At 37.9% G+C, this 60,948-nt stretch overlaps 5 protein-coding genes across 6 annotated transcripts in view; 1 reads left to right on the top strand and 4 right to left on the bottom strand.

Annotated features, from left to right (window-relative positions):
- The window catches only part of LOC139969874 (CD151 antigen-like), a 17,399-nt gene extending 4,484 nt beyond the window's left edge, over positions 1-12,915 (bottom strand). The window contains exons 1-5 of the mRNA XM_071975231.1: positions 12,745-12,915; positions 8,434-8,563; positions 2,983-3,180; positions 2,258-2,332; positions 1,300-1,410 (exon numbers count right to left, since the gene is read on the bottom strand). Coding sequence (XP_071831332.1) covers positions 1,300-1,410; positions 2,258-2,332; positions 2,983-3,180; positions 8,434-8,523 — 474 coding nt within the window. The 5' untranslated portion in view covers positions 8,524-8,563; positions 12,745-12,915. The remainder of the gene's footprint in view (positions 1-1,299; positions 1,411-2,257; positions 2,333-2,982; positions 3,181-8,433; positions 8,564-12,744) is intronic.
- A 6,268-nt stretch (positions 12,916-19,183) lies between these two features.
- LOC139969875 (glutathione S-transferase theta-1-like) lies at positions 19,184-25,847 on the bottom strand. The gene is made up of 6 exons (XM_071975232.1): positions 25,692-25,847; positions 24,209-24,343; positions 23,440-23,521; positions 22,767-22,917; positions 20,709-20,876; positions 19,184-19,686 (listed from the first exon to the last, which is right to left on the bottom strand). The coding sequence occupies exons 2-6, from the start codon at positions 24,324-24,326 to the stop codon at positions 19,540-19,542; spliced, it is 666 nt and encodes a 221-aa protein (XP_071831333.1). The 5' UTR covers positions 24,327-24,343; positions 25,692-25,847; the 3' UTR covers positions 19,184-19,539.
- A 6,106-nt stretch (positions 25,848-31,953) lies between these two features.
- LOC139969876 (glutathione S-transferase theta-1-like) lies at positions 31,954-50,074 on the bottom strand. Of its 2 annotated transcripts, none has more exons than XM_071975234.1 (6): positions 49,850-50,074; positions 37,971-38,105; positions 37,546-37,627; positions 35,235-35,385; positions 34,068-34,235; positions 31,954-33,608 (listed from the first exon to the last, which is right to left on the bottom strand). In XM_071975234.1, the coding sequence occupies exons 2-6, from the start codon at positions 38,086-38,088 to the stop codon at positions 33,459-33,461; spliced, it is 669 nt and encodes a 222-aa protein (XP_071831335.1). In that variant the 5' UTR covers positions 38,089-38,105; positions 49,850-50,074; the 3' UTR covers positions 31,954-33,458. The 2 variants fall into 2 exon arrangements, with proteins under 2 accessions (XP_071831335.1, XP_071831334.1); XM_071975233.1 differs by having other exon boundaries at positions 37,971-38,102; positions 49,850-50,073.
- LOC139970222 (uncharacterized) lies at positions 40,136-49,818 on the bottom strand. The gene is made up of 7 exons (XM_071975862.1): positions 48,239-49,818; positions 44,433-44,635; positions 43,222-43,315; positions 42,266-42,522; positions 41,504-41,736; positions 40,880-41,039; positions 40,136-40,362 (listed from the first exon to the last, which is right to left on the bottom strand). Exons 2-7 carry the CDS (start codon positions 44,632-44,634, stop codon positions 40,223-40,225), a joined length of 1,086 nt encoding a protein of 361 aa, XP_071831963.1. The 5' UTR covers position 44,635; positions 48,239-49,818; the 3' UTR covers positions 40,136-40,222.
- A 2,168-nt stretch (positions 50,075-52,242) lies between the features above and the next one.
- Positions 52,243-60,709, top strand: LOC139969877 (alpha-1,6-mannosyl-glycoprotein 4-beta-N-acetylglucosaminyltransferase-like). The gene is made up of 4 exons (XM_071975235.1): positions 52,243-52,700; positions 53,279-53,400; positions 54,513-54,591; positions 55,814-60,709. Exons 1-4 carry the CDS (start codon positions 52,607-52,609, stop codon positions 56,968-56,970), a joined length of 1,452 nt encoding a protein of 483 aa, XP_071831336.1. The 5' UTR covers positions 52,243-52,606; the 3' UTR covers positions 56,971-60,709.
- Positions 60,710-60,948: the final 239 nt, after the last annotated feature.

Genomic DNA, 60,948 nt, shown 5'->3' on the forward strand with positions numbered 1-60,948 from the left:
GTATGTAAGTGTGTATTTCAGATTTATTCTCTTACAACGCTCTGTACTGTACGTAATCCCAGCCTGTATATAAGTGTGTATTTCAGATTTATTCTCTTACATTGCAGCTCTGTACGTAATCCCAGCCTGTATGTAAGTTAGTGTTTATTTCAGATTTATTCTCTTACTTCGTTCTGTACGTAATCCCAGCCTGTATGTAAGTGTGTATTTCAGATTTATTCTCTTACTTCGTTCTGTACGAAATCCCAGCCTGTGTGCAAGTGTTTATTTCAGATTTATTCTCTTACTTAGTTCTGTACGTAATCCCAGCCTGTATGTAAGTGTGTATTTCAGATTTATTCTCTTACATCGCTCTGTACTGTACATAATCCCAGCCTGTATATAAGTGTGTATTTCAGATTTATTCTCTTACAACGCTCTGTACTGTACGTAATCCCAGCCTGTATATAAGTGTGTATTTCAGATTTATTCTTTTGCATCGCTCTGTACGTAATCCCAGCCTGTACGTAAGTCAGTGTGTATTTCAGATTTATTCTCTAACTTTGTACTGTACTTAATCCCAGCCTGTATGTTAGTTAGTGTGTATTTCAGATTTATTCTCTTACATCGTTCTGTACGTGATCCCAGCCTGTATGTAAGTAAGTGTGTATTTCAGATTTATTCTCTTACATCGCTCTGTACTGTACGTAATCCCAGCCTGTATGTTAGTTAGTGTGTATTTCAGATTTATTCTCTTACTTCGTTCTGTACGTAATCCCAGCCTATATATAAGTGTGTATTTCAGATTTATTCTCTTACATCACTCTGTATGTAATCCCAGCCTGTATGTAAGTGTGTATTTCAGATTTATTCTCTTACATCGCTCTGTACTGTACGTAATCCCAGCCTGTATATAAGTGTGTATTTCAGATTTATTCTCTTACTTCATTCTGTACGTAATCCCAGCCCGTATGTAAGTTAGTGTGTATTTCAGATTTATTCTCTTACTTCGTTCTGTACGTAATCCCAGCCCGTATGTAAGTTAGTGTGTATTTCAGATTTATTCTCTTACTTCGTTCTGTACGTAATCCCAGCCTGTGTGCAAAGGTTTATTTCAGATTTATTTCTTACTTCGTTCTGTACGTAATCCCAGCCTGTATGTAAGTGTGTATTTCAGATTTGTTCTCTTACATCGCTCTGTACTGTACGTAATCCCAGCCTGTATATAAGTGTGTATTTCAGATTTATTCTCTTACATCGCTCTGTACATAATCCCAGCCTGTATGTAAGTTAGTGTGTATTTAAGATTTATTCTCTTACATTGTTCTGTACGTAATCCCAGCCTTCTGTAATGTTTCCCTTTCCTGCCTCCTTGGAGCCGTAGTGCATTTTCAACGAATCTTCCATGTTGCCTTTAATGAAACCTTCGGCCTTGTCAAAGCAAAAGAAGAGAAAAATGGTAATAAATACAATTGAGCATACTTTAAAGAGCACTGCAGCATCTTAACAATGCATGGGACTCCTCAGGTATATCCTGTCTCTACACTATACTTTAAAGAGCACTGCAGCATCTTAACAATGCATGGGACTCCTCAGGTATATCCTGTCTCTACACTATACTTTAAAGAGCACTGCAGCATCTTAACAATGCATGGGACTCCTCAGGTATATCCTGTCTCTACACTATACTTTAAAGAGCACTGCAGCGTCTTAACAATGCATGGGACTCCTCAGGTATATCCTGTCTCTACACTATACTTTAAAGAGCCATGCAGCTTGTAACAATGCATGGGACTCCTCAGGTATATCCTGTCTCTACACTATACTTTAAAGAGCAATGCAGCATCTTAACAATGCATGGGACTCCTCAGGTATATCCTGTCTCTACACTATACTTTAAAGAGCACTGCAGCATCTTAACAATGCATGGGACTCCTCAGGTATATCCTGTCTCTACACTATACTTTAAAGGCAATGCAGCATCTTAACAATGCATGGGACTCCTCAGGTATATCCTGTCTCTACACTATACTTTAAAGAGCCATGCAACATCTTAACAATGCATGGGACTCCTCAGGTATATCCTGTCTCTACACTATACTTTAAAGAGCCATGCAACATCTTAACAATGCATGGGACTCCTCATGTATATCCTGTCTCTACACTATACTTTCAAGAGCCATGCAACATCTTAACAATGCATGGGACCCCTCAGGTATATCCTGTAAATACACCCCTACTGGGACTAGAAATTTACCTACTGTACCAATCAACTCACCTGTGTGTAACAAGCCAGTGCAATGATTCCAGCAATCAATTCAAGAATGAAAACAAAGAGGAGAAACACAAAGTACTGAAAGAAGAAAAGAAAAACATATAATTGTAACAAATATTTATAACAGTATAACAGGTTTTAAGATGCTGCACACATTACTGTAGGTCATCTTCTCTCATGATGATAACATGACAGGACAGGTTTCATCTGAGCCAAACTTTGAGATTGTGTCAACTGCAGAAGGGGTGTGACTCTGGGGTAACATCATACTAACACCATTAATACATGGCAACTAATGAAGTAATAACACCCAACTAGCACCATTAACACTTGGCAACTATTGAAGTAATAACACCATACTAATACCATTAGCACATGTCAACTATTGAAGTTATAACACCATACTAATTACCATTAGCACATGGCAACTATTGAAGTAATAACACCTTTAACACAGGGCAACTATTGAAGTAATAACATCATACTAACACCATTAATGCATGGCAACTAATGAAGTAATAACACCCAACTAGCACCATCACAATTGTCTAATATTGAAGTAATAACACCATACTAATACCATTAGCACATGTCAATTACTGAAGTTATAACACTTAACTAACACCATTAACACATGGCGAAATTGGAATCTTCGTAACTTTACATGTAAATCTGATCCTTTGGTTGGCTTGGTTATATTACAGACTTATTAATTCTAAGACACTCACAGTTCCCAGAAGGCATCTGCTTTCAAACTTGGTTCCGCAGCATCCTATGAGTGAGATGGCTACCACACACGTCCCAGCAATGAAGAGGATGTAGGCTGCTGCCTTATACAGGTTGGTTTCGATGATGTTAGCAACTTGATTGCTGGGTTGTGAGACAGCAACCCATAGACCAACCACCAACAGAGTTAATCCACCAATCTGAAATAGATAATACATTCATACCTCATTTGTTAACATTCTTCCAATATTAACATTGTTTTGGGGCTTTCTTGATTGACAGTATACCTCTAGGTATGTGCTATACAAGTGTTGTAAGATAACACCCAAAACTATGTACATGTAGGTAAAGTATCTGAGCATTAGGTGCAGATACTAAAGTAAAATGAAAGAAATTTAAAGCAATCACATGGATCCTTTAAAGTCCCACCAGCCCCCAGCACCCAACTCCCCCCCCCAGCCCCCCTCAGTCTCTTCCAATCTTATCCTCACAGCTCTGACTTTTCATGAGGGCGCTGTGCTACGGCTCATGAGGGCGTTGTGCTACCGCTCATGAGGGCGCTGTGCTACGGCTCATGAGGGCGCTGTGCTACGGCTCATGAGGGCGCTGTGCTACCACCGGTGGCTATTTCTGAATGTTGGTTTGATTCCTGTCTGTCACCCTCCAACGTCACCCACCACCTCAGATATTTTGGGATCCCTGTATGTTGTTTATATGTACAGGTTGTAGCACTGATGATTTCCAAACTAGTGAGAGAGACTAAAAAGGTAGTACTTAGCACTGATTGGTACACTGATTGTACATGTATAGTATAGACAACAGTTGTTAGATGTACGTTAAGTACTAAACTTAATAATGAGTCTGTAGAGGTATTTTCATTACATCAGTATTGTACAATACTGTACTTGCACTCAACTCAACTTGCACAGGAGATCAGTTTGAGACCTATGACGTACCAGTCTGTGAAATATACGGTGGCATATTCCATACAGAGTCTATATTATTAAGCTGAAGTGTTCTCACTCAGGAAAAGTGCCAAAAAGCATTTATAAGGAAAACATCGTTTTTGATATGTTATCAAACAGAATCTGTTTTATTGTGGCGTTGATGTTGAAGAGCATGGATGGAAATATATATGTGGTGCACACATAGGGTCTATTGAGGCAAGTTTAGACAACTTCAGGCATCCCAGGAGCAGCGTACAAAATGTGTGTACCACTGAGTGGGTAGCGAGAAAACTCTTCATGGTCATGATAAGGAAAATTGATGGTGCCATGAATGGCCAACTTGTCAGCTTTCAAGTGATGGGTAGGATATAGCTTACTAGTGAGAACTTCTTCAACCTGGGCTTAGACACGACATTACCTTTAATTCAATGGGACAATCATGTGGAGAATACTACTATACAGAACTGGATTTGTATGGAAGATTATAGTGGCCATGTCCTTGTATTAAATAGGCATACTGTGGGTTATTGTACCCTTCATTTGATGTGTAATATTGTAAATTAGTTACACATTCCACTAACAATGAGAACATTTTCTAAATAAGGTCCAAAGAGCTATATATTGATTATATAAATGTCACTCTTCTATGAAACAAAGAAATTTTTCATCATACAAACTCGTTTGATTTGACATTTGAATCGACAGATAATATTCTAGCCATCCTAGCTGCGGTAGGTAAGAGTAATAACACGCTAAAGTTACGGCATTAAATTGGATTTTGATTGGAATTTGGTCGAGGATGGATGTTAAGTATTTGGCAAATATGGGTGTGTCATGTTTCATCATTTTTTAATAACAAATAGAACTTGGGCTACAGTTTCAGCTATGGTACTGTACTTGTAAAAAATTTTAATTCAAGAAATCTGTCAAAAAAATGTCTTTATTATACATAAAAGTAATACTGACGTTTCAATATGAGGACATTTCATACAGTACACTTTACCTACAGTTAGCAAACAGCATCTAGGCTGCTGTATACATACATGTACTGTACTATATGAGACCACAGTACTGTATATTATGATATGTTGTATAATATTTGAGATTATTGCCAGAAATAATAATAATATTTGCTTTTTATATAGCGCTTTATACAGCGATAGGTCTCAAAGCGCTTTAAGTAGACGTTATATTTCCCCTGGTCAATGATAACCTGTCCCAGAGACAATCCCTCCAGTCGGCAGCAGTTATATACTGCGCCCGATGACAAGTTACCTCACAGGTACCCATTTAACCCCTGGGTGGAGAGAGGCAAGTGAGATAAAGCGTCTTGCCCAAGGACACGACGTAATGAACTAGGCAGAAATCAAACCAGCATCCTTGGATCACAAGTCCGACGCCTTAGCCAATTGGCCACCACGCTCTCAGAAAGAAAGATAAGACTCACAACAGTGCATCATGTATGTACAGTAAAGTATAGCTTTAATATGTTCATCTCATTGTCCACTGAGCCTCTGAGGAAGGGGAAACATAGCCCGAAGCCCCGGGAGCATGACATTCCTTAAAAAAGCACAGGCTGCAGGATGTGTCAAGCACAGTCACATCAAGTCTCATTTAATCAAACTTGTGTCATTTAGTCAAGTATCAAGTCAAGTGTCAAGTATCAAGCACAGTTAGCTCCTTGAGATTCAAGATGAACTATATAATTTAAATCTGCAAGAAATTATGAAATGTTTTGGTAGACTTTGCACTCAACTTTCACAGGAGATCAGTTTGAGATCTATGACATACCAGTCTGTGAAATTTACGGTGGCATGTACTCCATGCAGAGTGTCTTTATTAAGCTGAAGTGTTTTTATTGAAGTGTTCTTAAGAAATGATGAAATGTTTGGTAAACTTTGATTTGTACCACATACAGTAGGACAGATTTACAATTTAGTGATGAATCATAGTTTATCTCAAAGCTCAAATGAAGAAGAAAAACTCCAAAAGTCACAAAGTAGGATTAATATTTGGCATCACTTTATTTCTAATAGGGTTGTGAATTAGTGGAACGGTTTGCCTGAGAAAGTTGTACTTGCAAGTAGTGTCAATGGGTTAAAGAATGCTTTGGACAAGCACTTTAAGCATTGTAATCGGGTCTGAGTGTTTGTGTCTTCAGTTTTTTTTTCTCTCCTATAGGCTCCTTGATGGGGACTTGAGTGTCCCTCCTGATCCTTTTTATCTACCAAACTAAACTAAACTTGTATTCAAATGACTAAACACCACTCTTTCAAGTTGTTCCCTGGTTGTATCTTCATGATAATCTTGTAGCATCTCTGATTAATATAACGAGATCAGTAATTATTTGATATCATATACAGGAAATGAGATATATACTGTGCAACGGTTGACAGCCTCCGAGGAGAGAGAGGATATTGTATTACAATTTGACTTCAATAATCGCTTTCATTACACTCAGCAATCACCAAGGCACAGCGATATTAATATATCCACCACCTGTTTACAGCACCTCTGTACAAATAACTGTAGCTCAAGAGGGTAGTTTAATTCAGACATTATAAAGCAGTTTTTTCATTTGATCTACCATCTGGATTTACGGATTTATTGCTCATGATGTTTAGGGCTAGAGTACAGTATATACCTGAGTAAATTTCAAGACTACATTTGTGAAATATATTAATTTGCCAGTGAGGTGACGCAGTATTATGAGCAAGCCATGCTACAGTACACAATTAGGAGTACAGTACATACTGTACATCCCTGGCTGACCTAAGTCTGCAAGTGTACTGTAAGTCTTTAAGTAAGTGTAAATTATGCCACACAGAATATTAATTCAGCCAATGTTTGAGTTCTAGACAATGTTGTCCGAAACACAAATTGACTATGAAAGTTAACTAAGATGTAAATTTCAAATCGAGGTACAGTAAACAAGACTCAGAATCTACTCCGAGTTAAAAGAATCCGTCCAGCTTCTTATTATATTCAACACATTTCACGGATAACCCGGAAAATGCAAAAAAAAACACTTCACCAAAGCAAAACAATATAAATTTCAGACCTACTGTACATGAAGTTAAAAGTTACTGTAAACAAGTCATATATCAAGTCATGTATCAAGTCATGTATCAAGTCACACTGTAGGGTACAGTTCACTGCATGTACCCAGTTTCTCACTCACATGTTAACCAATGCATCAAATGTCTTTTTTTTCAGGTTGTACACTTACGGTCTCTAAATCAAGTCATCAATTGCAATCAACTGAAATCAAAATTAATTTACATGATACTTTCACTTGAACTTTGTACAGTATACTGTATTTACTGTAATAAATGTATACATATATATACAGCATAACAGACTGTATAGTTACTGTACTATACAGCATAACAAACTGTATAGTTACTGTAATAACTCTATACATACAACATAACAGTATAGTTACTGTTATAACTGTACACACATGTAACAGTATAGCTACAATAAACTGTACAGTGTACACCTATACAGTGTAAGAGCATACTGTAACTAATTTATAATAACTGTATACACAACTGTGCAACAGTATAGTTTCAAAATCAAACTATTTTGTGGTATTCTCCAGTCAAGCCAATACCGCAAAAAAACTGATTCATCAAAATTCATGAATTGAATCCATTTCCATAAAATGAGACTTGACCTACTGTACTTTCTGTGACAAATCACTGATTTTTAATTACCCATACTAATCCAAGAAACATGCCCAATATTATGCTGTATTGCTCAGAGTACAAACAAGACTTAGAAAGTACACAGAAATACTGTATTAATAAAAGAGTTTCTACAATGGTATCATGTGGGATTGTAATAAGTTGCTTAACCAGGATATAAAGAGGTGTGTCTCTACACTGACAACTACCTCACTCTATAGAAAGACTGATTACTGTGGGTGGGTGTCATGGTAACAACACTCCTACCAGATAAATAACACTGTCAATGAGTCACATGGGCTAGGGACAAGACCTGAAGATACACTCAAATCCCCCAATCAACAATGCTTAATGGAATTACAGTTAGAGTAATCAGGAATAATTTAGCCAGCAGGCAAGCTACAATACTTGTTGCCTTTCACTCTAAAGGTACATTCACAATAGTAACAGAATCTCTGCACTTGTATGCCTTCATAAACAGGAAATGATCTCAAATTCAATATGCTTTTAATCACTGTACTGTCAATAATTTAAACTATTAAATAAAATAATTTTAACAAGAATATTTTAACTTTGTTGCATCTTGTGGTAAATTATACAATAGTGATGTAAGATAGGACGTTGATGCTTAAACCCAGTTAAACCTATTGTACGATTAATTAAGGAATAAATATTTACTACATAATTAAAAATGTATGATAATAAATTACTAGTACACTGGTAGCAAGAAGTTTGCTACAATATATATTATAATGTTAATTTGTAAACTGTACTAATTAGGCAATCCAACTATATAACGACCTTACTGAATACTTACCAGGAAAAGAACATTGAATGAATACAACAGTAACTTGCAGCATTTTCCTCCACATCCAAGTTCCTTCTCAATTTTGATTTTATCTCCCATTGTTTAGATGTGATATGTGTCTTCCTTCAGAGAAATGTTTCTATTAGGAAACAAAAAGACAATAATGTACTTATCTTCATCGTTTCAAGTATTACATTAATGTCTCATAATTACTGGCATTCTTGCTGTCACCCTAACACTCCCATGCCACCATCCTCCCCGATCCTCCCCCCCCCCCTTCCCCCTCTACCTAGAGTGCCTGTGATCTGTAAAGTGAAGATTAATAACCTCAAACTTCAAACCAAATGCTCTTTTGGTATTAATATGTCTCTGAAAATGAAACTATGATAAGCAATGTGAAATGTTTAACAGCTTAACACTAAAAAACTTTTCATGAGAAACAGGGTTAAGTAGATCTGTAGATATTGTAATAAGCTAAGTAAGTAAGTAAGTAAAACTTTATTGCTCCATAAAATCTGAAAAATTTTGATACTCGCACATTATAAGAAATTTACAAAACTATATAAAACTATATATAGCTATACAGCTAAGAGCTGTATAGCCAGTGTCTTATAGAGTACAATAGGACTACAGTTTGTCTTTTATGTTTATTTTTTGGAAGGGGGAGGGAGGCGTGGGGAGGGGGGGTAGATTGTATGGATATGATATTGTAAAACAAGGGAAGGTGGAACCTAGAAACACTCTTGTGAGGGGACTTACAACATTTTGCAGAAATGCACATTGAAAATCCACTTTACTGTAAATCTAGAAATCTGAAAAACCAGTGTAGTACTATAATTCTGTCTACCAGCTGTGTAGAGATACTCAGTACAGTATAAACAGATGAACATGTTATGCAGTCTGTTTAAACCCTACATACATCTGAATACTCAGAGCCCAGCAGTTCTACTAACTGTGTATGTGTAGATACTGTATGGAACTTCATATTTGCCTTCAATAGTACAGTACCACTCCTAGAAAATCAATGACAAAACACCACAAATGCTATAAATCAATCATCCATGAAAGGTGTCAATTGCACAACAATCTTCAATAAATCGGAGCTACAGCTGCAATACAAAGAACAGTGTAGTAACAGTGTACTTAGAAACTACTGTGCAATACTGTAGGGCTGTAGGCTGACAAGCACATGTAATAAATATCTGTAAAATGTCAGACTTTACGAATATTCAAAAATTTACAATTTTATTTATTCTGGTCAATTTCTTTGAATTATATTTATCATGCAATGAGCATGTATATTTTAGCATTATTACAGGACAGTACAAATACCGTGAAGATGTGTGTTTTATACTGAAAATGAAAAAAATCTTCGAAACTGAGCTATTAAAGTACTGTGTGTCAGTACTGTATAAATGAAGAGTTTACAAGTAATAAGTAACTATGGCAACATTCAAAGCTATAAATTTTGTTTCTGATCTACAGATACAGTCCAGAATCTTAGAAGTAATTAATTTGACAAAAGTATAGCAATCAATAAGTTCATTTGGTTCTCTCTTTCAATCTACATAAAAGCAAACTGGAAGATATGAAAGAGTTTGATTTTCAATTCATTCTATAAAATGAAACTTGACTACATCAGGTAAGCTAATGTACTACTGTATGTACAGTACATTCCCATGGGTTTAAGTGCAGAATAACACTGAAGAAATACTATGTTTATAACAAATCCACCCACATACAGTACTACTGCTGCTGCACAAGTAAAATCCAATTCAACAGTGACTTACTGTATGTAACATGAAACATGATGAAACTCCCAGACTCAGCATTGGCAGGGGGTGCGGAATACAGATCTAGCCCTTGAGGGAGGGGAGAGGGGGGTTGTTGTTGTTTTTTAAATTTGAAGTCTTGAAGATGAAAATTTCTCACCCGCCTACATGTACAGTATACATCCAAAATGAAAATGTGACAATTTCTGAAATCACATCAATTGTTCTCAAAATGGTCAAATTTATATCAAGCTAATAACAGTTTCTAAACTAGTTCTTTATACTGTACTGTACATTTTGTAAAGTTGTGTGTGCAAAACTGGAGTACATACACCTTCTCAGGAATGTATGAACATCTGGGGCATAGAAGGGACTTAAATGATCTTACTACTGTAGGGCAAATTAACTAAATTCCATACAGTAGAGTGACCTATGATTTATTGTACTTGTAACTGTGCAGCCTACTGTTGTACTTCTTTGTCTATTGTTGCTGGTGGTACAAACTGGCTAAATTATATATTGATGTAGATATATATGCTAACAAAATTTCTTTGAGTTCATTACTGAGGTTTTAAATTCAATTCAATTATGTTTTTTTTTTTCTTCAACTAAATATTTGAATCTAGTACTCAAATGACAAATTTACGAATGATTAAGTGATTGATCTCAGTAAGAAGTAAGAAAGAAAAAATTCTGACCGACATAAATTGTTGCTAGAAAAGTAAAAGGTTTAAAAGAGCTTCTACGAGACAATCTAGAAATGTATTGTGGAGAAAATATTTTCTGATACTTTTTTTCTCTTTATTTTAGAGGTTGGAGGGTGGGAAGGGTGGGGGCTTTTGTCCAACCTTCTCAAGTTTATGGCTAACTGTAATGTCATCATTTGCAAGTTTGATAAAATATCATTTAAGATTAATCATATTTCCTTTGACAGTAGAATGTGGATTATGTGTGTATATAAATGTGCCAAAATTATTCAATACACAAAGCAGCTTGAATGGACATCACCTGAGTCATCTTGGCTTTCAAGCTTATTCAATGTTCTTTAGGAATCTACTTCTTTTTGTATGTGAAGACAACTTTATTCCAAAATATTATAAATCAATTGTGCAGTATGAAACCAGGCAATCCACTACTGATTCACCTTCCACAGAAGACATTGCTAAGATACACTTTTAAAAGTGAAAAAAGATTACTGTACTTATACTAATATTGTTTGCTTAAAAATAGTATATATATTACACAGTTTACAAAAATATATGATTACAAGTACAGTAGGATAACCAAGTATTGGGGACTAAAGAAGGAATAAATATTATAAGTTTACATGTAAAATGAATAATAGAAAACTGAATGGGAAATTAAAACAAACTTTGAAAGAACAAAGAATTGTTCAACTAGAATGGGATATGAACCAGAGACCTCAGGGAGTACTGTGCTGTACTACAGTAAATGAGCTGGCTATCCAGAGGTTTTGCTAGTTTATAAAACAGGGTCAGTAGGGATGAGAAAATACTCATAGTAAATAACACTTTTGAAAATGAACACAGAAGTGGAAGACACTTGAATTTCTATTACAGAGCTTAAAATACTCCCTAAAATTCATTCTTAAAATGTTAAGCCCAATGAGCGTTCAGCGACATACCAGCTCAGGCATGGCAAATTCTCGATACTATCAAATCATTTTGAGAATAGAAATTTCTTCCAAACATTTTATCTATACATACATTAAATCAACAAATGACAAGTGATCATTTAGGCCATCTCTAGCTAATCTTGAAAACCTGAAATAAGCCCCTTGCAATAAATATTCTAACTTCCAGCGTAGTGAGGTTCAGAAGTTATAGCCTCTCATGATAATAGAAGCCAAGAATACAACTAGTAGTACTAGGGCCTTTTGATACATCTTACTGCTAAAAACTAAGTTGCTGCTTTTAATAGATGCATGCATATCTTTAACTACAATCAGGATGAAGATAGGAACATGAAAGACGATTCAAATTCAATTTTATTTTACAATGGTATACCAAGACACAAAGTGAAGGAGTGGGAGGGGAAGCATGTTAAATTTTCCGCTGGTAAACTACTAAACTGTTACCAAAGCTGTGTGTTGTGTTGATGACCATTGAGAAATTCAAGTTAAAAACCCGTCAATGGCTACAATACTGTAGGTGTAAATACACAACAGAGTATTAGGTGTCATACTTAAGGCCTACCATCCATTTCTGACGATCGGTTACTATTTAAGGAATAACCACACCTTTATTTCCCCCACCATGTTGCAATTTGAAAGTTCCTGCATTCTTAACCTAGAATAACACAGCAGTAGTACCACATGTACTAGATGCGCGATTCGCCTTAGTAGTGATTATCTACACTACACGATCATTATTGCGTACAGTGCTACTGCACCATAACATAGGCCTAGGTTCTGGCCGACGCCTACTTTTAAAAGTTCACCAAAACAAGTCCCGCATCAAGTTGATTACATTTGCGCAACTGTAACATTCAAACAAGAAATTAATTATTCCACAATGATGTAACTTACATGACTGTCTTTGCTCGGAATCAGCCTCTAAGTTAGATTAATGCTGTAGTAGTATTGGACTTCAGACTAATCCGTAAAGTTTACAAGCGGGTGCAGCTTACAATAAGGTATTCACCACAAAATATGGGGGTGTGAAATCGCACACATCTGAATAGATCGCAGATTGAATAGCAGTAATGGCAGCCACCAGGTAACAGTTATGATACTGTAATGATAGGTATGGGCTACCGTACCCAAAATTATTCAGTAAACAAATAAAACTATGACGATAGGCGCGATTCAGGAATTTGCTAACTAATTGAAGTATTGTATATTGATGATGTTATAGGTTGATCACATAGGTTTTGATCAACCTATTGATGTAAACATGATCTCCCAAGCCAATTCCCCACTTGGGGTTGCAAGGATAGGGGTGAAAAGAATATGATTTGAGTCAACTTCTAATACATGTGGTATTAAGGCGCTGTATTATTCCACTGGTTACCCTTACCGAAATCCCAGATCTGGGCCAGATATAAAAATCCAGATCTGGCCCAGATCTGCAATTTCAATCTGGGCCAGATCTGCTGCAGATCTGGAATTTATATCTGGCCAGATAAAAAATTGGGCAGATATAACTTGATATAAAATCAAGTTTTATATGGCCCATATAAAATTTGATCTGGTTAAATTTTATTGCATCCATATCTGGGCCAGATAAAATTTTATCTGGTTGATATAAACAAAATCCAGATAAACTTTTATATGGCCCATATAAAATTTGATCTGGTTAAATTTTATTGCATGCATATCTGGGCCAGATAAAACTTTATCTGGTTGATATAAATAAAATCCAGATAAACATTTATATGGCCCATATAAAAATAAAAATTATCTGGCTAAAATGTCGATCAAATAGGAAATAAGTGGCCAAAACTGGACTAGCATTGAGAGTAACTTTCCAGTGTGATCAGTTATCTCTGTTCTGGTACGGAGACCCATACAAAGAGCAAGACACACAAAATATAAACACAGAACTCAACTGGATTGGAACATAGTGGAAATATGTAATGTGCATGCTGCATGCACATTACACATTTTTACTATACGTACCTTACCAAAACATTTGCAAACTGATATTGAATACATGTACATTCAAAGTTTTGGCCCAGGTAAATCATATTACTTAAATAAACTGGCATCGTGCGGTACCACTAGTACACTTAAAAATAATAATTGAAGGTTGAATTCTTTATTCTTCTGTGGTCCTGTAGATGTTGATACTAAATTGCGTTGTGTTATTCTTTTATTTAATATATTTGCTTTAATAAATAAGTTCCAGGATTTAATAAATAAGTTTCAGTATCGAAGTTCAGTCCCAAGATATATTCCTTGTTGCCATCCGTTCCAAAAAATTCTTCCTTACTTCTGACCGTTCAGTTCACTATAGAATCCTTTTCCAATGTCCTGACATCAATAGGTTATTATGTACGAATCTCCATCACCTTTTCTTAATGTACCAATCCTATCTATTAAACTTCCTTCTGCTCTCTACTCCTACCATGTGTACACTCCCTTTCCTATCTCACTCCTAGAGTATCAATACACATATGTCCATTGTTCAAAAGCGGGCTGAGTCATCCTGTTTCTAGCTAAGACCCTGCGGTTGCCCAGCAACCCATATAGAGATAGTTGTTACCCACCCCCTTTGACTTAGTGTGCACTGTAAGTGATTTACCATTGAAATATATATGCATAGTGCAGTACCACAATATAGTGCAATGTAAATCTCTATGAAAATATACTATGTAAGAGCAAACAGTCTTACATGTATATCCAGTTATACCTGGCTTGATATTGCCAGATAAAACTTAACCTGCATATCTGGATTGACTCTATATCAGTTATATATGGCTTTATATGGCCAGATAAAACTTTATCTGCATACTCTGGATCGACTCTATATCCAGTTATATCTGGCTTTATATGGCCAGATAAAACTTTATCTGGCCAGATTAAACCAGATATAAAGCCAGATCTGGGATTTCGGTAAGGGAAGAAGTCATGAACTTTCATTAATAGCAATATTGTGGGGGTGGGGTGGAGAGGGGGGTGGGGTGGAGAGGGGGTGGGGAGGGTGTGGTTAAATGTATAATACACTGGTAAAATGAAGAATTCGGTCACTAGATCAGTATACTAGCTGAGATTCCAGGCAGAATTTTGTTGTTTGGACTTTAGAAACACCCGCAGTTAGACGAGTAATTTCGGAGACGTTAGGAAATTGAACACCGGCAAGTTAATTGGCTACCATCCATTTCTTGATGTCATAGATACAATCTTTAATTTTCGTTACCGTAGATGACCTGTCTGTTGATTTCATGTGGATATACAACTGTATGAGTGTCTTCTGTATACATAACACATGAATGGCCATGAGCCCTGATAATGATGTCATCAACCTTAATTAGCTGTATAGAGAATAAACAAAATTGGGCCAACTACTGACCCTTGCAGGCGCGTAGCCAAGGGGGGGGGGGGCGAAGGGGGCGCCCCCCCCCTTGAGCATATATTTTTTTTTTGCATGTTACGCTTAGATAGTTTTCAATGCAATCTACAGCTCTAATAGTTTGCCTACAGGTTCGCCACTCCCTTGGCAAATTCCTGGCTACGCGCCTGGACCCTTGGGCCGGAACACTCCATTTTAAACACACTGGTTCGGACCATTCTTGATTTTGATTACTTGCCTTCTTTTCCTCAAATAAGAAGAAAACCAGGCAAGAGAAGAACCTACAACACCGTCCATATCTTACTGTTAGTCGACCATGCACTGTGTGGGTTGAGTAGCCACGACGATACCTTCCAGCACTGACTGTATCATCATACATATAAAATTGACTGTATCGAAATCTTGAGCAGGCCTGACAGTTCGCAGTGGTTGCCGAAGTGGATTCAATCTGGGGAGGGACAAAAACAACACTTTTCACACGATTTTCACTCAGATTTAATATTGTCAATTTATTATGGACATTATGAAGACAATTTAAATAACAATTATGATGTGAACTCTTTGTATGCTTCAAGTTTTCCTTATTTTATTTACTCCCATAAATTTATTTTATTTACTTTCACAAACTTATTGTATTTACTTTCACAAACTTTTATGCCTATTATTTTACTCGATGATATGAAATGAAAGTTAAAACAAAGCAAGTTTGAGCGATCTTTTGATCCGGTTGGCAAGAATAATAATAACTGAAGAAGTATATTGTATATTATAGCTTGTTGATATGAATTTATCGTTCTCGTTGCTATATATATATCTATATAACCTAATTGTTTGTATACTTTATACACTATAGAAGTCGTCTGAACATGCAGACATATCCTGTCCCGTTTACACAATCAGTTCTGATTAAATTCACCTAAACCGGAAAATCACATTCTCGGATGGAAAGGTTCGGATACAGATATAACAATCGAGCGCCCTCAATTTCCATGTACGTTCGTTGCAATGTACAATTTATTCATAAGAAGGTTTTTTTTAATTGCGTCAATAGTCGCCTATTTCATAGTAATTAGCTAAGCCTATCAAGAATTACTGAAAATGGTATTTCCTTGATCCAGCTCAAACCATCATCCGTTAAAAATTCGCATTATTCGATTGTAAACATTGCGTCTAATAAATATATTTTTATTATAACTGTTAGTTCCCAAGTTTCGGTGGTCTTTGTGTCATAACATGTGTGACTTGGTGGCTAACCATATATTAACTGGATGGGTTGCGATATTTTCATCTCCTGTGCCGTCGCGTAGATATTCTCCTTAGTGGTGCTCGGGGTAGGAGAATTTGAGGGAAATAGAGGGAGACAAACTATGACAGTGTCCATCTCCCTCCTACATGTGAAAATGATGGATCATTTATTATCACGTTGTTGTTATGTTGCACGCTGTATGGAAATACAACTAATCATATACAACTTGTGTTCATATATGAATCTAGTCAGCAATTTAATGATTCTCTGAAATTATGAATATTCATGAAAGGGTTTATTCCGATGGTCACTTGTATAAATTGTATAAATGGGGACCTGTAAGATAAAACTATCAACTGGGCGCTGAGTAGCAGCTGCCATGTGTAGGGATTGTCTATTCGTGGATATGTCTGCCCTATATAAATCCTCGATAATATTATTATAACCATAAATACAATAATTTAAAAGGAGCCTCTGTCAATCAGTTATTATGAAGGCGAAAAGATTGTTAACAATGGCAATCAAGTGGGATTAATTATGCAAATATATGCCCAAAATATTTATAGCTTACATGCGTGATAACCGCCCTTACGCCACATTGCCTGATTGAAATATGTTGGTATGTACTCGCCATGGCGTCTTTAGGATACCTATGATCTTCAACAGCTTAAGATGTATCGTGCAATAGCGGTGACGGTAATTAAAGGTTGAAGCGATGGGAAGAAAAGCTCGCTCGACCGAAGGGAGGGAGACGGAGGAGGGGGGGGTGGCGGTGGCGGAGTGTGATTTCGTTTGGAAGTTGGTTAACATTTATTAATATTAAGCTTCCATGAAGTCTGACGGTACAAAGGTTCCTACTCAAATGTTAGAATTATTACCCGAAATTGTAATTCCTAAAAGTTTTCAAAAGACAAATTATTCTCAGACAAGATCATCCAATAACTGGCATATGGAAATAACGGATGAGAGGAAACGCCAGGCGTGAATCCATGTCATGGGTAAGTACACCAGAGCCGTGTGTACGGTTATGGTGTACAAACTAATACACGCCCTCCCCTTTCAACATCTCACGAAATTTCCAAAAGGGCGAAAATGTTTCACCTTGCGTTTAGCCCTTATTAAAAACCCTAATTTGAAGTTTAAATATCCCTCCAGAATGTATCTGTACTCTGCAATGTCATCTTAACAGATGTTTTTTAAAAAGCTAATTTCCTATAGTTATAATATATGCTGTTTATTGTCCCGTGCCATGTGTTACAATTGGAATGTGTACTTAGTTTTCAACTTTCCCTTTGTTCAGAATTTCATAGTTATACTTCTAGATTTGTAAGAATGTTATTTTCCTCAGTATACTCGATATAAGATCAGTAATTTATAACTCCTCTGAAATCCAAACCGATTTTCAGCTCAATTGTCATAATGGTATATATAGCTATGGGTGCTGTTGCCATATGCATTCATCAAATTTAATCAACAAGTATAATTTAACAAAATTATCTACAGGGTACAGAATACTATTAGGATGTGGTTTTGAGAGAAAGTTGCAAACATTATCCAGTGATTGTTTAAAATAATGAATCCTTAAGTCACAGTAATATTCATTTATGTTTTGTGATGACTATATGATGTTTATACACCTAATGACATCCGCACGTTTTAAATTCATCAATTAAAAAAAGGACTAAAATTTAAGTACTTCAAGTGATACAATCTTATGAGGAATTTTGAATAGTTTCATAAGAAACAAATAGTCATATATTACAGCTGACATTCTTCTCCATTTTGGTTTAAAAGTGTTGGAATCGCGAGCAGCGAAATTTCTATAACTATAATATGCAAAAAATTAAATTTGTTGACTCGGGTCAAAGAATTAACACCTATTCAGTCGTGCACGCTTTGTTTAGTTACGGTGAGGTAACTCATGGTTGAAAGAATCGCCATAAAGAAAAATCTCTTTCTGTTTTGAGATTCGCAGGTGGGTGTTTGCTAGATAGACTATGTACCTAAACGGTCATAACGGTTTTTCTTATTTCACCCAGGCCTTGACTAAATTGTTAAATGGCTTGAAGACAAATACATGCATCTTCCGAGAAGGGCAGGAAACTTTATGGAAACGACAGACGGGCAGATCCAGGATTAATCAAGGAGGCGGTGTGGCCTGGGGTAGTTGAAAACGGATCCCATGTTTGGGGTGGGGGTGGGTGGGGGTGGGTATAGGAGGTATGGGGAACTTCCTCAGAAAAAATAGTAAACGTTTAGATCTCAAATGGTGCTTCTCGAGGCATATTTAGACTATAGACTAGAAGAACTTATTTTTTAACAAACCACAAATATATCCCTAGAGTTATACTGTTAAAATACTAGTATGGAAATATGAGAAGCCTCGTTTAAACTGTTCACATTGATTACAACCAATCGGCTGGGGAGACTATAATTAAACCCATATACATAATACGCAGACTGTTATGAAATTCTCTCCCTATATAGTGCCTGTTGTGAACTACTTAGTCGAAATTATAATATATCGGTAGCTTTTGTTATGGTGATGCTTTTGTAACAGTTCTTTGTGCGTTATGTAGGTATTAGAAAGCCAATAATCCATGATATTACACGAAATGGAACAAAACTTTCAGTGCATTGAAACTTCTTTTTCATATGCAAGTCTTATCTAGAAAATACAATACAGAAAGGAGCCAAACTATAGCATGTGGAGGTCACTTGAAAATAAGTTTATTAACACCAGTGACCTTTTGACCTTACAGTGGACGGAATGAACGATATGACTGGTATACATAAACGTAAATACATACATTATCATACATGATCAGACGTAACGCTATTTTGTCATTTGGAGTAAAGATACATAACAGATCAGATATAACTTTGGTACAATAGGAACTAAAAAACTCTTTATAGAGTTGACAATAAATAGATTTTGTAAGTGTTAGAAAATGAATCAAATGAAACAGCTGCTGGAAGAGACACACATATGAAGTAGCTGAAGGCATTCTCAAACGGGTGGTCGCTAGATAGACCTAAACGATCGCGCAGTAATTCTTTTTACTTATTTCACATGGGCCTTGACAAAATCGTTAAATGGCTTGAAGACTTCGTCGAAATACGGTGTTGCAGCCTTAACCTTGTCGACGAGTGCTTGGGTTTTTGGATGTCCTGCAAGGAAGTCTGTACCACCCATGGCAGCTTGAAGAATCTGGGTAACAAATGTAATAAAAAATAACATATGAATATATATTTTGAAAGCCAATTTTTTCGATCATATGGGATGCATTTAATTTTCTGGATTTATACAAGGGACAATTTTTTACTGTGTTCTAGAAGATGAACAGGTGTGTGGTCGAACAGGGTTTTGTAGAATGGAAGAAGAGTCAGTCAGTGACGTCACAGCTATTTTTGAGGAAAAAAGAGTTACTAATTTCATTACGTAGAAATAACTATCAAACTTCCTGTTAACAAATCCGAACTCGCTATTTGATATGTCGATAATACCATGGAGCTATCTCGTTTATAGCTCCATGATAATACTAATATGGTGGGTGACCACATAGTAATAATGTATTGTAATTCATCATCATTAACATTGAGTTACTACACTTGAGAGCCAGAAAATGGTTCACAAGAAAGTCCGAAGATTTTGACTCTGAACCTTACGCCACACTGACAATCCTGACCCGCATAATCTCAACGCTGTCACAACCCTGGCCTATTAGCAGGCCCGTGTAAATATTGGATAAAGGAAGTGTAAAAGGGACCGTAATATGGCTGGTGACGACATTTTAATGATGGAATCGTATTGTATGATAGTACTAATTAACATTAACAAGTTCCTCATAATTTTGACAAGTGAGAGCAAGAAAATGGTTAACCAAACTCCTGAATTTAATGGGCTGCAATGCAGAGCCCATTAGTGGGCTACAACGCAGAGCCCATAAGTGGGCTACAACGCAGAGCCCATAAGTGGGCTACAACGCAGAGCCCATTACTGTGCTCAGGGAAATGTGTGATGAAGAAGAAAGTATAGGGCCGGTTACAATGTCCCCCGAGCTCCAACCTAACTCTCATATAGGTTGCACACTGCACTGGCATGGTGTCACTGATTGAATAAATCAGCACCATTGAACTGCCCCTTCCCCTTTATCTCAAAGATGTCAGGGCCATGGGTTTTGGTATACCATCAACGTTGTTAATAATTAATAAAAGAATTAATTCAATTACCTCTGAGACTGCAAACACATCAGCAATACTGACTTTATCTCCAGCGATGCACGACCCATTCTTCAAGAAGTAACCTTCAAATTTCTCCAAGGCCTTATCAAAATCCTCGAGGACTTGTTTCCTATCCTCTTTTGTACATGGTTTACCACTTCCCATGGGTATGAGGACCTGCGTGTAAAACCATATGAAGAAAACATTTGTCACTGTTTACAATAGTGAGGATAATTATGAACAGTGACGTATGAACAGTAACCACAAACTCGTTCCAACTGTTCGAAGATATTTTGTCGATGATATTAAAATACTTCATGATATTGCAAAGCTGAAAAATTACTTGAGCATTATGATATTCGTCATTGTCGTTGTCTTTTGTTTGGGTGTTTCATTGGTGATTGTGGTTAAGGGATTTTGCAAAATGTTTACAATATAGTGAAAGTACTTTGACAAATTAAACGTTTAGTGATTCCAAGTTCATTTGAACATTTTTAGTTTAGATGTAAATTATAAAAAAAAAATGTTCAGCTTCTAAAGATCGGAAGACTCTCAAAGCAGTTGGCTGTGTTTCAGTAAACTTAATAAAAGATACAATCTGGACTAGATCCTTCACGACCCACTGTTCGGTTTCTACTGGTGCACGGAATGGTGGAAAAATAAAAGTCTCGATAATCCTTCCGAAGCCAAAGATAACCAGTGCTGGATTAACCAGTATAGTTGAAGCAGGCACCTATGGGTCGCAAGTCTAAGAAACAAATACAGGCAAGATATACCGCTTACTATTTTTGGGTTGTGCTAACAAAATGGGAGACGTATTGAGGGGGCCGGGGGGGGGGGGAGCGGGAGGAGGTGAAGAGCATGTACATGACAATATAGGTATTAATTACTAGAAACAAACTACTTTACATCTGGGACCGGGCAAGAGCCGGTCGACGTAAGAGAGGTGTTAGGATAATGCTACCCCACCCCTCAGTATCTAGGGTTCGCGAGTATATATTTATTGAGTTCAAGTGATTCCATGCTTACCGAAAAGAAGGAAATATAAGATAATGCTTGATATGATTTTTTTTTCTTTATGTTGCAATGTAGCACCAGTTTTGTTCATGGATGAAATATATGCCATGTAATGAATGCAAATGACAGTGATAGCTGTTCAAAAACGTAGAACGCACATGACGTATAGAAAAGGTTGAATTGGAAGCCACCCGGTGGTGAAGTTGTAATCCATTAACTCTTTCGAGCTTCTCCCACATTCGCAAAAATAACTGCTTCATGGCCTGTGTTATTTATTTAGCCCCATGGTCGCGTCAGCATGGCAATGCATTGGTATGAGATGTGCATACTGTACATAAACCTTTCTGTTAGATAGTAGTACTGTACTAGCAGTGATACCGCGGTTGCTTTTCTTCTCGACTTAATCCTTGTTTTATGTTAGACAACTATTTTCATATCATAGGACCTTAAAAGGGTGATTATTGCTGATTTGAATATATAATAAAGAAGTTAAGTCAGTTGTTCCTTCGATTAGCTTCGTCGAATATCAGTTGGAACTTGAGCTAACTGTTTGTAGAATAGGTCTTTGTATTATATAGTAGTAGCCTAGTCATATACGTAGTTGTAATCAAGTTACGCACGCGTATAGGCCTAGCCACTACGATGTGCGACCATAGGCTAGGGTTTGCACATTACTGTTTTCACTATTCTGCTAGTCGCATCGACGATCAGCTGTTTTTCGAGAAAGGAAAGCTTCGTTGGTTCTGAATATTCACTACAATGCGTTCTCTCATTGGCTTGTTTAAATAAAGAGGCGTGGAGTACATTTTTGGATACTTTCGATCATTAATTTCTTAATTAATTTAAACGTTCTTTTTCATATATAGTTTGTCAGATAAGTGGCTTAACCAAAGTTACATTTTTTGAAGAACATTTTTATGTATTTCCATTTTCGTAACGCACGGAATTACTTTAAGCTATAACATTAGTATAGTGGTTTGAACTCTTTAGGTCTTTCTTGTTGATACTTAGTCAAATTATTGATATCTGCGTAATAAATATCCGACTTACACATTTCATCGCAATTTGTACTCCAGCCTTCCTGATGGTGCCATGGTGATAGGACAGGAATTCATCCACTCGAGCCCTCTTCTTGGGGTCGGTAGGGTACCAGTGGTCTGCTGCTTTACCGCTGTTAAGAATGTACCTAGCGATAGCCACGCTGCGGCAACAAGAAGAATCGTAGGAGGGTAATATAAAACACTTTAAAAGAAACCGGTTTGCTCATAACGCGATCAACAACAGAATATGGGGCTGATCCACTATTTGATAAACAATGTGTTTGTCAGTGGGGCCTCTGAAACCGATCTCCATGTAGGGGTCCGGGGTCCTCGCTCAAAAAGACTTTCAGACGTCAAATATTCCTTGCTGCATGAAGCACATTTCGACTATAAATTAGGATATATAATTAGGTAGAAAATGCAAGGTTGCGCTAATAACTGTACTTTTTTTTGGCGCCGTTGAAAGGATGGAGAGTACAATACCCTCTGCCCGCCTGGATACGAGCCTAAAATTACCCACCATATCATATCTGACCATTCGACGTATTGACCATTTACCATTCGACGTTTTGACCTCTTATATTAAAGGAAGATGTTATAGGCCTATTCAGAATATCACAGCTGTTGATAATTAGAGAATAATATTTCTTGCTTTATGCGATGGGTATACAAACTAGCTTTACCTTTCTGTAAGAACAAAATCGCCTTGTACCATGACCGGTACATTATTAAACGGATGTGGGAATTCGGGTTTCTTGTGTTCATCTGCAAAGGAAAGAATTAATCATCAGTATTTTTTTTGTAAACGATATTTCCAAGAGTCCCTAGGAGAAAATCAACGGTGATACGCGTTCAAAAATAGATACATAAATTGATGCATTTTCCAAGTGTCTATAGAACAACGATATCCAGGCAAATGGATGACTGAGATGGTGGGCGTGGAAGTGGGGTGCGTGAGGTGGGAGTAGGAGTGGGCGTGACCTCCCTTTCCCTGTATATTTTCACCGCCTGTAATGACATCACAACGAAGTGAAAATCTTTCAGTGGTATAAAAATTGTTTGGCGGGAACACTGGTTCCTACCACCCTACTCCCGATTGTCGAGGCTAATATATGTATTAGACGCTATGGATAATCTGTGGTAGGCCATATTATGTAGTGCCTAATCGTTAATGTGTCTTCAAAGGAACGGTGTCAATGTACAGTAGGGTAATGAATCTTTATGTCAGAGGAAAATTACTGATTTTTATAAAGGATTGGGGGTGGAGTGGGAGGATGGGTAATCCAAGGGTCCTTGAAGTACACTCCCATGTGGGGGGAGGGGGGTCCTCCCCTAGAATATAAATTTATTGAATAGGTTTAAACTCATGTAGTGCATTCTGAGGTATATTTAGAACATAATTTAGGTAGGTCTATGATTATAGGTCGCAAGGTAGTGCTACTAAATACTCACCCTTGAATATGTCCACTGGTTTAACTACATGAGGAGTGTTTGTAGCCTTCAATAGGAGCAGAATGGACCGACACGGCTGGGACAGACCGTTATGATAGTGGTGAATTTGTTCCGGCATCTTTGAAGGTTAATTGACTGCATTAAAAATAACAAAATCAACAGATTAACGTCAAATCTCTGACGTAGTAGCATAATCTGATCGATTCAATGTCAGCTTTGTTGGTAATCCCACCCACCACTTCTGTTCCCTTTTGTTTTCACACTCTTTCAAAAAAGTAGTTTAATGTAAGACTTTTAAGGCCATACATGGAAGTCCTTAACGGAAGTACATTGTTATCAAAATAAATTAGTCTGTCTTAAGGCTTAGAAGCATAATTCCATACAGGGATATGTTATGGATGAATAAACAACGAAGTATTAAGCCTTTGAAACTACATAAGCTGCCTGTAATTTTGATATTGTCTCGACAAGTTGACACAAAACCAATATTTGACAGAACTATCCTTTATGGAAAAAACCCACTTATATTCTAATTAAATTTCTTGCGACACCATGGCTAATCTTAACCCAAAGGGTATTCACCAACTCACACGTCCCATTTTACCTTCTATATACGTAACACATGACTCGGAAGCTCTGTTGTGGTGAAGCACCAGGTTGGTATAGCCTACTAAGGAGTCACGGAAGAGGTATAGAGAGAAGCTAGGGAACTTACACTGTATGAGGTATTCTACATTAGGTTGCTCCTCGGGCTATCAGTTAACATTAAATATGTATCAAAAGAACCACAATACGCGATATAAGACACTACATGGTTGTGCACATCATTATAGTATATAAACAAGCTATGAAGGCCTCGTGCACATAACGGTAAATGGAACTGCAGCTCACAAAGTCATTCGTCTACATCATTCGTAAACTTACGACATATGCATGCCACACCCACATCTACCCCCATCCACACCTTACCCACATACCCACACCCAGGTACACATGTACAGTATGAGCGGCACCGCAGTTACCAAAACCACATCTGTGCATGGAAATTAACCGATCCTAATATAAAAACTGAAACGTGCAACGTTAGTTTTACGGACGTCGGTAAGTACCCTGCCTAGCAAATAGTAAACAGGCTTTACTTACAATTCTCTCTATCCCATCTAATTAGTTTCTGACACGTTATTCAATTAAGTAAGACTGTTTAAAATCGTTTACCATACATTAACAAAGATTTCTTTGAAAAACAGTTGCTAAATATAATCAAGGAGAGCTCTTTTATTTATTTCCAATTGTTAAAAATTTTTTTTGATTGGAGATTTTAAAATTAATGAAACAATTATTGATTAACATTAACTCTTTAAATCTGAATTGATTTAGCCGTGAAGGGCCATCCCCAAAGCTTCTTGGAGTACCATGTGATAGTGAAGACTATACAATTTCAGACTGACAAATAACTGTCTCAATTTGCATTGTTGCCACTTACCTGGCACCTGTAGTTAAATTCTGAGTCTAGGCAGTTCTTCCTTCTTCTGATGGTGAATGAGAAATTGGGTACACTATAGAGGTCTCAGCTTTTATAAGAGGAGGTGCGGGGACCTTTGCTCAAGAGGATTATATAAGTGTGTTAATGAAATGCTGAGTCATGCAGTTCTATAACAATATACGCGGCTTTTGTCGAAAAGTATTTCTTTAAACAATGAAACTCTCAGTCGTATAGACATGGTCAATACAGCAATTGTTTAGTTTGTTGTCTGCTCTATAGGTAGACCTGTTTCCCTGGTGATGCAACCAGGCTATAACTGGTTGATTGTCTAGCTCCTTCTACTAGATAAGTAGGCCAAACATGGGTAAGGCTTCAAAATAAGTAAACATGTGAGCCTTCTCTGCATTATGATGCCTTTCTAGAAGCTTCCTGAGAAGTATAGCATAAATTTGCATTTCAAATGGCCTTATTTTTAGTAAGCTGTGCCTCGGTCATACGTCACTTTGTATTATCTTATGTTACGACATCAGGAGAGGGCCCCGGGCAAGAAACTTTATGGAAAGTACAGAGGGAGCGGGCAGATCCAGGATTGATATAGGAGGGAGTGTGGCCCTTGACTCGATGAAGCCGACTACCATGTCGGGTGCAGGGGGGGGGGTGGGGCGGGGGACTTCTCAGAAAAATTAATAGTTTAGACCTCAAATGGTGCTTTTGATGCATATTTAGACTATAGACTTGAAGAACTTATTTTTAACAAACGCCCAATATATCCCTACAGGTATACTGCTAAAATAATATATGCAAATATGAGAAACGTCGTGTAAGCTGTTCACATTATAACCAATCGGCAGGGAAAGCATAATTAAATCCATGTAATACGCAGACTGCTATAAAATTCTCTCCTTTTATGGAGCCTGTAAACCGTAATAATGGATTATTTAACAGATCCATTACAACAAGAAAAAAATGAATCGAAGTTTGAGCTCTTGCATTAATGTAAGACGTTAGGTCAATTCAGAACTGGTAATTGAAAAAAACATGATGTACTTATTAAACATCGACTAACTGTTTCTTGGCTTTCTGCGATGGATAAAAACTGGCTTTACCTTTCGGTAAGAACAAAATCGCCTTGTACAAAGACGGGTACCCTATTAAAGGCATTGAAGACTCGCGTGCGGCCATCTGAAAAAGTTAACTTTCCGTTGCTTGCAAGTGACGTTTTGTTCGCGTCGCTACAAAATGCAGACATTAATGAAATGTGATACCTTGTTATCTTTAGCTGGACCTGAGATGCCCATCGCTGTATCGTTTGTATACTGTGCTGTGGGTATTGACCGCAGCTGTTTATGTACTGACTGTACACTAGTGTCTAATTACCGACGATAGCAGTGTGTGTGTGTTTTCTGGGATCGATGGTGGTGTTTAACACTTCTGTTACACCTCATTCGAAACTAGGTCAAATTACCGGCATTAGACGTTTCTTTTTGCGCGATTCTTCACACCCTTTAAACGGATGGGAAGCCGGGTTTCTTGTGTTCACCTGCAAAGGAAAGAATAAACCATCAGAATATTGCATAGGCGATATTTCCACGAGTGAGGAGCAGATTAACGGTGATTAGCGTTTCAAAAATACATATATTCATATATCCTACAAAAATGTTGGGGACCGAGGAGTCCTCTACCAAAATTATATTTTTAGAAATTAGATTCCAAAATGTTGCATTCTGAGGGATTATTTAGACTATAAATAAGGTATATAGGTAGGTCTTACGTAAAACATCCATTTTGTGAAGTTGAAAACGAAGATGACAGGGCTTATTTGACTTTTAAATCTTGTGACCATTGTCAGCATTTCTAGCAATTTGTTATGCAGTAAAGAAACAACGTTGGTATATGGGGGCATGCTTCGTTTGTCTATAGTCTCCTTTAGCCCGCGTAGCCCGACCCTTGTGACACACTGGTAAAACTGACTATCAAAGTCCGTTGCATGTTCACCTTAGGTTTCTACGGAAACAAATGCGAAGGATTTCATTTAAGGAGGGGGACGTCAAATGGTATAGTCTGAGGCACATAGCTCTAAACGCAAGGTTGTGCTAATATATGCTCTTGACTTTATATGTGTGCGGTTGAAAAGGGGTGTACATCCATAGCAGCGGTCTAATTCTTTCCGGCTGGATGTAAGAATCCCCCGACTGAACCATCTTCCACCTAATGACGACATGCCCGGCCCACTGCCCCGGCCCACTGCCCGGCCCACTGCCCCGGCCCACTGCCCCGGCCCACTGCCCCGTCCCACCTTTTTAAGAAAAGTCACCCAGGAAAGAACCTGGGTACGAAAAACCAAACGACTGATCCGCGTGCATCGAGACTGTGACTGTGTGATCATCGTCACGCGTGTGTGTTTCACAATTCCCCTACAAGACTATAGTGATACATAATGATCTTAGCCAAAAGGCCGAGAAGCAACGAAAAAGAATAGGTGTGTAATCGCTTCTCGGCCTGTTGGCTAAGATCATGTGTAGTATATCTGCTCCCTTTCGAGGGGAATGGTGATGCACACCCGACGATGATCAAACAGTCACAGTCCCGATGCAAGGGGACTGGGGTTGAGAGCGGATTAGTCGTTCGGTAGTTTGGTTTTCTTGCCCAGGTTTACTAGTATACAACAGTTTACAAGTATTACTGTTTTTATATGCAGATGTGCATACAGGAGACCTTTGCAATGTGGATTATACAGATAACCCACACACTGACACTACATATACACGTGGCATGATTTGCTGAGTCATGCTGTACCGTATACATATAATGGTGTTTGCAGAAAGTATTGATGTATATGATGAATGCTCTTATCCGCATTGACATCATCAATAGTTTGTATATATAACTTCTGTACATGAATAGAAAGTGCTTGTTCACGGTCTAGCACTCTAGCTGTAACTAAGCCTGTTTCTTTGGTGATGCACCCAGGCTGTGACATTAGTTCATGTTGCTCCATTCAAGTAACAAAGTGAAGGCAAAATTACGCAAGGCTTTACAGTAAGATTACGTAAGAGAAAGAATAACTTTATTGATCATTATAAAAGGAAACTACAGTGCTCGCAAGTCGATGAAACATAAAGAATAAAAAGTAAAACTAAATAGAAAGAAAACATGAAAAAGCAGCAGGCTGTGCAGAAATGGCAAGAAAGAAAATCTAACGTTTAAAATTAGTATTTTGAATTTTAATAGACTGAGGAATGAAAGCCTGAATAATGGGGTTTTTTTAACAGAAGAAGGCTGCCTGAGCCTACCACTGGGGGGGGGGGGGTTACTTGTCTCACAAGGTGGACATGGAAGGGGTGATTACTGTCAGTCCAAAAGGGACCCCAGCCTGCTACGTACAAGGAGTGTCGGTAAACCATAGAAATTGACCTGAGAAGAGGGCTGACACACACTGTATGGCCGTGTGTTTAAGCACAGAAGCCTGGGAATGTAAGTGCTCTCTGCGTTGTATGGCCGCGAAAAGCCATATCATTTGTACGTCTTTATACATTCATTGTGCATTCGACTCTGAAATTGAATTTTATTTTACCCGTTGTTTCGAAAGAGTAGGTGTACTTTCCACAACAGAGAACTGTTATGACGACCAGAGTGGTAAGCACCATACTCCTGACTTAAGAATCAGCTTTGAATACTTCTTTTTTTGCCTCTAATGACTCGAGCAAGTGAGTGTCTTATGCAACTTTTAATGTCTGGAAAGTGTCATTTCCGGTATCCGAGAGGCACATGGCAAACATGGAGATAGTGTCATAGTTGTCCCTGGAAATTGCTGCCCCCCTCCCCTCCCTTCCCACACACACCTACTTTGTGTAATACTTCCATATTAGTCTCAGCATGCAGTTCTCAGTTTAATGTTGATGTTGCAAAGTGGGTATAGTACTGTAGTTTATGCAGGATAACAGATCCCACCTTATTAAGTGAGAGTTGAGAAAAGTTTGGCATATATGTCTACATTAGTTACAGCCATCAAAGGATGAGATGTTAGCATGAGTAGTGGCTTGACGGTGTGTCGTTTTGCATACAAAATTTTGTCCGAACATGGTTAGTGAATATCATTAGCCCTTAAAATCATTGTTGAGGAATTTAGGCAAATAAACATTAAAGTAATTCCTTTATAAAGGAACTCTACTTGCCGTACTAGCAAAGCGCCACCAGTTGGATGAGTGGCTTCAGTATATGTCGCATGACGTCATTCTCCCTAATTCACTTTCTATGTGGTAAACACAGTCCCCCTCCCCTTCCTCTTCCACCAATCACCCGTCCTGCCTTTCTGATACATTTTATTCATAGTAGTTGTAGCATTGCCTCCCCAGCAAATTAGGCAATAACGCAAAACCCCACAAAACAGAATTATGAAAAATTGTAATAATTTGGTATCAACATTATAAGAATTCAGTTTTCTCAAGCAATACAATCTAGAGTATTTATTTTTCATGACGCAATTGATTTGAACAAACCAATCCAGTTTGTGATCGATATGAACACCTATACTGCTAAGTAAGTACTAAGTAAATATGTTAGTCTTCTCTGTGTTGTGATTCTATTCTCGTAACTACTATCTGATTTGACTGAGTTATAAGGAATGGATCTGGTATTTCATCTTGTTGCATATATTTGCATATATTTGCATGTAATTTGGGTGTCAGTTTAGCTATACCTCATTTATCAGTTATCTGCCATAATTTGGATAATCCTATGTCACAACATATGGGGATCGAGATATTAAAAAAAAAAAGTTCTTTACATGTTGGTGCTAGCAAAGAGAGGGCGGTGGTCGACGGCGTTGGGCTACTTAGTTTAGTTATTGTATATATGCCCGGCGCCGCGTGGAACTAATTGTACCTGTTTGATACATGTACGGTTTTGTGTGTAATACTTCGACATGTACGTGTATTCAGTTAACGTTTAAGTCACGTTTAATGAAGGCTGAAACAGGTCTCAATGTTTGTACACAGTAACAAACCCCCACCTCGTTTGTGCATGGTAACCACCTCCCCTCCCTCCCCCACCCACGTGCCCACGTGCCGCAGAACTAATAAAAGAAATAAGAGTTCACAAGCCACAACTGTCTCTGGTAGTTATGAAAGTAACAATAAGTAATAGCATGTGGGAAGCACATGCGTAAATGCTTTACAAATCACAGACTCCAATCCTGTATGCTCACTACAGACTATCACGCGGCTTGTCAGTCAGGCGTGACGGGGGGAGGAGTTATACAAGCTCAGGGATCAACGAAGCCGGGCCAGGGAAAATATGGATACATCCCGAGAAAATATGGCTAAAGAACAATGTATTTTTCATTTTCATGGTATTATTAAGGGGGTATGAAGACTGCAAGTAACGAGACCCAATGGCACAATTTTCATCAGGGCAGGACCTGGGCTTCGACGCCTGTATATGCGGGTCTTTATTTTGTCTAAGAGCAAAAGATGTTTTCTCGAGGAGGTGGGGGGGGGGGGGAACTCATGGAGAAGAGTGACAATATTCCTTGGTTGCGACTTTATAATGTCCTGCAGGAATAGCCTAATCGATGCGAACAAAACATATAAACACAGTGGAAGTGCTGATTCACGCAAACAAGTTGAAGTAACCTGTTTGACCAAACTGAGTATTGATTGGGAAGTACATAGTAACAATTTCAAAGCGGCAAGGGATTCTAACACACACAAAAAACCCACATACGCACACACGAACAAACACACATAACTAATATCGAATACCAAAATCGAAAAAACGCTTTATAAATTTGGGTTGTTACAACAAAAAGCTACATGTCCACAGTAGTTCACAATACTTATTTTCGTAAATGTGCTAAAACTAAACCAAATGGTCCCATAGGCTTCAGAGCAGCACTTTCATGTCGAAAGTTTAATTTAACAAAAGACATATTAGAAACCTTCTAAACACGGGCCTTACAGATAAAGAGGGGACTCCGCCCCCTCTCGCCCTCTTAAAGGTATGCTTTATTGGCCCCAAATAAGCTAGATATTCAAATATGGTCACCTTTGGTCAAATTTCTGAAACTGTTTTATTACAACCTTCGAGAAAATTTTCCTCACTTAGACATTCAGTAATCTTGTGTGTTCCTTAAAAATGTCTGATGAATGAGGGTAAAGACCTCCAGGAAAGTACTTTTTGATAACTTCTAGGATAGCGTGCTGTAATTTGGGGCCTATACTGACTACCTTTAATCTTGTAAAAAGTCGAGAAATGTTTTCCGAGGCTATAGTAAAGTAAATGGGACAAACCGGCGAAGGATCTATAAGGGAAAACAATATTGGGTAGTTGATGAAAAACGCAATATTGGCATGCGTTAGGTGTCCATTATAAGGGGTGCATATGTATTGTCATGAATGGCCCTACAGCATTGCGTCATGCGTGCGGTAGGTTGGTAACAAAACACCGTAAGGTTCTTTGATTCCATCGGAGTAGTGAAGTCAGGGTCAGATTCAGAATTAGGCTATTTCATTAAATTACATCACATTTCAAAAGGTATTTGCTGTTTATGCAACTAAAGTATAGCCTAATTTGCGTATGGTATGGCTTCATACAGTTATTCATATAACCTATATAGATGGGCCTAAGCAGACTCGCGAGGGGATTTTGCGGCCTATTACTGCAGCTCGTGAAGACGTTTTTTTTTATCTTTATCATTTTCATGTTTCATTCAATCACTCAACCGAAAATAATCGCAGAATGACCAAAAGGAAAGTGTATACACTGGTGAGTGTGTTTATTGGGATCTACCGCTGCAATCATTATATTTGAAAATAATAGGACAAAAACGCATGAAGAAATATTCTGATGTTTTTTTTTCTGATATAATGTAATATTTAAGTGTTCGTTATGAAACTGGCAAAGCTAGAACGGTGTTGGTCCAGCTTAACAGAAAGCAATAGATAAAAGATCGAACCTAACATTTACATTGAGAGATAAACGTCGTGAGTTTACTCTTATACTGCGAGTGTTGCGGCCATTGGTGTAGCTAGGGTTTCAGGGACCCGCTTCTACAGAGTGAGAGCTGCGGGCCTGCACCTTTGCACTTGACACAAATGTAAACCCCACAAAGTTCTGTTTGGCTGTCTACTTGACCGCCAAATATAAGCCGTTGGCTCAAAATGTTGGAACCAACCCTTTTGGGCCCTGGATTGAGGGCCATGCATCACAAGTGATCCATCTCTTGTTACGCCTCTGGTCTGTCTGAATTTGATGCAAAGCTTACGTGGGCCCTCAAAAATCCATTGACAGAATGATAACTAGTTAAGTAACTTTATTCACCAGAAAATGGTTCTAGGCACTACATGTACTGTGTTGTGCTTCCTTACTTGTAGATTCCTATAATACCAGGTAAGGTGTGACGGGCATGAATTATCTCCATGCACCCTCCAACAATCGTCTCATGTGTTACAGGTCCGCTGGTTCTCTTTCCGTATACCATTATCTATACCATCTATCTTTCTGTCTGTATAGGCATTTTTCATCCATGCATACTATACTTCATTAAAATCATGTATTGAATGTTATATTATGAAATGTTTTCATACTACGCTGCTAAAATATACGAGGAATATATTGCTTTTTATGTAAATAATCAGATGGACCTTACATTTGATTTGCTACAAATGTTACAGCAATTGCTTATGTTACTTCTGATGGCGAGGAATGGGGTGGGGGGGGGGGAAGGTGGGGGTTAGTCCTAAACTGAAAATAAACTTTCAGTAGAAATTATTTGACATTGGCCTTTACAAAATCATTCAAAGGTTTGAAGACTTCGTCGAAATGAGGTTGTAACGCTGCTTTGGTCCTTTCGATGAACTCTTTGATCTTTGGGTGACCTGCTAGATAATCTGCACCACTAAAATCAGCCTGCAGAATCTGAAAAGAAAACAGAGTTTAAACATGAACAATTCATTCTTAATTAAATATTGAAAATGGGTTTTTATATGTTTTGCTAAACTTGAAGAACACTGTTCTCTTACATATAAGAGTATCACCTTATCTGCCACAGGAACTGACCTTTAAGCGTTCTTTTAACGTTCTTTCAACTGAAAATCATTAAACCAGCCACAAAAACAACATGAATATCACATTAATGTATCATTATTGTTCTGAAAAGATATCAATCATTTACCACAACCGACGAGGGCTATTGCCACATAACGAACCCTCAATGACATCATATTAGAGGATGGGAAAGGTATAGGGACTGGTGGGTGGGTGGGGGGGGGGGGAAGGATGGGTAAACAGCTAGAGCAAACTAAATTAGGCTTTGTGGATGAAACTATGTGGTTGTTATGAAAGTAACTCTTAAATTGGCCAGAAAAACATATTAACCTCGGAAACAGCGAATATGTCTGCGATGCTGATTTCATCCCCTGCGATAAAAGGTCCATTCTTTAAGAAGTACCCCTCAAATCTTGCCAAAGCCTCATCGAAATCTTTGAGGGCCTGTTGTTTGTCTTCTTCGGGAGCTGGTTTACCGGTCCGCATTGGAGTAAAAATCTAAGTACAAAATCATTATATTTACAATATTTTGAATAATCCAAAGTGGATTGTTCTAGTATACAAATGGCGATGAACACTGTAAAATCTGATTCCCGTAAATGTATGACTGAATTGCAGAGAATTCTGTGAACGTTGGGGCACGCCGTGAATGGTGAAGAGATTTTCGTGTCTCAGGAACGCTTTTAGGAATTGGTGAACGTTGTGCAAACAGTGGTGGAACAGTGTTACGTCACAACCACCTTTGAAATTTAATGATTTTGATTTGGGGGAGAATGTTAACGAATGGAATGAACCGCCGAGAAAACGGTTGAGAATATTACGAGGCTGAGTCAAACGCTCTATAATTGTAAAGATTGTTATGATTTTTGGTAAATGCTCGAAAGCTTGAACAAGGAATGTTATGAATGTTGTTAGCACTGTTAACTATGGTGAACGTGGATGCTATGACCAGAAGTAGGAAAGAACAGGTTTCTCTCAAATATCCTGCAAATCTTATCGGGAGAACATTAAACTATCTGAGGGATTCACCAACTGAATTCCACCAGGGCCCTGCCTCAGGCTTTTGCGACCCACCCCCTCAACATCATCCAATAACAGTAACCCCAACCCACCCTTTAATCAGAAATATCCTCCCAAGCTTCTGATGTTGTGAAACGAGAGTCAATAAAAGACATGTAACTGTGCACATTTTTTTCTTTCAATGGTTCAAGATACACATTTCACATTAAAGACAGGGCAAACTAACATCATAATTAGAGGGCAGCATATTTAGAGGGCAGCATATTCAAGTATGAATCCTTTGGTGTATATAAACACCAACAGAAACGGCTGATGCATGCATATGAAGCGACTCACACCTAATATTCGTTACCTCGTTTTGCACTGTTTAAACACACACATACACACGCATGGACGAATGAAAATCATTTCCATATTGGTGACCATTTTATTGAAAACTGAAATGACCCAAATATAAAAGTTGACAAATAAACTTACACATGTCACAGCAATTTTTATCCCAGCCTTCCTGATGGAGGTATGGTAGTAGGAAAGGAACTCGTCGACTCGAGCACGCTTCTTAATGTCAGCGGGATACCAATGGTCATCACCCTTCTGCACATTGAGTATATACTTGGCAATGGCTGGGCTGTAAGAACCAAAACCAAAACATCGAAAGACAGTTATGGGATTTACCCCCATTATTAAACCCATAACCTTAATTAGGAGTGCTATGTGTTACTAATTGTAGGGAATATGTTAATGTTGTCAAGGGGAACAAACAAGGCCAGCAGCAACGCCCATGTACCGTGTGCCATCTTTGAAATCCTCATTTTTCATTAGGATTTCCTACATTGTAAACAGGACATTGCACACTTCATGGTCCCATAGTTTTCCGGGGACCACTACTTGGACCCGGGAACCGTGTTGTAACACCCACTGAACACCCGTCTCCGCGGCGACAGATAATTCACTATACGGCAAATCTGATATAGCCTAAAAAAGGGGGCACGACGGTGAGATCGGTTAATTCGAAATCTGGGAGATGTTGTGTACTTCAAGTAGCCTATCACCTAATCTGCTCTTGGTCTGTGATACGGTCCGCATGCGCAGTGGAATTAATCAAATTGATAACTTATTACATATGAAAGATCAGGACGTTGTTCAATCATAAACGCAAAATGGGTGTATAAATTTGCGCTTTCAGACATGAACACATGCCGAAAAGTCTTGTGCAGTCCAGTGACCAGAATAAAGGTATACTGAAAGCTTACATCACATATGCCGAGACGAACTGCAATATCACGTTTGAATTTGAACGTGTCGGTAGCGTATTATTACATATGTAACCCTTTGAAAGTGATGTGTTACTTTAATTGGTGGCGCTGTATAGAATTAATTAGAGGGTTTACTGTTATATTCTGCCACTGCACATGTCTAGGTTTTTGTTGCCTGGTAGCCATCTTTACCCGTGCAGCCTTGTTAGCCTTGCTATCCTCTGTAAGGCATAGTTTGATCAGTTCCCTTTGTCAGCTGGTGTTTTGTGGTTTTATCTTGAAACCTTCTGTAGCAGATTACTTGGCAGCTCTCCAGGTACGGTTTTCCCTTTTGTTTTAAGTTAATTTTGATAATAAAGTATTCACATCGAGTCCCTGCGATGTGCTGTGTTTGTTAGTGTATTGTAGCATACGTAGCCTGTTGTGTGTAGTGCATAGCGGAGTGTCAGCATTGTTCGCTGATATAACTGAGCATTTGATTAGTTGATTAGTTGGTGAAAGACTAAATTGTTTACGGTGACAGTTATTGAATAACGTTTACTGTGCGATAGATTATGTGTAGAATGTGGGGTTTTCTAAGATAAATAGGCTGTTTTGGCCTATAAGGCGATATAATTGTGTTGTGGGAGCCCTACTGTATTGGATGTTAGTATTAATAGCTAGGGTTGTTAGGCTTAGCAATATGCCCATGAGTACAGAGACCTGAGCTTTGTGTTATATCCAAGTGGGGGCGTTGTTGCAGAATACTGTTGATCCTCGTTTGTACACAAACGGGTATACTATTGTGATAAGGGATTAGTACTGATTGAGAAAGGGTTATCTCATGTTTTACCGTGGAGTTTATACACCCTTGCAAGAAGTTCAATGTTGTATTATTTTGATATATTGATTTGATCAGATTTAAAGTGTTTGGCAACAGTAGTTAAGCATATTGAAATATTTTAGATGTCATCGTAGTGGTAATGTTTTATCACTGTTTGGTAACCTTCTCTCCAGACTGGTGTTGAGGACCGGTGCTCCATACTTGAGGGTCGCAGGAACTTCGCCTGAGCCTGTGATGTCCGCGAACTGATCAGTTAGCGCGCAATATTAATTAGGGGAAATTTGTATATTCTAGCTGGGGATAAGTGCATGCAACGGGGGGTGTATTAATCTAGACGGGGGTAATTATCTCACTACTGTGGGGTAGCATTCATTGTTATTATATTAAGCAGTACAGTATTAAGTATTTAAGTGTATTAATCTAGAAGGGGGTTTATCTCACTACTGTGGGATAGCATTCATTGTTACTTTAAGCATAATCGTTTTAAGCATTTAAGTGTATACCACACCGTATTCAAACGGGGGAATTGATCTCTCCCGTCTCAATAATCGATTACCCTGACCGTGTAAATTCAGTACGTGTTGGGACAATTTAATAACTTGGGTTTTGAGTCTTTATTTCTTCTGGGTTAGGGGGCTATTACTCTAACCTAAATAGAGGGCGGACGAACCACGGGTTACACATATACAGGGCATAGTGAAGTGTATACCTTTCCGTGAGGACGAAATCTCCGTGTACAATCGTAGGTACTCTGCCAAACGGGTTCGGAAAGTCTGGTTTCTTGTTGTCACCTGCATGGAAAGGAAACAATTTGCGACTGAATCATAAACAATGACACGGGAACACATAGATTGCGCAATACGTTTCATCGCCCCTCCCAGGGCTGTGACGTCAAGAGAGCCCGGATGCAATTAGGCTGGGATTTTGAAGTCTTCATTTCCCCTAAATCAGATTATGAAAACGTTTAGAGATGACAACACCAAACAGTTGACGGTGTCATGGGTTATCACGGGGAACGGTGTCATGACGGTGTCGTGGAGACGGTGTCATGGGTTATCATTATGGAACCCAGAAATATCTGGTAATCCGTTTGGCGTTACACAGCTTGTTGCAGATGTACTTTGAAAACCTCACCTTTTCTAAAGTCGACATGGTGAACCTCGTGTGGAGCATTGGTCAGTTTTAATATCATCAGTACACTCCGGCAGGGCTGTGACAGGCCCACGTGATAATGATGAAATATGTCTGCCATATTAGATGGTATAACTGCTGGTAAAAGCAAAGTTATACCGGTAGGTTAAATCGAGGGTACTGTGCCGTGGGGGTAGGTTACGTGCCCCCTTATTCTCTCACAGTATAACTCGAACGAAACAATTGCCAAGCTCAATGTAATGTCCAATTGACAAACTCAACTCAGCATGATCACAATACATCATTAGTTTTGTCCTCCTAGCTTCAACTGTTTATACGATGATTAATTAACATATTCTTATTATTATTCATTTTTAACTTTACATTTTATTGTTCCCGGAATATTTCCAAGTATGAGCTATGCGGATGTATAACTCACAGTCTCGGAATGTCACACGCCACATGTTAAACCGAGAAACGCGAGTTACGATCTAATGTTACTTGTTGGCTTTGTGAAAATCGCCAACGCGTGTAGCGTACTGAGCGACCTTCCTGGACACAACAACCGAACATGTTGTAGGCAGCTACCTCTGTTTTGCTCGTGACAATTGGTAAATCATCGGGTGCTATGGGGTGGGCATGTCCAACATGTTTTAGTAATGGATTCAATGCCCCGCCTCTTTCCCCCACCTTACACACACGCACGTCTATGGGTTGCAACATTAAACAAAGGTCTCAAAAATGCTAATCCGTCCCTCCTTTGGTCGCTTAACCATTTTGTATTAATAACATGCACATTTACCGGGCTTTCAAAAGCCACCCACAGTTGCTAAGGCTCATGCCCACGTACAGTATCCGCCTCCCCCCCCCCCCCCCGCCCCCGTTCCGCAATCTCAATTTGAGAAGCAAATCGACACCCGTGGGGCAAAACATTATATATCTCGCTATAGATGTTCGGTAGGCTAACATATAATTTGCCGCCCAACTTTATTTTTAGAATCAGTTGAGTAATGAAGCATATTTTACAGGCCCTGCAGACTACATCCTTTATACTGGTCCATTAAGCGATGTTATTCAAGCACACGATGGCATACACCACATGATATATGCTGATGACACACAATAGTTGTACTTGATGTTAAAACCATCTGAGCGTAACGAAGGTATTGGTGCCCTCGAATAGAAGCATGTGTTGCTTACATTTCCACATGGGCCATTCACAATAACAAATGACTCGAAAACAGCACATATCAGAAATATATGCCACAAAATTGGTAGTATCCGCAAATATTGGGACCAGCCACCAACTGAACGCATCTTGACTGCAATAACTCTCCTCTTTATGGTTTACCCAATTCCCAACTCATCATCACCATCACCGCCATCGCCACGGTCACTGTCATTGTCACCATCACCATCACCACCACCACCATCCCAGATAACATCATGCTAGCGGTCCACCGGCGGCCCGCCAGCTGCACCACTGGCGGTCCACCGGCGGGGAAAGCCGGCGGAACGCCAGAGATTTGGCCGGCTTAAATCCGGCGGTCCGCCGGCAGACCGCCAGAGTACCGCCGGTGTACCGCCAGTGTTCCACCAGTAGACTGCCAAAGAAACGCCAGCGTACCGCCGGCGTACCGCCAGTGTTCCACCAGTAGACCGCCAAAGAAACGCCAGCGTACCGCCGAAGAAACGCCAGCGTACCGCCGGTGTACCGCCGAAGAAACGCCAGCGTACCGCCAAAGAAACGCCAGCGTACCGCCTGTGTACCGCCGAAGAAACGCCAGCGTACCGCCGGTGTACCGACAGTTTTCCACCAGTAAACCGCCAAAGAAACACCAGAGTACTGCCGGTGTACCGCCAGTGTACCACCGGTGTACCACCAGCAGACCGCCGGAGAAACGTCAGCTTACCACCGGTGTACCGCCAGTGTTCCGCTGACATTCTGTCAGAGAGAGCCGCTGGCTATCCGCAAGCCTAATATCCAGTGTTCTGGCGACCTGCTAGCCCAAATCTGGTATTCCCCCAGCAACCTGGTAGGCAAAACCTTGTCTTTGCCAGCCTACTCTTCGCCAGTACTACTAGAACAGAGCTGTTGGTCCACCTGCAGATTTTACTGAATTTCACATGCGGTTTCATATTAAGAAATAATGACTAACACAGTGAAATAAGTTGCTATCATTTTATTATGCCTATAAATTACAAAGCGAAAAAATGAGTTTCAGCGTTAAATGTTTCAACAGCACTAAAGAAATTCACTCGTCAACTGTTTGTGGTGTAGTCCGAGATTTTCGCCCTCCCTCACGATCAGATGCACCCTTCAGAAATCTCACGACCGCTGCCTGAATGTCAGATGTAGTCGATTGGGCAGTTGCTTGATTCCTTCGTACAGCTTCTGTTAATACGAAACATATTACACTTTATAAAAGATTGCATCTACACAAGCAGTAAACTGAAGGCAATAATGAGTCTCACATTATGAAAACAATTGGTTAAACTAAAACTACGTAACTCACCTTGTTTCAGTGATATATTAAATATTACCTTTGCCTTTGACAGTCACCTTCTATTTTATACTGAACACATGCATTACTGTTGCAAATCTTGGTCCATCAATTGGGAAATTGGTATATAGAAAGTGACAATGGACTGGTCACTAAAATCATAGGGTGAAAAAACTTAAAAATCAATGCTGAATTACCGCTGCATCTGAAACAAGACATCTTATGTTAACATATATTTGTAGTAACTTTTTAAATGAGCAGAATTCAATGCAAATTAAAGCAAGAATCCTAGTTAATCGGGTGTTGCATTGAAAACTTGGCTGTTCCACAAGTCAAATGCACAACCCCCTTCACACAACTCAAGTTTCTTTTCACTCACTGCTTATACAAAAATGTACATAAACTCACTCTCAATTATGTTCCTCATATGTAGCTTCGCAAAGGCTGTTTTCCCAGTTGTACCTGTACAGTTCAGTTTGGTAGCTACTGCATTTGACAATACATCCCCCAGGATTCTTTTGACACACTCCTTCAACGTGTTGCCACCAAGAATTGATAGTCTTTTTAACTTCAAACAACAAAAAGAAAGAAAAGTCGATCAGAAACCATTACAGTTATTATTATACAAACAGAAATATTTAAGTTATGTTATTTCATCCCACACCTTGGCTTCTTTTCTGTTTTCTTATCAATATTTTAAGAGAAACTAGCAATGCAGTGCTGCAATGTTCCTTTTTTAGTCCAATCAAAACAAGATTGATTAAACAGCCAACTTTTGTAGGATGCTCCGCAAGGCAAAGGAATTTCTAGCCAAACTCTTGTTACCTAGATGCCTTTATGTCTGTAACTACCTTAGAGTTTTTAATTGTCTCCCAGGAAAAGGAAATTAGCACCTCAGGAAATATTTTTATTTTTAACAGACCACTGACACATTAAAGCCTGACTGGTTTCAATTTTATTATGATAAACTAACATTATACTTTGGAAAATATGTTTTCTGATTACTTTCCTTACATTTTTATTCTGACTTACCAAATATCTTTCCAAAGCCTTGTTTGTTTCAATACAGTCATCCAGGTTAATTAACTCCTCCAAAGATCCCACAGGAATAGTTATTCCTTCAGGTAGAGCAAATTCTTCATCTTCCTCTGGTCTTGCTACAATCATGTCTTTCAGCAGCATATTGTTGACCCTGACTTGCTGCTTTAGTTCTTTAACGTCCGATTTAAGTTCAGTTAACAGCCTCAATATGGTACGGTTTGTTGCTGTAACGAAAAGTCAATTTGTAATGAGTACATCAACCATTAAAAATATGAGTGGAGTATATATGCTATAGAACATAAAATGTGTTTGATTCTTTGAAGGATCATAAAACACACTATATATATTACAGTACCTCTAATGAAGGCACTTTGCAGAAAGTTAGAAACATAAGGTACTATATTACTTCATCAGTTTGGGAATAAAGATGTTCGTCACTTCACCGCTACATGTACAGGGTTATCATCCATAAAAACATTATAAATATATATATATATATATATATATATATATATATATATATATATATATATATATATATATATATATATAATATATATATATATAATATTACATGATATCTTTAGAGCATTGATTGGGTAAACCATATAGGCTATTTTTACACATCAATAGCATATATTCCATTATGCATGAGATGACATCTGTGTGACTGCCATGCAAACATGTTCCGCAGACTGCTTGTTATAGAACGCCTTTTGTTTTAGTTATTTATTATAAAAACAATGTACATACCATTGATGGCAAGGTTACTTTCTGAACAATATCCTGATGAAGGTGTTTCTGCAAAACCAGAAGAAGTTGCATAGGAAGAATTCAAAGAAGGCTGGGAGTCATTTGGGGATGACGCTGATAGCAATGCTCGGCGTGAAGGAGTCGACAAAACAGATGACGTTGATGGTGGTAAAGGTGGACTGGGAGCAGCGACTAGATTATCATTATCGCTGTCCTCATCAGCATCTTCATCCGAAGAAAGATATTTTCTGTTCACCCTAGGGGAAAAGCAAAGTTTATGAAAACCTATCATTGGTCGACTCTCAGATTCAACTTGGACCAGGAGTTGTATCAATATTCAATAATACATCTTAAAGTTGATTTATGAAATAAAAGTCAATTGAAATTTAAGTCTGTCTGTAGCAGTGCACACTTCATGTACCTTAAATAAATCATTGACATGTAAGGCATAAATTATTCATCAACTCACAATTCTGCCATTCTATCCAACTAAAAACATTCTGGAACATATCCTTTGAAACGCCTATCCCTATCAGAAATGAGAGCAATACACAACTGTGAAGTACTGTATGTCCAGAGCATTCTGTCTGTTAACTTAATAGTCTGCTGTATTGGCCCCAGGTTTATGGCACCCTCCATGATAAAAAGTTTCTGGAGATTGCACAATCAATCTGTCACAGTCGTAAAAATTACCTAGTTTTACCAGTTATTCTGCACCATATGACCTTTTTCCTTGTATCTGGATATTTGTGTTATCACTGTTTGGCAAAGAATACTGTAGCCATGTAAGAATATGTTATCACACCTTGTTAACACAATAAAAAAACTCACTGTGTCAAGAAGTTGTTGACCTACACAGGGTACTTTGTCAAGCCTGGGTCATTTATAGGTATTGTTTTACAGCATAGGAAAAACGGATTCCGTATCTGAATTCCATTGAAATAAATTATACACACCTCTTTCGTCTTTTATTTGTTGTTTCAGCATCTGACTGCAAGTCTGATGTGTCCTCAGCCCGTATCATCTGCATGCGAGCCTTATCGTATGAATCTGTATAAAACAGGAAAGAACATTTAATTCCTTTAATTTGCTTCAGCTTTGATATGGAAACATGTTAAAGGTAGTCTTTACAGGCTCCAAATTATTGCATGCTATAACTGCTAGAAGTTTCAAAAGTACTTTTCTGTAGGTCTTTACTCTCCAAATTGTTTTTAGACATTCTACATGAACACACTGAATGTCCCAGGGAGGTAATATTCCTCCTTGGTGGGAGTAAAAACAGTTTAGGAATTAAACCAAGGGTGACCATATTTAAATAGCTAGCAAATTGATTAACTACCGCACATGTAGTACCTTTAAAATAAACTGATTTATTTTAAATTTCAGATAATTAAAACAACAATTAAGTAACACCATGTTAGATCAATAATGACAGCAACACATCTCACATTAATTTAATTCTAATGTCAGTTTTGTCACAAGCTGTTCGAGAGATGTCCATTAGCTTCAAATATGGCTCCTGGAATCCAAAAAGTGTGGACCATTTGCAGATGGTGCATGTATTTTAGTATGTGAATTATCATAAATAAATTAATAAATAAATATGTATGTATGTGTGTATATATATATATATGTAAATTATATATATATATATATATACTTTGTTATGTATGGGTATTGTATTCCCAGGATGCATTATTTGCACTCAAATGTTAAAAAGGGAATAAAGTTTGATTTGATTAAGAAAAGTAGAAAACCATTCCCATCTTCCCCTCTTTTATTGTGTGTATGTATGTACAATTTAAAGATACAGTCTCTCTGTTTGGGGTTCGTACCTGTTCAACTTCCCCCACCAGCCTGGAAAAGGTGTTCCCACATTGCATGGGTAATTCATAAGCCTGGAACGACATCTTAAGGAAATTTTTGAACTTTTAAGCAATTTTTCTTGTTTTTAAATTGACCTCATAACTGCAATTTGTTCCCCCAGCTCACTGGCTTCTAACTTAGTTCCTGAAAATCCTGATCTGGAAAATTAGATAAATTGTGATAAAATCTGCAAAATTTGCTGATTTTCCTAAACTATAGTCTCAACTGGAGTTAAGAGAAAGCCAGTGCTGTATATTCAACACATTGCTGCAGAAATAAATGGTTTTTTAACTGTACTTACCAGTTCTTGACAATATCCTAATAGCATGAGTCGTCCAGTTGGCGCCTGGGGTTTCCTCCATCCTTACAGATTTCTGGAACCTTAATGTTGACTTATATGGTGGCCAGTAGCAATTACTGTCATCTATACACCAGCTTATTGGTACCATGCTGACTCCATCTTCCTCAGTAAACACAACAACAGCATACTTTGGTGTTTCCATACTGCAAATTAAAGTTAACAGTAAATAAGTTCACAACTACATATTGTGCAGGAGAGGAATGGCTATCTGTTGCTCTTTTTGGCGCAAAAGTACATACTTGTTAACAATGTCTGTGACTGCAACAACGTGCAACTGGTCAGACAAATTGGACACAGTATAAATCCCTAATATACATGAGTCCAATGGATATGTGAAAAATGAATCTTCACTCATAAATTTCCGAGCTAGAATATAGTCAACATCATTGCTGCGATATATGTTTTGTACTACAACTATGTGCCGAGACTGTTGACTGTCAATTTGTACACAATTGTCCGCTTCGGTAAGTTTTATCGTGTAATCTTCCATGTGGAGCTCTTTATACTGAAAACATGGCCATCGATTAATAACTGGCAGGGGACCATCATTATGCGGTTTCTGGAGCGTATCATTCTCTTCAACTTTTTTGGGCTCATATGTTTGCTCTGACAATCGACGGATAACTTGCTGCAATGGTGATGTGGGCTTACGGATTAGTCTTTTTAAGGATTTCAGAAAATTCTCAAATGGAAATCCTGAAAAATTGTCGAGGGATCCATGTTGCTTAACATCACTGGCTAGATGTGATAAACAATGAACATTGTATGTCAACATGCTCTTGCCATACACAGAACCAAAATGTTGCACAAATAGGACTATCAATTGATGGGCATAATCACAATGTGACACGGACAGAGACGGACTTATCAGAATAAAGATTCCAACAAAAAGTAGTAGAAAATTTTAGTATAGAGTACTTCGTAAGCTGCTGTGCAGGATAACTGGACCTGTATACAAAAGGAACTGCCTAAACTCTGTTGCTTTCCACCGTAAGTATTCCCTCATAGACCTGGGCTTTCGAGCAAATTCACAAGGAATAAATGACCTCAGGGATATTAATGAAGTTGACATGCCATCTATAACACGTGGTCCTAATCTTGTTTTCAATGGACCCTTCTTCCACAGCATAATGAGTTTTCTTGTGACACCCAAGCAAACAAGATGCATGTAGTCTTGTGGAAAACACGATACCATCCCTATGCCGAGTCTTAACAATGGAGTTGGACCATGATGGTGATTGATATCTAACATATTTTCAAATGAATGATCAGTACGCTGTGCAGCATCGGTATCTGGAAATGTTACTTTTTCTAAATACACTCCACGTGTGACACATTTGTCACATCCACTGTAACCACTATGGCCCTTTATATTTTTTATTAAAGCACGTGCTGGTGCATCACACACAAAAGATCTGACTTTGAAATGATATTTATTATCATTATATGTAATTCCTTCATGATTCAAATGTACTGCTTCCTCCACAAAGGCATTGAGGAAATCAAGGTTATGCGGCTTATGTTGTCCATAGAACAAACCTATCACAAAAGGCTTTCGTAAGGGGCAATTAGCAATCATTCCTAAAATTGGCCAAAACTGATCATTTGAACTTTTAAACAGAGGAAGCCCATCAACATTTATTTGAAGCTCTAAGGAAGAATAAACATCAAAATCCACTCTTTTTAGAATTGCTAAGATGCCCTCTTCAATTCCAAAATGATAGTAAGAACCACCAGATACTAAAGTGTAAATATAATTCAATTTAGTGTGCAGTAGCGTTCTGGGGTCCTTCGGTAACTGTGGGTGTTGTTTTCTGAGTATTTCCAAGAGTTCAGCTAGAGATGAATGAGTTATTCCGTTTTGACTAGCCCAATTAGAAAGGTCTAATTGTAAGGTATCTTCTGGAGTGTCACTGAAAGGAACATCAGTATCCGATGATGAGTTAGGGATTTCTCTAAAATCTTCATGTTCACCAAAATTGCACCTTTCACCATCTATGTGTAAATTATCCTGTATATCTGGAGATGTACTCCTTTCACTGTTATTTTCAGATGAAGGAGCATTAGGTAGATCATCCTTTGGATAATAAGCGAGAATAGTATTACTACTTGGAATTCTTTCACTATTAACTTCAACTGTGTCATCATGCAGCTCAAAGTTGTTGTAATCATTATTGCATGTTTCTTGTAAAATAGTGTTGACATGCCCATCAACCTCATTTTGTATTTTCCTTCGTTTAGTTCGCCCAGGGATTTCAGAAAGGTCCATTTTTTCTGTTAATATACTGCAAAAAAAAAACACCCAAAAACAACAACCTACCTTTATTCTGTATTCATTACTTACAATGACAATCGCCACTTCAATTGAATTTAATGTCAATTCCATTTCATTTCCAATTCCTACAGTGCCCCTATAAGGTCAAATCTACATCATCAAATGCAGACAAATCATGTAATTTGTAAAGTTACTTTGTCTGCAGAGCTTTTTAAAGAGAATAATAACTGGTAATTACCCTCCTGCTTTCTCAAACTTGTATCTACTTTCATTGCCATTTAATTCACCTGGGAATACAAGAGGGGCAAATCGAACCTAAACTACCTCCACTAACTATGCTTTCAATGATTTATTGCCAAGGAATTTTAAACAGTTCCCCACAACACTGTAAACTTTTAACCCTTTAAAGTAACTTTCCATAGAGTTAAATAGTGGCATGCAGTATAGACACAGAATAGGGGCAGTTCAGCTTTTGGGCATATGAACTTCACTTTAACCGAGGATCACTTCAATATAGGAGGTTATTTTCTTGGAATTCATGCACAGAATGATTCACCAGAAACTGAGCACATGGAATAGACCCAATGCAATGATTGCAAATTGACAGTAACCAAGAAAAAAGCAACAAGAGGGGATAAGGCAGCCACCATTTTTTAGTAGACTAGAGAGTAGAGGCTAGATATGAAATATTTTTCATCATCATGTTGCATGGTTGGTATCACTATACTCCACAGGAAGTTAACATTGAACTTTAATGCCGATGATCTATTGTTCTCCAAAAAGCTTAATTTTTCACATAACATTTGAAGCCTAAGCACTAAACATTAAATCCCCAAAAAATTATCCACCAACCCATTCCTGATAAAAACAACCATACATATTCCCTAATAAAGTTTTATCATTTGAGTCTTTACCCTTTTTAACTAGGCCTAGCTAGGGGCCTATATACAAATTAAACAGTACATTATTTCTCAAAAGTTATGGATTACCATGATTTTTCAATACTGTAAGTTGTAACATACCAAATGATTTAAAATTAGGCCTAGCCTAGTAGTAGTATTTAGGAATATGATATTTAAAAATAGGAGGATTCCTTCCATAGTCATCTAGGCTACTATTATTTACAGTATTAACCTAGATAGCAGTTTTCTTCTGATACAGTCGGCAAACAGATTTTTCGGCATAACATTGTGTAACCTAGCTATTATATTATACAAGCAAGATCATTAGTTTACCTTTATGTGTGATCGTTATTGCGTAAAACTTAGGCTTAGCCTAACATAATGAAAACCTACAAATGTAGGCTAGGTGTAATTTATACACCGCGAAAGGCTTCTCATTAACTTAGCGATACATTCTAGCCTAACGCTAGATTACGTCTAAGTTTATTTAAAAAAATAGTCACTTCAAATACTTGCGAAATCAATTATGTACAACTGTCAACCCTTAATAAGAAAAAAAAGGTACATACCTCTTAAGCAAATTTGTATCAGCTAGGATTTTCAAAAGAATAGATCAGGATATCCGACGTCGAAAGAATTGTAACGCACTACGAAAGCGACCACTTTTCAAACTAGCTGCTATATCTGAAGACACTGAGCATTGCGGTTTAGCGATTGGATGCCAGTTATACTAGACTCGTTCGATCAGTGAAAAATGTTTTCTGAACTGTTTTCTCTCAACTACGCTAAATTGTTGAATAATAAATACTTCTTTGGATAGTTGAAATTTATTAAAGTATTTGGAAATCGCTTGTTACGTTTAATATTGCTAAATATTTATTTCAGAATTTGAATTTGTTGAAAAGATTATTCTGTAAGTGTTCCTGTGGTTAGTGTATTACCCGCCCATTTTTCCAAATGCTTGCCAACATTTCTTCATGCGGTACCCGTCAGACTCGTTCGATCAGTATTTTATTTTACTTTTTCCCCTTCAAATATATGTAGTGTATGATAATATATATTACATTGGATGGTAAGCAAAAAAATTTAACTACTTTTGTTAGCTCAATTTTTAATTACCTTAAAGTTATTGGAGAATATAGGTTTTATAGCAAAACTATTATTTTGTTTGGGCTAGTGTGGTAAGGTAATTTCCCGCCAATTCTGCACAAAAGCTATCCAATATTTCCTTCCGGCGGTACTGCTGTCGGCATTCCGCTGGACTTACAAGCCAGCTGTAATATCTATCGGTCCGTTAGCGGACCACCAGCGGTTGCCTAATTACGTATTAGCCCAGCCGCACCTGAACCTGTCCTATATAGTACACAAAATCCAAGTATTCTTAATTTTCTCTCCACAGGAACAAATATATACAAAAAGAACAGGTAAAATAGTTTAATAGAAACTCATCTTTAACTAAACTTTCATATAGAAACGTAAGATTTGGACAGCCTGACCCGACGGTCAATGTGTATGTGTGCTTGTGTAAATTGCTTAATGACTTTCATAACATACAATTTTTGGGAAATTTTCTACGTCGTTACGCTGTCGGTCTGCTGTCGGAATTCTGCTAGGTTTATCCAAGCAACAATGTCTATCGGTCCGATGGCGGACCTCCAGCGCGTAACCGCCGGCTTTTTTACGACGTCGGTACGCTGTTGGTCCGCTGTCGGCATTACGCTGGGTTTTTCCAAGCAGTAATGTCTATCGGTCCGATGGCGGACCTCCAGCGCGTAACCGCCGGCTTTTTTACGACGTCGATACGCTGTTGGTCCGCTGTCGGCATTACGCTGGGTTTTTCCAAGCAGTAATGTCTATCGGTCCGATGGCGGACCTCCAGCGTTTTACCGCCAGCGTTTTTACGCCAGCGGACCGCCAGTGTGATGCGTACTGGGATTATCATTATCATCATCATCATCACCATCATCACCAACACCACCATCACCATTATCACCATCATCATCACTGTGGAAAATTCATGGCGAAAATTTATGCAATTATAAACACGAAGAACAAACGGCTGTAATATTTCTCAGGTGCAAGTGCTGATATTTAGGCTTACCACTGAGCCTGTCCTAGGTAAAAACTTATATTCTATCTGCTGTAGAAATGTTCAGTTCACACTGAATACCTTTACTTACCGAAACGAGTGGCTAACGAGACTTGCGAACTTGCCGGGTGAAGGAGAATAAACCGTACAACAAAGAAACTATATAAACAGCCTGGCCTCAAAAAGTGCACATATGTCCAGTTGAAACTGCTGCGTAATGGTACCAAGATGTGTACATGCGGAACTATACACAGACATACGTGGTACAATATAGCTATCACAAGTCATAAGAAAACGTGCTGAGACATGAGCATATACTAGGTCCAGGGAGTTCAATAACAACTCCCTGCTATAGGTCAATGTTCACCAAGATCGCTATATGTTTACAAAGAAGGCACTGTATACACAGCCTGGCTTCAATATGAGCAAATATAGCTCTTCTCCAGCTGAAACTGCTGTGTAATGGAACAACGCATCCAGGTCAGTGGTTAAGATCATGTGCAGTATATCTGTTCCATTTCGAGGAGAATGGTGATACACACCCGACGATGATCCACACAGTCACAGTCCCATAGCTCCCAACTCTTGAGAAGGCAAATGCTGGTCCATGCCACGAATCGCCGTCCTGGGGGTGGGGTACAAGGGGAGGGGCTGTCCCCCTCCCCCTTTTGATTTTTTTTTGGAATCCTGGTGATGCCTACATGTAAAATGGTGGCACTTAGAAAGGCTTTTGTCACCCAAAATTTTCTGAGAAATTTGCATTTTTTTGTGTGTAACATCAATAAATTGAATAGTAGCTAGGTGATAATTCATTCTTTCCCGTGGCATGAAAATGTTCGAAATATATGCTAATTTGAGGTTCAAATGATGCTGTAAAGGAGGTTTTGTACTCTATTATGCTAAATGCTAAAGAAATGATGGTTGCTAAGTCAAACTTTCATGCATTTTTTTTTATGTATACTTGACAATAACAATGCGGGTTTTTCGGACGCTTGCGCGGGTCAGCGGGTTTGGGTGTTAGAATGCGGGTCCAACCCGCGAATTGCGGGTCAGTTGGGAGCTCTGCAGTCCCGATGCAAGGGGACTGGGCTTGAGACCCGATCAGTCGTTCGGTAGTTTGGTTTTCGTGCCCAGGTTCTTTCCTGTCCGACTTTTTCTTTAAAAAGTACCATTTGAGTTGCTATATGATACGCAGAAATGAAGGGACTGGATTTTTATGTGTGAAACTGGGGGGGGGGGGGGGTGGTAAACTGGGAAGCTAGGGGTCTAAGGCCGGGTAGATGTTTTATATAAAACCCCTAGATGTAATATAGTGCAATATTTATAGGTTATTTTCCTGTACTAGATGTCTATTTGAAAATCCAATTATGCTATTAGCATGTAAAAGTGTTCTTTAATAGCCTGTGTAATGAATTTATGAATAAGCATAAAGTATCGCAGAGTTGTCAGTATTGCTGTAGCATAACCAACCAAATTACCGACCGAATTGGATAAAAAAAAAGCCAACTCAAGGTCTGGGAAAAAGTGAGGGACTTCATTCTAACCAGGCGCGTAGCCAATGGGGGGGGGGGTGGCGAAAGGGGCGACCGCCCGTCCCCCCTTGAGCATAGTTCTTGTAGTTTTTGTTTATAATATCGCTAGTAATTTCAAAATAGAAAATGCTTAGATGCAACTTACAAGGCCTGGGAAGTGTCATTTCCAGCGATCTGGGAAGCATTTTCTTCTACGCTTCGCGCCAACTCGTGGTGGCGCTACGCTTAGATAGTTTGCCTACAGGCTTCGCCCCTTCCTTGGCAAATTCCTCGCAATCCTCCACAATTAAACATTTTGCTGTGAACAATTGAACATTTTGCAGAAAAATGTTCAATTGACGAGATCTGATGAGTTGTCAATTCAACATTTTGCAGAAAAATGTTCAATTGCTCAGTTAAAGCAGCAGAGAAATCCAAAAATTTTCTGATTTTTGATAAGATATTATCTTGTTATCTAAACAATTTACTGAAAAATGTTGACTTACTGGGGCAAACTTTTCTTATGTTGATGGCACTTTTAAGCTTCCGTACGCTCGTCCTCTCCATTGTAGCAGCGTATTTCATTACATCGCTAAAGCAGGTAGCTGCTTCTCTAACAGGGAGAGAAGCAGCTCCCTGGCTAAAGTATATATGCATTGTATGCTGTATCTACACATCTTGAGATTATGTATGTTACGAGGGCGCTTGTCCACTGAATTAAACTTGCCTGAGGATATGTCCGTTACGTTAGTATCGAAAAGAAATTGGGGGCGCACTTTCAGCATACACCACAGAGCTAACTTAGAGAAGCGTTCGGCTTGTTTATACTGCAACATTTGCCTATAATATACACACAAGACTAGATCCGTCCTTGATCTGAACCTGATACAGTTGACTCTTGAAATTTGAGCACATTGCAACCATTTGTAGCTCCCAATAAAATCAAGAGCTGTTCATACATATATTTAGTACCATGGTAGTACAAACGGAGGCTTCGAAACGGGCGGGTAGAATTTCCTCATTATTCTAGCCCTAGCCTACTGATTCGTCGTTTCTGGTCGTAACATGTCACATGATTAATCACCTGATTTTACAATTCATTTGTACGTGTGTGTACATGCAACGTGTACTGTTTTTATGCAATTACTACTAATAGTAATACAATTAAGCCTACACTAATACTAGTAATAGCCGTACGGTAGCAGTAGGCTATATCTGTATCACCACTTTGATTGGAATTTCCTCTGCTGACCGTAAGCTTCCTGATGTATAAATTATGAACGGGTTCATATATCTGAAGTACAGTATTTGTCTGAGCTCAACGTTAGACAACCAAGATGAAAATTTATCGCGCTAACCAGGTTCTGGTGTCTCTTGTTGTTGTTCTATTCGTATTCAATATATGGATGGCAAAGGTTGCATTCAATGGTAGTGAGTACTAAATAGTTACTGACGTTAACATAAAACTACAGTACTAGATAAGCATGTTAAATTTCAAATTTCACCTGATATTAAAGTAAAAACTAACTAAAGATTATTAGTGGTGTCGCAACTTCTACCAAAAGTACCAGCATTGCACCCACATGCAGAATTAGCCGTAAACAATATTTACAGTAAACAATATTTGTACTAATACCATTTGCTTTTAATAAAGTTTACTGCATTGCAAATTGTTATTTGTAGTCAAAAGTGTTATGAATTCTTATTGAATTTTGTATTGCTTCTGAGGAGGTTTGCTAGACTGGATAGTTCAACCACGTCAGCCAATTGATGCATTAACTTCTTATGAGTCATTTCTGAAAATCTCCCCAAAATGTATATCCTTATGAAGCATTAGTGGTATTTAATGCAAGTTGAATGTTTTACAAAGAACTTTCCTGCAAAAAAATGCTCAAACTATCAGCATCCAAAGTGGCAAAAAGTTTATAGCTCTGGCTGGCCTGCTGGTCTTGACTGCTATTAAATATTGTGAGAGTCATTTGATTCCTTTTTGTCATTCATGTATGCAGGCTCAAAGAAGGAAGAAGAAGAACATCGGAGCCTACATCTCCAGAGAGATACTCTTGTAGAGACTATTAGGCTCCTACAGGAACAGTGCAGTCATAGCAAAAAACAAAGCCTAACAGAGGAAGTATGTTATTTATAGCTTTATACCTCATTGTCAAGTGATATGCCAGGTATCGAAATATTCAAAAGTGGTATCCATGAACCTTTTCTAAAACTATTGAATGCATTCAATATGATTGAATATTTGGCAAATTGTATTAACTATTTATATGATCTTTCCATTTGAAAGCCATATGAGAACTACCTTTGGTGGTTCCATCCTTTTGATGAGTTATGGTAATGGCCTATAACCTGACATGTTAAAGGCATTGAAGACTCGCCCCAAACAGCGTGCCGCCATCTTTAAAAAGTTAACTTTCCGTTGCTTGTAAGTGAAGTTTTTCTCTTGTCGCTACAAAATTCAGACAGTAATGAAACATGATACCCTGTTATCTTTAGCTGTACCTGAGATGTCCATCCCTGTATCGTTTGTACACTGTGCTGTGGGTATCAATTGACCGCATCTGTTTGTACTGACTGTACAGTACACTAGTGTCTAATTACCGATGGTACCAAGCTGTGTGTGCATTTTCGGGGATCAATGGTGGTGTCTAATACTTTTGTTACACCTCATTCGAAACTAGGTCAGATTACCAGCATTAGACGTTGCTTTTTTGCGCGAGTCTTCACACCCTTTAATGTAACATTGTCATTTGATAGGTCAACCACTTGTAAGTATAAGCCCTCTTTATGAACCTTCCAGAATCATTATAAATAAAGACTTATACACTACCCCATGGATTGTCTGTTTGCACCAATGTGTTACCACTGTTCATCTTGTGATCATGGTGCGCACATGCATTTTGGATTTAGTAGCTTCGTTCTTTCATGCATCAAGAAGATTTTCTGTAAGAAGTTCTAGTTGATTTATACTGTACAAGGAACAGGGAAATTTCCCCTTATTCCAAATTTCCCACCTGTGAATAAATGTGTATCCAAAACAACCTGGTAATTAGTCACTCTCTGTCTGTTGTCTCTGTGTCAGTTTGTAACATTAATATTAAAATCATATTGTAGACATCACAGTTAAACAATCTGGGAAAAAGAATTTGGAAATACTTTTTAGCAAATATTTGTCTGAAAATAAGTGAAACTAAAATGACAACTTTAGTTCTCTATGTTTGATTTATCTTTCAGAAACAGATTGTCTGCCCAAGTAAACTTGACATTAACAAGCAGAAAGCTCTGGTTCTCGGAGAACGGAAATTGAAGAAAGGTATTAATATCAGGGAATAATTCATTGCATTGCAAAGTAATATGCAAAATGATCAAACAGATCTATGAGTACAAATATGTATGTGATTATTGTTTTACACAGAAGCCATAGTATTTTTATGAGATAAAATTTTACTGCATTCAAAACTTCTTCACAAAGTTTGAACACTTAAAGGCATTGAAGACTCGCCCCATACCGACGGTAGCAAGCTGTGTGTGTATTTTCTGGGATCAATGGTGGTGTCTAACACTTCTGTTACACCTCATTCGAGACTAGGATTACCGGCATGAGACGTTTCTTTGTGCGCGAGTCTCCACACCCTTAAATTAGTTTGCATTTAGAGGAAGTTGATAGCAAAGAATTTGCCTAACTGCGATATAAAGGAAAATGTATGTTAAAAGTAAGCCTGATTCAAGAAGGACAAACAGATACTGTACTGATACCTAACACAGCTGTTTAGTCTACAAAACAGCAGATTGCTCTGTACAAAATACTTCAGAGCAGAACACAGTATTCACTGTTATGTATAAAATACCAGTTAAGCAACTTGGAGTCACAATATAATATACACACACTTTAAAATGGCTTGACAGTTTTCTTTATGTTTCCAATTTCAATGCAGCCAGTTGGGGCAATTACCGTATGCTAATACCACTCTATACTGTCCTCAAATATTATGCTTCAAAGCACTGAATTCCTTATCTTTATCTAATAGATTCATGAATATTCATTGTGATGTTACTGTCAGTATGAGAACTTTGAAGTAGGATACAATAGTACAGTATGGAAATGAGTTGTCCCCAAACTGGGTGTTCGATGATGAAAACTCATGAATATTCGTCTTCTATGAAGTGTCAAATTAACTGAAAGGTAGGTCAAAACTTCTGAAGTTAAAGAAGACTACCAAGTAACTTTCAAATAAGAAATATCTGTCAGGGCTGGGTGGTAGGTGTTGGTAGATCCTGAAATTACCACCAAAAAAACACCCATTGGTACAAAGTAAGGAACATCCATGTGCAATGCATATTCAGTTGTTCCATTGGGTACCTTGTTTTGATTAAAGTTACATTTCCATCTTTCAGAAGTGCGGAGGAAAGGGGGTTAGTTGGATTGGGGGGGGGGTGTGGTAGGTTCCCATAACTACATCCATCCCTGCCAGGCATATTCAATATACTGCTAATAACAGCATCGCAGCTATAAACGTTTTTTTTTTCATTTACAGACTTTCTGGTGATTGGGATATCAACAGTGAGACGTCAGAATGCCATGTACTTAGAACAGACTCTCTCGTCAATATTGGAACACACATCTCAAACTGATCGTTCCACAACTCGAGTGGTTATCCTTCTCGCTGATCTAACAGAAACAGATCGTGCAATTGTTAAAGGAAGGCTGTCCTCTAAATTTAGTGATCATTTTGCAAGTGGGTTTTTTGAAGCAATTTCTGCTCCATTGTTATTTTATCCTCCCATGGAGGAACTGCCACAGAACTTTGGTGATAGCAATGACAGAGTAAAGTGGCGAGCTAAACAAGTCGTCGATTATTCTTTCCTTTTCACTTACTGCCACGGCCTTTCAAAGTATTATCTACAACTTGAAGATGATGTCATCTCAACTCCAAATTTTATTTTTGCTATCAAAGAGTTTATCGAATTACACGATGACAGAGAGTGGACAAGTTTACAATTTTCTCCTCTAGGTTTTGGGAAGTTGTATCGATCCTCGGATCTTCTACGTCTCGCTCAGTTTTCTCTGATGTTCTACGATCAACAACCTATTGATTATCTCTATAAATTCTTCAATAACCTGCAAGCTCAACAGGAAGAATTCCTGAGGTCGCCCTCAATATTTCAACACATCGGCGTACATTCCTCCCTACGACACAAGGAACAACGAGTGGTCGACATGTTCTTTGAAGAAGATGTACAAAAGTATACTGATTGTGACAATCCCTCGGCATCACTTCTAACAAACATGGAGAGGTTCAGCATGTACGTGCCCAAGCTGCCATACACCTCGGACCCTGGCTACTTTTGGGCCAAATCTCCAACTTTCGGTCAATGGTTTATGATCGATTTTGATGAACCTCAATTCCTAAGTCGGATTGTGATTGAGACAGGCAGTGACTCTCATCCTCAGGACCTTCTGCAACATGGGGACGTGGAGGTGGGAGGTTTGACCCTCCCTGGGGGGAGGGGATCCTCTGAGTGTAAGGATTTTCAGACAGTCGGTAAATTTGATAATGGTATTGCAGATATATCGGACTTAATGGATATCAAACAATATCAGATTAAATGTGTGGTTGCTAGGGTGACAGATGACCAGGTGCAATGGCTTCTTATTCGAGAAATAGCAATTTGGACACAACATCAAGAATAAATTATTTTGCAAGTAAAAATAACATTGAAAAATGAGTCATACATTCCCCGATGGAATCTAAATAGGGTTACCATTTGTATTGATAATTTGAGAAAGTCCCACTTTTGCAAACGAAATATATCGTCCCGTCTGAAAACTAAATTGTCCTGATTTTCTAGAGATTTCTTCACTCATCTTTATGCAAACTAAAAAGAGGCTGCAAGAATTACAGCATACAGAATTGGGGCAAGTTAAGTTGTTCACTAAACTATACTAATTAACCATCGTTTGCCTTGTAAATTGTGAACTTTGTTTTAAATTTTGTGCTGCATGTGACTAAAGTTGTTAAGTGTTAATATGCCATCATTTGGTATGTTGTCCTCTTAAAGTTCTTCACACCCCCCCCCCCCAAGTAGCACCCCTCCTCTTGGATGCAGTGCCCCACTTTTCAATCAAAGCAATATGGTAACCCTATGCCATTGCATAGAAAAACAGTCGAGTGGAACAATGTGGCCAAATGTCTTTGAGACAAACCAATTCCTGATGCCTTAATTTATAAAGTACAATATTTTTCAAATTTTAGGTAGAAAAGGGAACTACTTTATTCTGCCTTTTATACATACTGCAATAACTTGTCTACTTCAGAAATATTTGAGATACTGGGTATAAAAAATCAAAACTGTGTGGGCGTTTTAGTTTACTTTATTTATAATTTTAGAACATGTGCATCTCTTATTCATTTATGTATCCTTATTAATGTATTCACATTTTCTTAACTCTTGATGTTGGAAATAGTTGCAGTTTTAAGATCAAAGTGAATGTTTACTGTGAGTAATCACTCTTTCATAACATTCCAGTTGACCCACCTCTGACACCAAGTCCGAATGGGTTTTATCTTTATTATAACTGAGTTTACCTTTCTTCTCTATATGATGTAGATCAAGTCATTTAGAAGTGAACATTTACCTATGGAAAGCCAACAGGGACATTAATTTGACACATAACTCTAACGTGAGATTATTGTCCATTCTTGGATTTCCATATCTTTCTCGGTTTGTAATGGATTCATCAAACCTGTATGAAGGATAAGCAAGTTCTCTTGGAATGGGATGTTCTGAGAGGTTTCGTTTTGCAGGGTTTGTGTTACCATATTGTCAGCTATGTGCCTTGCTATATTGTTAGCTGCTGTAGATGAGAAAACAGACCCTGGCTTTTACATTTATGCAAATTTTTGGACATTTGATAACGGTACCCAAATAACAAAAATGTAATTATTAAAATATGCATTCCATATGACCTCAGTCACCTAAATTGGTTTCTTGGGTGAATCTAAAACAATTCAAAACACTCAAAATATCTAGTGCTTAAAATCTATATGTAGATTAATCTTTTCTGGATAAGTTAGTGATTTTGTTGATAATGTTCGTTTAGTACCATCTTGGCCCTAATTTCTTTTCATTCATCCATATTTTATATTGAAGCAATTTCTTTTCTCAAAGCAAGGTTTTAAATTAATGCCTTCCAAAATGTGTATTCTGTCCATTATGTACATATAGGCAATTATTGCAGGTGGGTCTTCATATACCATTGAACTCTTTCATTCAAGTAGTATTTGAGGCTTCTAACTTAATTTGACTTGACTTGACTTAACTTATTGTATTTCATTTATGTATTCTTTATACATGAAAATTATTTTTCTTACCTTTTTACTGCCGATCTGTTCCTTTAAATTTTGTTCTGTCTTTGTCCTAAAATTTTGGTTAACTTGCTCAGAGTTTCAAATGTACTCATCAAAAGATTTCAAGTTGTGAAATAATTCCCAGCTATTTATAGGGTAAAACGATATCTTAGAAGAAGAGTCCAGATCAAAATTTATTTTCGATATGTTAAAGAGGAACATATTCTTAGCATTCTGGTGAAATATGTATTCACTAGAATGCTTAGATTATGTTCCACTGTAACATATCAAATGGTGTATATGATAGAAAAGCATGTGAGTGCTAATATAGTAATGTTTCCAAAGCTATTCATGTTTTCAAGGTATTCAGCTGTAAATTATGATATAAATGTCTTGAATGCTCCTTTAAATGTAAATTACAATATTTTCTCAAACACTGTTAGTTTATAGATGTTTTTTTATTAGATTTTGGGCATTGCTGGAAAAGTATTAATATTGGCAATTTCTGTGGAAACTCTAATTATCTAAATGCAAAAAGCTGCATCAACACTGCTTTCTACTTCAGCAAGTTATAAATATGTTAATGTTAATACATTATCTTATAATTCTGACAACTCACCAAGGTATGTTCTTTTGAAAACACAGTTTTGATGATATTTTATTTGTTTTGTTTTTGAGAGAGGAACATATTCTAAGCATCCTGGTGGAATTTGTATCCTATTCCTACATTACGTTTATGAGATAATTGATGGTTGAAATTGTCAGTATTTGCATCATATGTGAACTTGAAGCAAACATGCAGGTGTTTTGTTGTAGCTGCACACTGAAAGCAAAATTGTTTAGTTCTACTAAAGTTTTCCCTTTACTCTTTGACCTTGAATCGGATAAGGTTAATTACAACTTTATGTTGTGAAGTTACCAATGACAGCATTGCATTCTTACTGAGATGCTTCCAATTTGGATGTAGAAGTTACAAATAAATTTTTAAGAAAACACATAAAATATGTTAGTGTACATCTATGACAACACACCTATTTGTTTCAAAATCACGTATGCTGTAAAACGTGTCAAATTTCAATAGGATGGGTAGAATATGTCCCTCTTGCATCTATTTACGTTTTCACGTGGACTATCCCTTTAAATTCACATACACAACAGAGGACCCTTGAATGACAATCAATACTTTTTGTCCTTGACAAATTTGCAATGTCATATTATGCTATAAAAGTCTTGTGTTTCCCTCTTCAATTTTTGGGGCACTGACTTATTGGCCAGTGGTCTCGTGTTAGACTTAGTATAGTGCAGCCATTTTAATTGATAGGCCTTAGATATTTAAATGGACATTTCTCAAACTTTAGAAGTGGTATAGAAATACAGACTGGCGTTATGTAGTGATGATTTTTAACGGTGTACAGCACCTTTAATTTTGTGCATAAAACTGGGGTGCATGAACCACCAGGGGATGCGTGAATCCATCCCAGGGGACATTCAAATGGACATTTCTCAAACTTTAGAAGTGGTATAGAAATACAGACTGGCGTTATGTAGTGATGATTTTTAACGGTGTACAGCACCTTTAATTTTGTGCATAAAACTGGGGTGCATGAACCACCAGGGGATGCGTGAATCCATCCCAGGGGGTTCGTGAGACGTTTATGCAAGTCAAAAAATAGAGTACTTTGTGTTGAACTAAAATCTGATATATCATATAATTTAGTAATGTACAAAAATCGTACCTATCGACACACTCTACAATATAACACTATGAACTTGATCTTTTACGAAGCACTGTTATACGTATTATACTATAATAATGACTCAGATCGTGTATCGAAAAGTTTGGGGTTCGTGGACAACTCTGACATCCACAGGGAGTTCGTGAGGGATAAAGTTAGGGAAACCCTGCCTTAAGGTCTACTGTCGTTTGCATGCTAATCTAAACGTAATTCAAGTTACTTCGTGATTTAAGTTGTTTGGTTCCCTCTAATATGAACTGTATTTTCATGTATGGATTATATATTTTTGTGTATGAAGATAGAAAAATACAGCCAATGTATTGTTTCTAAAAATAGGAACAGTGTTCATAGTTGTTGTTGTTTGTTTACTTCCGATGAAACCTGTAAGTCAGGCTTTATAACTGTTTACATATCGCTCTAACTATATATAATATAAGTGAGTTATATCAGACTCATGTAACGTAGTAAATATGACGTCATCAGTATAAATATGACGTCATCAGTAAGAAGCATAGACTGAATTGCTACTGCTCATTTGTGTATATAGCAAACAATCCATCACTCTGGAGAAAATTACAATTTGTC

Source organism: Apostichopus japonicus, chromosome 7, assembly GCF_037975245.1.
Source record: "Apostichopus japonicus isolate 1M-3 chromosome 7, ASM3797524v1, whole genome shotgun sequence".
Classification (NCBI taxonomy): Eukaryota; Metazoa; Echinodermata; class Holothuroidea; order Aspidochirotida; family Stichopodidae; genus Apostichopus; species Apostichopus japonicus.

What these genes read in the sequence shown, in the direction of transcription:
- LOC139969875 (XM_071975232.1), bottom strand. Translation starts at nt 24,326, where the DNA reads ATGCCGGAACAAATTCACCACTATCATAACGGTCTGTCCCAGCCGTGT. An exon ending in GATTTTGTTCTTACAGAAAG is followed by an intron (nt 22,918 to 23,439) that starts GTAAAGCTAGTT and finishes TTGTTGCCGCAG; the next exon opens with CGTGGCTATCGCTAGGTACA. An exon ending in TACAAATTGCGATGAAATGT is followed by an intron (nt 20,877 to 22,766) that starts GTAAGTCGGATA and finishes TTTTACACGCAG; the next exon opens with GTCCTCATACCCATGGGAAG.
- LOC139969876 (XM_071975234.1), bottom strand. Translation starts at nt 38,088, where the DNA reads ATGGCAGACATATTTCATCATTATCACGTGGGCCTGTCACAGCCCTGC. An exon ending in CCATGTCGACTTTAGAAAAG is followed by an intron (nt 37,628 to 37,970) that starts GTGAGGTTTTCA and finishes CTTTCCATGCAG; the next exon opens with GTGACAACAAGAAACCAGAC. An exon ending in ACATATTCGCTGTTTCCGAG is followed by an intron (nt 33,609 to 34,067) that starts GTTAATATGTTT and finishes TTTTCTTTTCAG; the next exon opens with ATTCTGCAGGCTGATTTTAG.
- LOC139970222 (XM_071975862.1), bottom strand. Translation starts at nt 44,634, where the DNA reads ATGGAAACACCAAAGTATGCTGTTGTTGTGTTTACTGAGGAAGATGGA. An exon ending in TAGGATATTGTCAAGAACTG is followed by an intron (nt 43,316 to 44,432) that starts GTAAGTACAGTT and finishes TGTTTTATACAG; the next exon opens with ATTCATACGATAAGGCTCGC. An exon ending in ACAAATAAAAGACGAAAGAG is followed by an intron (nt 42,523 to 43,221) that starts GTGTGTATAATT and finishes CTTTTCCCCTAG; the next exon opens with GGTGAACAGAAAATATCTTT.
- LOC139969877 (XM_071975235.1), top strand. Translation starts at nt 52,607, where the DNA reads ATGAAAATTTATCGCGCTAACCAGGTTCTGGTGTCTCTTGTTGTTGTT. An exon ending in AAAGGTTGCATTCAATGGTA is followed by an intron (nt 52,701 to 53,278) that starts GTGAGTACTAAA and finishes TCATGTATGCAG; the next exon opens with GCTCAAAGAAGGAAGAAGAA. An exon ending in AACAAAGCCTAACAGAGGAA is followed by an intron (nt 53,401 to 54,512) that starts GTATGTTATTTA and finishes TTTATCTTTCAG; the next exon opens with AAACAGATTGTCTGCCCAAG.